The sequence below is a fragment of the Xiphophorus couchianus genome, chromosome 24 (assembly GCF_001444195.1).
Source record: "Xiphophorus couchianus chromosome 24, X_couchianus-1.0, whole genome shotgun sequence".
In the NCBI taxonomy this organism is placed as follows: domain Eukaryota; kingdom Metazoa; phylum Chordata; class Actinopteri; order Cyprinodontiformes; family Poeciliidae; genus Xiphophorus; species Xiphophorus couchianus.
In genome coordinates this window covers 13,629,500-13,701,588 of record NC_040251.1, presented here as the reverse complement: position 1 = coordinate 13,701,588, position 72,089 = coordinate 13,629,500, and the positions used below count along the sequence as shown (strand labels likewise).

At 38.5% G+C, this 72,089-nt stretch overlaps 1 long non-coding RNA gene across 1 annotated transcript; it reads left to right on the top strand.

The window, feature by feature from the left end:
• Positions 1–37,475: 37,475 nt before the first annotated feature.
• LOC114141242 (uncharacterized) lies at positions 37,476–66,531 on the top strand. The gene is made up of 4 exons (XR_003594803.1): positions 37,476–37,613; positions 42,366–42,540; positions 48,212–48,295; positions 66,161–66,531. It is a non-coding gene; the product is annotated as an uncharacterized LOC114141242 (long non-coding RNA).
• The last annotated feature ends 5,558 nt before the right edge of the window (positions 66,532–72,089 follow it).

The window sequence follows — 72,089 nt, the reverse complement described above, 5'->3', positions numbered from 1 at the left end:
ATAAAATACCGCTGATGAGAGCTGCTCATGCTGCATTCAGGTGCAGCTGGGACACGGAGGTGTCATAATATCAAAGGGGTATGTTTCAAATCATGGGCAAAGTCTTTTTTTTTTTTAAATATTGCGAAGCACTGACAATGGGGTAATATCATTGAATATCACTGAATTACCTATCCAGAGATTTACCATATCTGTCTCTATTACTCACTCATTGAAAAGATTCAAACAAAATATCTACTCAAGTGATTTTTAATTAAAATAACTTCAGAAATAATGACAAAATGAATTATTTACTTACGATTGAAGTACCAAACATCACATTTGTATTTATTTTTATTGATTGAAGTGTACCAAAATAGTACTGGAACATGAATACTACCAAATCTTTCCTTTTTTGTGTGTGGGCGTGTGTGTGTGTCCCCTGCTATTTACCTAAATTGATGGGTTGGGCAAAGAGAGCATTAATCAGAGAAGCAATCAAAAGGCCCATGATTACTCAGGTGGGAGGATCTTGCAAAATTGTATTTTCTTAAATAAATAAATACATAAAAATTGTGGCTGTAACAGGAGAAAGTATAATGTGATTTTGGAAACATTTCCCTATTCATTTTGCCAAGGAACTGCATTTAATTCTCGTCAGAAACTGATTTACTGCTGACTTAGAAAAAGCCACACATTTGGGTGGTGACAGAAAATGAAGCTTTTGAATGTAGAAACTCACACATACCTAAAAACAATAAACGGTTCTGAGAGAAGCTTAAGCAGTGCTTTACCAAGAGAAGCTTTCTTTGAAGAACGCACTTCAAAACACAACTCTGCACATGGTGGGATAACCTCTTGTTCCCATTCAAAGCTCCTTGCACTTTGAGGTCTGCGAGGGAATGGGAATCAAAACAAGACTTAACACGGAATGGCAAATTCGAGTCCAAATGCGCTGTAACAGGAGAGGCAGGAAACAGAAGCAGAAAGCAAGTGTAGTTCTTATCCACAACAAGATTAAGACGAGAAATCAAAGGCAGAACTTTGAACTAAAAATAGAAATTTGTCTAAGTGCATGCAGCTTTAAAAAACTACAAGAAATATCTGCAATTTATCAGTTTTGATAATAAATTTAGTCTCAACGTAATAGTTGATATTTGGTCCCAGTCAGAGAGAGATCTTATCACATAAGATAAAAGGTAAACTTGCCTCACCTTTTTAAATGAGAGGAAACAGCCTAGATAAATTTTGTAAACATTTTGTATATATGTATATATATTTTTTACATGTTTTCTACACTTTTCTTTACCTAACTTTTTCAAATACAGAAAACAAAAATTTCCAAGTAGTTAAGTATTTCCTAGTCGTCCATATATGGATAGCAGTGAACCTCTTAGGCAGTTTTTTGTTTTGGAGTTGTTTGCCGTAAATTGGACACACTATATCTATATCAGATTTATGCTCATGTTGATTATATTCCATTTAGAACGTAATTATGTCAAATGAGTCGTAGTGTAAACTACTCGACAAAATCAGCAGACTCTGCATTTTCTCCGAACGAGAAGGCTCAAAGGACATCAGTCGAGAACGTCATTGGGTTCTGTGTTACAAATGTATTTCCTGGAATAACTAAATAGTATGAAAGAAAACCTAGTTAGACGACTTGTACTGAGAGAACACAGACGCGACAACTCAAAACTGAAAATAAGAGAGTGTGCAGTGAAGATAAGTTGCTCAATGGTAAAACGCTAACACAGGGTCCTCTCATCTGTATCCAAAGCTTTTATAATAACACATACTCATTTCCTATCATAGGCAGAACAAACGACACACTAGGGCTTATCAGCGCAAGAATACTGGCCAGTGTTTTCTCTTTCAATTTCCTCCTTGGAAATAATTTATTTTATGCAAAGACATAAATGATATTTAGCTAGATACAGCGGTTGCTGAATATTTATGAGAGCGGTAAATTGTAAACAGCATCATTTAGGGTGACTACTGGAGGGCGAGGTCTTACGCAATAACAGAGCAACAATACATACATGGAAAGTATTATTAATGTAATTGTGAATTATTCAGTGCCTTCAAGATATTGTGGAACTCAGCTAGAGTTCTGTTGATAAAACTAAGTAAAGATAGCAGGGAGAGACATGCTTCCTGTTTACAACCTATTTTATTATTCAGCCATAACCTGTCAAGTCCATGACAAATATGCGTTACTGTGCAAAACATAAACCGTGACGGTTTCATTATTAATAACATGCCCTCACCTCTTTTCGAACCTCGAGACGGAACTGTCTTAATAAATTGCCTCATATCTGCATTCACACACCGTAAACTATATCGCATTCTGATTACAACTAAAATCTTTAATGCACTTCAATAGGAATTTCTCTGATAGACCAACAGGAAGTAATGAATGACTGAAAAGCAGAACATTACGATTTTTATTGTATTTTTCTGAATAATGCTATAAAAATGTAGAATAGTTTTCTATGCAATTGCCCTATGTCATGATCATGACCTGAACCTAGAGTAAAAGTTAAAAAAAGAGGCACTGCTGTTAACTTACAAGGAAGAATTAAAGATGCTGCACAAAGCGATTGTTTTATTTCTTTTGTAAAATAATAACTATTTCTGTAGGTAAAACATTTGTTGTTGTACCATCAAGACCCTAATTCTTTACTAGGGTTAATAAGTGAAGTGATTTAACAGGATAGTTCTGAACGCAGGTTTTTAGGGTTTAATGGTTTGCATAATTCCAGCTCCGTCCTGTAGAGGAGGAATAGTGAGGGAGTCAGAGTTTGTTTGGATAAGAGGCTGAGATAATGTGAGGAAAGTTTCCCCGTCTCCCAGGAGCTTTCAGTTTTCCACCAAATGGAGATCCTTCTTTGTTTACTCATCTGTTGCAAGTATCTTATTTATTTATTTTTTCTTTTTAATACCTCCCATTATGTCAGCGGTATCCGACCAGGTCCTCTTCCTATGCTGGTTTTCTGCATCTCAATGGTGAATATTAGGCATTAACAAAACAAAACTCTCCAAGTACATAATGCATCCATAATAGTGCATCAAATCCATCATAAAGTAGTACAACAAACCTTGAATATCTAACTTAATATCGTATTCTACAATGAGCTAGCCCAGACCTAGATCTAATTAAGACAGGAAAATTTATGTTAACTGATTCTCCTCATTAAATCTTTTTGAGCGGGCTGAAATTTCAGTCTCTAGTTGTGCAAAGCTGTTAGAAGGATAACAAGGGATGGGGAAAAAAAAAATGAAAGCCACATTTTTCAAACTTTACTTTGAAAAATACTTGGAAAACCTTCTTCCCATTTATGGGCCATTTCGTATTGGACTACCACATAAAATCACAATAACCTAATTTGACACCTGTGGCCGTAACTTCACAAAAACACCATCTATTTCAACGACTACATATCAAACAGGTCACTGTATATGATGACAATAATCCTCTCAAAACCCATCTTCTATTGTGGGTTATATAACACCAGTATTTCAATGGACTATCATCCATCTGCTAAGATTTACTCAAAAAAAAAAAAAAAAGAAAACTGAAATGAATCATTTATTTAAACTTGCTGTAGATTAAATAGCTTTGGCTCCCACTACACAGCATTGAGAAAGTATGACTCTAAAGGCTTGCAGAGTGAGATGTGAGGTGGAAATCATTGTCTGATCAAAGTTAATTAAAAAATAAATAAATAAATAGGGTGTTTAATAGAAGTAACATTTAAAAGCTTCTGAGTTAGTATTTCGCTAATCTCTGTATCTTCAACACACCACATGTATAAAGTTAAAGTCCTGAATTAAAACCAAAAACATAAAGTTTGTCCTTTTTTTTTTTTCCCCCAAGTTTGAAATGTTAGGATGAAGCCTAAACAAATGTAAGTGGATTGTTAACATTTTCCTCCTGGCAGCTGATTAATTCAGTCCCTGTCTGTATTTGCATACCGTCTACTCGCCTCAGCGTCTGTGTGCTTGCAAGGTTACCTCGTCATATGGAGACGTATCTCAAGAGCTTATGAGGGTTGCGGTTTGTTTGCGTGCAAGTGCAACGGATGAACAAAGACAAAAAAAGGGGGGGGGGGGAGGAAAGAGAGAGGAGGGATAACAGAGTAGAAAGGAAAATAAATGCCAGCTGTCTGCTTTATCGCGGCGATAATAACAATAAAAGGACTTGGCAACAGACGCTTCAAGAAGTTGCAATGGAATATCTGCAGCAGCACATCACAACCCTGTGGCCGGGCCTATTGCCAGAGATTATAAGTACTGACAATCTCTTTTGTTGCACTTCTGTAACATGTTCAAGCGAGAAAAAGAAAAAGAAATAAATGGCAGCTTTTGAAATTTCTGATAAGTAGCTTGAGTAGGAACGCTGATGAGGGGTTTCATTTGTCAGCGTGACCTTCAGATTTACGGGTCTGGTGAGCACTGATGAAGAAATGCAAAACTGAGCTGAACTAAAGCAGCACGCTCTAAGCCGCTATTATTTCTTCATTCAAAATAAAACCAGAAAGGAAAAGCAATAAGTGGAAGAACTAACTACACTTTTGCTGTTTCTTTAATAAGAAAAAAAAAAGTTATTTAGAAGAGTGGGCTAAATGTCCTTCACCCCCATATGATGGATTGATAATGTAATATAGAAAATGACTACTGAGAGCGATTGCTACTGAAGCTGGTTCTACAAGCTGCTGAATCATTCGTCGCAACCTAGATTTTTATGCGCAGCTTTTCAATTTTGGCCTAATCTCTGTTCCATAAATAACGACAGTGCAACAGTGCACTTTTGATTGGGTTTAAATGTCTTTTGAACCTGGTAAAGACCAGAACATTTAGATTTAGATGATGTCCAGGCACTGAATAATCTACCTGGTGATAAAGAACTAAACATTGAGTGTCAAATCACCTTTTCCATCAAAATAAATGACATACGTTTGAAAGCAAGACTTTTTCTTTTTACTCCTCTTTTCTCTGATTTACAGTAAAGTGTTAAAGTAGACCAAAAAGACACGCATTACACTCCCCACGCTCCGTTTCTCCTTCATAATTTATTTTTCTTCAATCCTTTTAAGTCTCCCCAATGGCATACCCTAGATATGTGCGTGGGCGTGTGTGTGTGTGTGTGGTGCTAATATGAATGTGGCGGCCTTTCAGCATTTCAGCAATCCCGGTGACCACTAACAACATTTGACTGAGGACGGCTGCACTTGCGAACGTGGCGGCGTTTCCACGGCCACGTCGGATACAGTAAATGCCAATTAATTACTCATTAATTTCCACGGGGGTTTGCAAAGCTTGAGTAAGGGCTGAGTCTGCTAAGCAAAGGCTGATGAATAAGTGGAAAGATAGCCAGTTAGTTTTATAATGCCACCAGCGCGTTGTGATGACGGCGGCAGCAATGAACCCCTTATTGCTTCTCTCAAACCAGAGGCCCCTCTGTGGACCATAATCACCACATTTGTTGGATGCTGAGACTCCAAGAAAACGTTAATGACCCTGTAAACAAGCGAGCTCCGTCTGCATAGCTTGCACATTGCTAAATGTCAAGAAAAAGAGTGAGTCTGAGGGATTGAGTCGGGAGGGGGGACGTTAGTGGGTTCTGGTTTATTTCGCACAAGACTGGGTAACCGCTTTGCAAGACAGTTACAGGAAGATAGGAGAGGCCAATTCACATCCAAATGGGAGTTTCAAAAAAAAAGAAAAAGGTGTGAAATAAAACCAGGACCCACAACCAGAGGAAAAACTTGTGACCATGTGTTGACTTTTAATCTTTGTATTACTTTTCTATGGATATTGACGAATAATCTCTGAAGATTAACTTGAATTAGATTAAAAAGTAAAATCACACGGACTTGTGCTGGAAACAGATGATTTACATCAGCAATCCAATTCTAAGAATAGATTGAGAGAAAGAAAGAAAGAGAGAGAGAAAGATAGAGAGAGAGATTAACGGTTTTCAAGTTAAATTAAATTCTGCATTTATCATTTCAATTACAAAATTTCCCAAAGTATGAAAAAAAAAGAAAGATGTGCAGGGCTACAAACGTATAGAACAAAATCGAGTGACTAGCAGAAAACCAACAGCGGTTTTCATCTCCATAAGCTCCCACAAAGTCCTATTAATTGATTTGCTCCCACTGTCTCTCTTTCTCTCAATTTTTTTTCCACATTAGCATCAATTATTAAGTTTTTGTTGTTGTGAGGCCTTCTGGAGAAATTGTGTTTTCAAGGGAGCGAGTGGGGTAGCAAATCACCGTGGTGTGCACAGATAGGCAACAAACAAACGCCTCATCTTGCAATCAGCGGAGCTTCAGTCATTTGTCACAACGACAGAAAAGAAGATGACAAACAATGCCAACTACGCCCAGCCGGTGCTGTTTTTGTTTTGATTCGGGCGCGACTCTGTGAGAGTCGGAGACGGCCGTCTGAGCAGTAGCACCGGAGGCAGATGATGTTCTTGGGGGTCATTAATTAACTCACCCAGAGCCTTTATTAGCTCCTTAATGGATCTGGTTAGAGCATATCAGGAGCTTGATTACCTCCCGTTGGCTACGGGTGGAGATTGACTATACATCTGTGTGTGTGCACGTTGGTGTGCGTGTGTGTGTGTTTGCTAGATATCTGAAACTGTGATGTCCTTACAGACACAGGTCTTGCAAACTTTCAAGATTTCTTCCGTTTTTGATTCATATCAAATAAATTTTACTATTGGAAAAAAGAGCTAACTAAATGAGCTTTCAAATAATTTCTTCTTTTATTTAAGGACATAGCGATATCACAAAAAAAACCCTGTTTTTGTGACGACTAACAGTTACCATTTAAGATTACACTTTTGCCCACTTTTTTTTTTTTTTACAAATTTGTTTCATCTAAGCTTAATTGGAATGCTCTTAAATTTACCAACAGCTTTGACACAGCATGTGAATCATGTTTATGTCCAGACTTTGATTAGGCCACTAAAACAACCTTTATTTTGTTTGTCTTGAACCACTGGGAGACAGACTTGCTGATGTGCTTCGGATCATTGCCCTGCAGCAAAGCCCCAGTAAGCCCTGGGCTTAAGATCATTAACTGATAGCTGGATATTCTCATTCAGAGATTTTTAGCTGAAGAGCAAATTTCATGGTTTTATCAATTTTGGCAAGCTTTCTGAGCCATGATGCTGCAAAGTATCCACTGATCATCGTCTTCTACCACAATGAATACCGGTTTTGTTTTCTGAGTTGCTCTTTTAGCTTTTCACAAGATGTAAACAGGATGCACACAAGTTCCACTGTTGTCCTTAAAGGTTATCTACTATTCCATTGTGTTTTTTTTTTTTTTTTTCTGTTTCTTGATAATTGTTCTCATTGCGGTCCGCTTTAGTCATAAGGAAATTGTTGGGAACCCATCTTAGACAAATAGAAGAAAATGACCATTCTTAAATCTTTTTTGTTTGTACTTCATCATTATAAAAGTTTTTTTTGGTCATAATTTCCTTCAGTTGTTAGTTGGGTTAGCATTGTACAATAATCTAATGTCATATTCTAAACCTGCCATTATTGATGTTTGTGTTGGACCCAAATGGTTTTGAAGACTTGATAAAGAATAGAAAAACAAAAACTTACAAAAAAAACAAAACATGGAGAACAGAGGGAGCCAGATCAAAACAAAAATAACAGGAACCAGGAACAGCAAAGACATTAATTAAACAATATTTCACAGGTGAAACCAGCAAGGAGTGTGAGCAGGAAAGGGGTTTAAATACCGAGAGGGGTGACTACTGGAACAAAAGACCTGGGCTGATTAGCTAACGGGTTTCCGGTGTGAGGGGAGAGAGAGAGTGAGTGGCTTAGAGGTGAGGGATGGCACACCACAGGGGAACTAGAAACAAGGGATAAATAAATGACAATGATTGGGAAATGACTGAACTAACGTAGAATAGAAAGGCTGATGCAATCAAAAGAAACTAAGGAACACAATAATTCTCAGCACTGCAAGCACAGAGTTCGGGCTTACTAACAAATGCATCGCTCTTGTCCACTTAAACAACAAAGGTGTCCGATTTTAGCCAGTCATCTTCCCAAGAAGGCACCGCTAAGCTAAATGTGTGAAACATGTTTTTGCATGTCCAGCCTAGTTTCACAGAAAGCACAAGTGAGGCAGCATCTGCTCCATCTCCATCCTCTTCTCGGTCTCCAGCTCTCGGCCATTACGCCACTTGTGGTATTTGCAGTCAGGCAGGTGCCAGCTTGTGCGATGTTCATCATGTAATTGGCATCACAGCCCAAGTGCCTATTAAAACTGCTAGAGAAAAAAGTTTTCCTTTTTTTTTTCCTTTTAGAAGATACTGAAATACATTTGGTTAATGGAGTCATTTTGCACCTCATGTAAATGCATTGAGTAGTACTTACTTGCTGAAATCCAGATGCTTTCTTTTAAAAAAAATTGTATTTTACACTCCTCAATTACCAGCAGTTAGAAAGCGATGGAGAGATAGCCATGAGAAAATCATAAATATATATACACAAACACGCACACATGCCAATCAATTAAAAAAATGTAATCGGTTGTGATTAATCGCAATTAATCACCATGCCTAACTTTGCAAGCTTGAAATATCAAAAACTGGCACCATATGCACGTTTTTTAAAAAGAAAATTGATGAAATTGTTTTATTGTCTCAAACTTATCATGTCTGAAGAGTCTCACTTTTCCAAGTTTTTATATTCAGGAAGTTTTGAAGTATTTTGTGTTAAGTGTTAATTTAGAAACATCCCTCTCCATTTATTTCCTATGGGACTTGTGCGATGAGGCGACGGCCGCTTGTCCTCATCTAGCCGAGCGACCGGCCGGCGCAATTCGTGTGTGTACATTTTCGATGGGGGAGCTACAAAAGACGGCGAAAGTTGAACATTTTCAACTTGTGTCGCCATCTGCTTACGTGGAAAGCTTTCACCTTTCACCTTTCGCCGTCTTTCGTCGCTCCCTGTGTTTTGGTGCAACTGCAGGCACACGCCCCGGTTCTAGTCCCCGCAAAAGCAGTCCCTCCCAGCTGCACTCAGGAGCGCACAGTTATCTGTTTTCACCGTCTTCGTCGCAACATGACGGTAAACATGGCAGCTGTCGTCAGATGCGTCGAATGAAATTTTTCATCTCTACCGGGACCGCAGACCCTCCCGGCCGAGCCGTTGCTAAAAAAAGCCTTCAAGAGTTAATTACATCTATTCAGAACTCTTTCTTTGGTGACCTTTCCTCACAGGAGGAATGACACCACTCTGCTCTCTTCACAAAGTTTATCTTCCTATCAAGAGAGCATTTTCTGTTTAATTCCACTTCTCTCCCTCTTTAACCTTTGAAACAGCGGTTCAGTATGCAAATCGTCATCTTCATATTGTTAGCGAGGTGAATTAGCATTTGCCTTTCTCTTTTTTTTTTTCCTTCTTTTTTTTCCACCACATTATCTCACTTTGGGTTTACATAAACGTTCATTGTCAGGGTAGCAGTGACTGTTTGAATTATGCATGAGGTCCTCTCCTCGACTGAGTCCTAGAAGCAAAGATCAGCATATTTTTAGACGTTTGCCCGTTTTCTCAGCACATTTCGCTTTGACAACGCAAGCCTCGTCTAAAACTCTGATAGTAACATGGTGCTAGCATGCACAGCCCCCGCTTTCTTTGACAAATACATGCATAATAGCTGAGATAAACTTATGTCAATTTGACAAGTGTTTTGATGTGTATTTTGATAGTTTGAGAGATAAGCAGTGGTTTACTGCTTTGCAGATCAAATGGCTTACTGTTAGACATAGGGGCTGTGGTGCATATTTGTACTCTCTCTTATCTCTCTTTTAAAGATTAGTGTTTTGAAAGAGATCAAAAGCAAACCTCGCCTAAGTCTACTCATTATTAGAAAACGCAAACCCTTGCAGAGATCGATTGATTGCAGAGATTGAAGAATGTGAGAGCTTTTGTTTTAGGAGAAAAACAAACAAGTCGATTATGGATAAGGAAAAACTAAATTTGAGTCAGTTCTTCAAACTCTTAGTATCTACTTCCTGCATTGTTTTTAACTGTAATCTTCATGTCGATTAAGTACAGCATGAATGTGATAAAGAACTTCTGGGTGTTTTGAATAACTGAAACCAAAACCAACTCAAAGTCTAATTAGACAATGATTATCTTCCAACATTTGACCAGAAACTACAGCAGGGTTTTGCAGAAAAGAATGACTCAGCAAAAAGTGAGGTACACTTTGGTATAGCTGGAAAAAACATGGGTATAGTTTCATCCTTTAGACTCTTCTGTCACCGACTTGCCTTGCAGCAACTGTATTCCAGCAGGTGTTGTCATTGTAAGATGGTCTGGTCTCCCCAGCTAGCAGAGCTGCACTGGAAACTGTTTCTCTCTCTTGTTCTCCCATTCCTCTCATCTTCTTATGTTCAGTATATAAGGGCTCAGGTGGCAGGTTTGCAATTTTCAAAGAAAAAAATATACTTTATTGGATGCCTTTTGAGTGCAGCTAAAAGTTTCACTCTTGTGTTCTAGCTGCCGTCTCGGTCTTTGGGAAAAGTAGCAGATTTCATAATTCCAGCCAACCTGAGGCTTAAACAAGAACAAGACTTTCAAAATGTGGTCAAATCTGGTCTCAAGATTTTATACTACACTATGTTTCAATTAAAGTGTGGCTCTAATCTCGGTTTGTGCTTGAAGACTTTTGTGATTCATGACAAATCATTATCGATGTTTAAATCAAATGAAAATTCTTCCTAATATTATAGCCTAAATTCTACCGTTTTATTACATCAAGAAACAAAACAAGTGGCAATAGATAGCTAAAAATCACAAAAGTGCAAAACAGAACAAATTGAGCACTAGACTTTTTCTTTTTAAATCAAATTCATAACATGGTTAAAAATGACTTTCTGTTTAAGTTTTTTACTTTGGTTTTCATAACCCCTGGCATCAGTTGATGTTTGTGTTGTTTGGCCTGCCTCACTGCCTCTCTTCGGTCTTGTATTTGGGTCCTCTGTTACCCAACGACAACAAAACAAGCTACACATAAATACACCCAAGTGTGTGTTGGGGGTCCTTTATCAGATTCTCACTACATCATGGTAGATCAATTTTAACACTACGAATTTAGGCAGTGTTCAGGTTAAAACAACACGCCATTAAATATATATAGGCCTCCTTAAAAGTTTTCCTGTGTATCTTTGTAGAATGAACCAACTTCAATTATTGAAAGTTATTTTTGTGTCGTTTTCCTTTCAACAGGAAAGAGTGTTTCCCTGAGAGGGTGGAATCTACTATTTATCCTGTTTATGCTGATCAGGGTTTTTTTGTTTGTTTTTCGTCCAAAAATGATGAATTGTGACACATTAAAACTTTTCTTTTAATTCACGAAAAATAAAACAGTCAGTCATTATTATAAGACAAATTTTAATTTGATATACAAGGTTTGTATTGGTACTTTAAGTCCTTGAATATGTTTGATTTTCTTCACTTAAAATTTGTTAATGTTTCAAAAGTGCTTTGTACTTCCACAAGGTTCTTAATTTGTCTTTGTCTTTTTGTTTTCCATTTTACATCACTTTTGCATTGCTTTCTGCTTTGTTTGTGGAGAAAATCCACATTAAACTAAAGATTTTGCACCCACTTTGAATTACATTTGTATGTGGTAATAAGTTCATTTGTCAAAAAAAAAAGCTTTAAAAAGGTAATTAAAAGCCTAAAAAGTAATGCATGAAAACTAACCTGACATTCTAAAATGCCAACAATGTAATGAATACCTTTTAGGACATAGCAAAGAAAAAATTCCAACAAAATGACTCACTTGTTTTTTTTTTTTTTAGGTTTTCTCAGGTGCACAATAAAAGCTTTAGCAAAAGACAAATTCCTTCACTGCATGCCGCGGCACTGTAATTCTGCTTGTCACAAACCTTTTTTTTTCATTTTTATTATAATTCAATTGTGTTTTTTTTTTCCTTTAAATACAACTATTTAGCAGAAACGTTGACAACTGCAGACAGAGTAAAAACATGTAGCTGTCTGGCCAAGTGATGTGGGTGACAGGTAGCAACTGCCTGTTTTTTTTTTCCCTTTCTTTACCTATAAACATCATTCATGTCTAGATATTTGGATCTTTTACATTGCATACATATTTAAGCTTATTGTGTAGTTTTATAGACACTTTCAAATGCTGGGCATGCAACAAGATAAAAAAATATATACTTGAGTGCAGTGTTGGGCTGGTAAGAATTTCAGTTTGTGATAATAAATATCTTTAAATTACTCTATTTTCCCTTAAAACAAGACCTGCTGTATTTTTTCCCCTCATTAATACCTCATATTGGTGCCCCTGTCTCAGAAAGCAGAGGATTTTAAACTCCCACTCTTGGTTATCATCAGTGTTTACACCTGCGCCCTGAGTTGCACTGTCAACTTCTCAAGGAAACAGACGATTTAGCAACAAGGGGCGTGCCCACACAGGTCCAGAATTATGCTAACCGTTTAGTCAATAACAGCAAACAATGTTTAGCAGTTGAAAATTTATATTTCAAAGGAAGGTATGAGAGACGGCTGTAATGCAAAGTCACATTTCTTTTAAATTGATAGATACAGCATTTTCATAGCAACTGAAGGTAGCACAGTTACTTGATTGTGGTATAAAATGGCACAGTGTGAATGGAAAATATATTATACCTCCCAATGTTATAAAAAAATATATGTCATTAAGGATTTTTGAATTAATTATTGAGATGGTTGTAAAAACAGTTTGGAATGCCATTTAAACAAAAGTTGACTCTTTTTGTACACTGTTTTATTATAGCTTGAGAGATGGATGTCCATTTTTCAATCAGAAACAATATTCTTGGTGGAATAAAAATAATACTTTTGGGATTTTGGGTTCTTTTATAGAACATTTTCTTACTTCCTAGCCATATTACTTCATCTTTGAACTCATAACTCCCCCAAGAGTCTTCCAAAAACTACTTATTGTTTGAGCAAACAGTGCATTCAGCTAGGTAATCTGATGTTGCAAACATAAACAGCCAATATTCAACATTTTTCAAAAATATATAAAAACATTGTATTTAAATATAAATAAAATAAAAAAATGCATTGTATTCCCAGCGTGAATGTCAGGTTTCAGGCATTCAGGCATTGTTGTCGTTCCCCTGCTCATACTCTCATCTGTCTTTTGTAAGCAGCTGCCAGAGGAGCACTCAGAGGGCTGCATTTGTAATTCTGCAAACTGGACTCTAACAAAAATCACAGATCAGAAAAAAGCTATCCAACTAAAATGTAACCTTATAAAACATCTTTATTAGCATCAGAGCTATTTACTGGGGTGCTATCAAAGAAAATGACCATTTATAGATGGTACTCCGAGAAGGAGACAATGGACGGTAATGGCGTAATGATGACTATGATTATGTTCCTGGAGAAAACAAAAGGGACGACTGAATTGATAATGTACAACATGTAATATTTAAAACAATGGGGACACATTTATGCATCTAAACTGGCCCAAACAAAGTTCCAGTTTTTAGAGCATAATCATCACCGGGTTTGAAAACATCTCAAAAGCTGACTCATGTTATATTTTCCCAGATTAGGTGAAGAAGACAAATGGAAGTGACAGTTTTCTACTGCATACAAAATATACATTGACTACTTGACATGCAAAAAAGAAAAAAAAAAGCTCCTTTGCCGTCACTGGTGTGTTCTGCCTCGTGTGTGCCTGAGGGAGAAACATTTCATCGGCATCAGTCGGCAGAATCTAAAAATCAAAGCAGCGGACCCCTGCCCGACACTTTCCCCTTATCTTAGCCGTCTTGAGCACTGGCAGGCAGACGTGGCTGTAAATGGCAGCCCGCCCTCTGAAAATGAGTGTAATGTCTGTATCTTGGCTGAGCACACTTTGCCCCGTAGCATCCACCAAACATAGTAACTTCACACAGAGAGTGATGCTGGTTGCCAGGTCCTGACTTTTTATCAGTTTCCCTTCGTCTGGCAGCATGAACAAGCAAGTCTGTGTTAGTGGGAATTAATCTCACAGACAGTCTGACAGATTTCCAAAGACCCCAAACTAAAACACACTGCAGCAGTCTCCAGGTGACTAATGTTGAACTAGCAAAATTTAATCAGAAAACGTATCCATTGCATAGAAAAATGTTCACATGACACTGGGATATGACTGAATCAATTAAAAACAAAACTTAAGTAGAGGAATGCTGTTTTGTCAGAGAAACATTGACAATAGGAATGCTGGTATTATGATAAACAGAAACTAATTTAATTTCACTTTACAGTGATTACAAATAGAAGCTCATTCAATTAATCCTTAGGTGGTGGAAAAGTCCCTTGAACAGGCAATTGTCAAATTGTAACTTGCATGGAAGTAGCTGGTGGCAAGCCAGTTAGAGGTAAAATTTCAATATTCAAAATTAACAAAAATTCAATGTTGCTTGAACACCAAAAATATTGGTGATAATAAACAGAAAGTAATTTAATGTCCCTTAAGACTGACCAGGTATTTTGAATTTAATTTAATTAATGCCTCGGTGGTGAAAAGACCCGTTGACCAGGCACTTGTCAAATGGTAGAAGAAGTATGCTAGTTAGCCCAAAAAATTTCAATATATAAGAACGAAAATTGATAGAAGCCAAAAGAAAATACCAATATGACTCACAGAAAAGCTGAAAACTCAAGATTTTATTATGCAAGGTATAAAGAAGGCAAGGATATATATTTGTCATTTCTGTGGTATGACTCCATGTGGACTCTTTTCCCCTTTTTTTCCCTGTTGTCTTTTCTCTGTAAGCTGCCAAACAGACAAAATTCTAGCAAAACTAATAGAAAAAGCTTTCAGAAATAAAATACCTGTACAAGGCATCAGAGAGATCCCAACTGATGCTAACCGGGACTCTGAGACCAGTTCTCTACAAAGAGACTCTCCTACTCCAGATGGAAGAAAGAAATCCTTCAAGATTTTTTACTGCTTAGCTTCTAAAACTGTAAAACTGGTAAACATCAATATAAATCCTTTCAAAATTGCTTTAACCTAAGGGGACAGATGGAGTCAAATCCATCTAAAAACAAAAGCGTGGTTATATTCACTTTGCTCTTCTTTGTCTTTGCTCGGATTTGGTAAATGCATGGAATCCTTGAGCCGTTATGGAACGCGTCAAGTTTCAAATTGGGTAATGGACGCTCTGGTATCAGCTGCAAGAGCAGGGGAGCAGTCATGTTCCTTTGGGTTTTACCTCATCGCCCCAAAGACTAGAAGAAAAAAAGCTGCTTTCAACTGCTACACCTACAGCTACTCCTCAAATTATGTCAGTCCTCCAGACTCCATTTTCCTTTTTTTTCTCCTTTGCCTCAAGACATATCAGTGAAACACAGCCATGTTGCTCTTGATCTTTATTCCATTAGCGAGAGATGTGTAAGTATACACTTAAACACCCTCCTCTTAAATTTCAACTTGTCAATGTCTCTCCATTTTGTTTCATCTGCACGCAACACTTCTGAAGAAAGGACCCCAAATTGATTCCCTCGCTGGAGTCTGCTACCAGTTTCCTCCGGTGAGGCAGCGGGGGGCCCAAACACGTCTCCTAAGGGCACCTCAGCTGGGTTACATGAGTGATTGGACGACTCCACACATTTAATTTCCCGCTGAGGTCTTCATTAGTTTTTCTTGGATTGCTTTTTCGGCGGCTTTCATTTCACAGGCCTGCAGCACAGCCACGTTCACTGGGAACGGGCGGACAGTCCCCTGCACGCGCAATGATTTCCAGTGCCAGTCCACAGATCAACGCTGATTGAGTTTCAGTGCTAGTTTTCTTTTTTTTTTTTCTTTTTTGACTCCAGTTGGAATTGGAGGATAGACAACATACAGAGAATTGCCCCTTATCAGGCAGAAACTCTGCAGTCATTCTGTCGCAAACATTTGGCTTAACCCCCAGTCAATATGCAATTAGCCATGGCCAAGAGCTCACTAAAGTCCAAAGATACAGAGGGCTGAATTTGATAGCGATTCATCCATCATGTCAGCCATGCAATATTTATATCCTGATAAGAATAAATAATTTAATCCATGATGATCAATTATGTATAGATTTAGAAGTAGTAAAAGCAATAGACTTTATCCACAGAGAGCCTAAAGGGGAAAAAAATGCAACGATTTAGAGACAGAGAGGATTTTGTTTGTGTCAGGGTTTTAAATGTCAATCAGCGAGTATTCAGTCGACAGCAACTCATTTGACTGCACAGATTCGAGCTGCCTTATCTATGCCAGCGCTCGCTTCCAGCACGCACGTTCGCAGCTGCGTCTTTTCTGTAGGTTCTGCGTGTGCGGCGCGTTCCCCCCGCAATTTGGAGCTTCATTATTGTTTCATCACTGGGATTAATTATGCAGAAAATTTTCATTTTCTCCACTTCAGCCGTCAAAACGCACGAGGTGCGACGTGCCAATGTCTGTCTGAAAGTCGTGGCTGTAGTGTTTCGCAAAGACTCTCGGTGTCGTGATACACATTATAGCCGTGCTGCTTTAACAATCTGTTCTTTGTTTTGGTTGTTTTTTGTCGACAAATTACATGTAATATTCTTTTATCCTACTTTCAATTATACTGTAAATAACTGCGTTGTTTCTTAAAAAGTGATCTTTAGTACAAGAAAGAAAAATGCTAGCTCATGACTAGGGCAGTTTTGCAAGGTTTCAAAAATAATCAAAAATTCCATATAAAAAATAAATACAGAATCTAGTATAAACAATGTTTTAATAATTATTGAATATTTCAAAACTCCTAATTTGTAAATAATTCAGTCATGCAAGAGAAACTGCCAGATTCATTCAAAAGTCTTTTTGATGAAACGATTGACAAGTTCATAAAAACTGCCTCATTTTGGAGATTTGGAGATGATATCTGTGTGGATTAAATATTATTTTGACTTGAGCTAAAAGCCTGGTGAAGTTATTCTGAAGTGAAAACAGAAATGGCAAGTAATATGTCAAATAAATTGTTCGTCAGTACTGCAAATACATGAAATATGTTGTCATAGTGGACTGGTTAGGTTTGGCAAACTCCCTGCAACATCTTGATACATAAGAAAAATACCCAGTCGGGGCTGTTGAGAGTACTTTTACTTGGACTTTAAATCAATTTATCAAGTTGCACCAAGGCCGGATTACAGCCACACCTGTTCCCAATCAAAGAAACACTAAAATTGGACCTGCATGACAAAGTGGGGTAGGACAAAAGATCCTGAAATGCTACGCCGTCATCCAAGGAAATTAAAGGAGTAATGAGAAACAAAGAAATTCTGAGCTATACATCAAAAGATTGACTTATGTTTTTATATCAACTCCCTTTATGTCTGTTTGCATCAGTCATCTCTTGATCAGTTGCAGCTTGTACAAAGAGCTGCTGCTCGTTTCTTATCAGGAAATAGAAAATGGAAACGTGTATCTCCACTTCTGGGCTTCTGTCAACAGGCTTGTTATGGGATGTGTTAGAGAAAATTTATATAAATTTGTTTAAAAAAAAAAAAAGCATTGCCCTATCATATTTAAAGGACCTTCTAAAAGGGCATGAATCCACAGGAACACTGAGATCAACCAGTTGCTCTTAGATATTCCGAGGTCCAATCAGAAAAGCAGAAGTGATCACGTTTTCTCTGTTGAAACTGGAATTCTTCTGTATTTTTCCTTTTTTTTTAAGCTATTGAATTATTTTATTCCTGTCTTTTTTTTCTTTTGTTTTACTTTTTAACATTCTTGCTGCGCAGCACTTTGGTGCTACTTGTTTTGTAAAGTGCTATGAAAACAAACTTGGCATTGACAAACATAAAAACATAAGTCACAGAAGTAAAAAAATGTTTATATATAAAGAAACTGGGGTACATTTTTGAAATTGTACACTGTTAGAGCTTGCTGATAGTTTCATGTCTTTACCATTTGTGAAGATGTGTCCAAAATATTTCTCGGAGAAAATTCCAGACTTATAACGATGAGCATATTTACCTCACTGAAATGTCCTTTTTTAATCTTCCCCACTTCCCAAAGTGGTTAAAAGATATGTGAATGTTTTTCGTCATATCTACACACAGGAAGAACACACACAGGAAGTTATGCATTGGAGAAATGTTTTAATTATATCTTGAAGTTAAAATTCTTCAAACAGATGTAATCCTAATATAGCCTAGCTATTTCTACACTATTCATTGAGAAATTGTGGTACTCCAACAAACGATGGCTGTATTTCAAGACATTTTACACATCGACATCGCAAAACGTATCCTCCTAACACTTTGAAGAAGTATATTAGCCCAACGAGAGTTACGACAGTGCCTTGTTTTTTAGTGGAATTGAAGATGCTGCAGATGTCCCTCAGGGGTGAAACAGGTAAACGGACCTGAATTAGACTGGGGTCTTTCTGTACACACTCCAGCATTTTTCGAGTGGAACAACTTGAACATCTTGACCGGCGGAAATAATTGAAGCTAAGCGAGCTAAATTGCTTTTAAGTGCAATCCTGCTCCTGAGTCATTTTTAAGCTAATTATGTCGAAATATCAGATTATTCGCCAAATTAGTCGGGAGGTAAAACCACGGATGAAGGAGCGGATTAGAAACTGGAGAGCCGGCGAGGGATTGGGAGTGCAGGGAAATTATAAGACGTCAAACAGGATGTTGCCAGGTGAAGATGTATTTGGTTGTGTTTTTTACTGGATAACTCTTAAGCCTTGTGATGAATGACTTTCTCTGTGTCAAAGAAAACAAAGTGGCCCTCTAGGAGCCCTTTGCAATCACAAGTTTTCTCCTGGTCTGACAGTGACAAAGTGAACGTAAAGTAAGAGATTTCCAGCTAGCCACAGATTGTCTCACTGTATTAAAATTTAAAGCAGGCTTCCCGGGGTGTGATGGCGCATGTTAACGTGCTCATGTGTAGTTGATTGTACAAGAGGAAAGGCTGTTTCTGCCATTGGTGACTGCATACTGGACAGAGTGCAATCAATGTAATTTGCTTGAGGAAGGAATGTTAGGTGTTAATCCCATGAGCTGTGCCTTGCATCTGACATTGCCGCCTCTCGATACTAACCTCAATTTTTCAGAGGCGCCTGGAAATCAATTTGTTCTTGAGATGCTCCGACCTTTTCCTCCACCTTTTGATTCTTTCAAAATTCCTATTGATTAGTTTTAACTTGCACAGATCCAAACACATTTCGCTGTAGCCCTGCAAGAGATTATTAGATTTGGATTGGCATTCCTTGTTTTCCTTTAGCGAAGGCTACATTAATCAGCGTGTGTTGATATCAGTCTTAAAATGCAGTTATGTCTGCTGCCTGTACCTGAAGCCGCTTGGATGCTTGTGCATCTAAACTCTTAGTTCCAGATTGTGGTTCTTAGATTTCCAAATATAATAAAAGATTTATCATCTGAAATAAAGGACCCTTGACCACTGTTCAATAGGTAAAGATTGGCAATTGTTGCATGGCCACAAGAAATGCAACAATTGTATTTCTTGTCCTAGATGCACCTTGAAGTGCTCAAACACTCATTAGAAGGTTTGCAGTATTGCATATTTTGCAATCAGTCCAATTCAAAGTAATCACAGGGCCAGTATCGCCAATACCAATGCGGTACTGTTATCGTTTACATTTGCGACATAAATAAATTTCTGACCTTTAGGTGATTTTCTGGTTTCTCCTTTGAGTTATTTAGTTATTTTGAGTTCAAAGTTATTGTTAAATCTTTGAACAGAATTTGGAAAAGGTTCACATGTATCTAGAAAATGCTTTAATAACATCAACATAGTAAACAGAAAAAAAAAAAATATTTGATGTTTAATTGGTTGTTGTGTATCATGTCTTTTTTATGTCTATGTGCCAAAAATGATCAATTGTAATCAAAACAAAATCTAAGATTTAGAGTTGAGAAACAATAATATAAAAAAAAAACATTTTCAAGATGTAGTCTGAAACTAAGGCATGGATCTTGTATCAAACCAATACTGATTCAGTACCAATATTGGCATTTTTTGGATTGATCCAAAAAATGGCATTTTTTGGATTGATCTGCCCACCTCTAGCATTCCCATTCCAAGCCTCGACACTCATCTCCAAATTCTTGAACTAACTTTTCTTCACATGGACCCCTACTGGTCATGCAACATTTTCTAACTCCCTTTGTCCTTTCCATGAATATGTATTCATAATCATTAACAATATCTACTGTGCTTTTCCATTACTTTGCTACATTTCTTTGTATTTCTGGCTAAGACAAAGTTGGACAAATTTGGGTTGCATTCAGTAAGCTGTACAATAAAAAATCTGAAGACTGACTCCAAAGTTGTGGGTTTTGTGTGAAAATATTATAACTCCTAATGTCCAGCTCCTCAAACAAATGGAAAGTTTCAGCGTTTATATCAAACAGCGTATTATCACAAAGTCAGTCCTGTCTGAGGCTGGAGCCTCTGCAAACATCCATAAATTAACAATTGGAAAACCGCGGCTTGTGTTTAGTAGGTTGGGAAATGAACTGAGTGGGTAAAGCGGAGAGAAAATGAACAGGGTAAGATGGGGTAAACAAATGCGAATGGAGTAAACAAGATATACGAGAAGCAATTGGAACAGGTCTAAGATTCGGGAGATAAACACGGAGAAGACGATTTTCTCTCAAAATGCAAAATATCTAATTTGGAAAATCAATAACCTGAATGATAAATTTATTGCTGGGATGAAAGGACAACTTATTATGGTTTGCCATTAAAATTTGCTGAGTCACAACTAAACTTGCTGTTGCGTTAAATAGTGTGCCTGTGCATAGCGGGGCCTTATGAGAATTTTTTATAAACATTAGGGAGAAAGTCTTCTAATAAAAGATCAGTCAGACTTTTTTTACTTTTTCTATGGGTTGCTGATTACAAGGTAATAGCATACCATAAATATAATCTTTAGATACTTCAAATATTTCCATCAATTTGATTAGTAATTTGCCTGGTATTCCTAATTATATCTTGATTGCTTGAGAGCAAAACAGAATAAAAGTGTAATTGTCTAATTAAGCATCATTAATTCAGAGTTAGACATTAAATTGGGGAGATATTTAATTCACGTTGGCATTGGAGTGAGTTGAAATGAGAATCTTAGGGAGAGAAAAAAAACCCTCCAAAATTAAACATGTTCAATTCATGGGGTCTGTGAAAAAGATTAATTTCTACAAATGAATCTGAACGGCATTAAAGAAAATGTTCATTAGAAAAATTAAAGTAGTTACAACAAAAGAGTTTTTTCTTAAAAAAAAAAAAAAAAAAGGGGGGTGGTTGTTCTGCATCAACACAGGTAGTCCTTATGGGCTATTTTTTGCAGTTTAAGTGCCATTTTTTTGTTTTTGTCTTCAATATCAAAGATGCTTTATGTTTTTAACAGGGAAAGTTTGACCTCTGTAGCAATGATCTGTGAAATATTAGTATGCCTCTAGCTGTACCTCACTGACTGCATGTTGTTTCAAAATTTAAGAAAACCAAATAAGTAAAACACTTTAACTACGCAAAGTACCACTGCCATAATCTCCAAATTCTCAAATACTCGCAGGAACTTCTGGATTTTGCATCACATTGTCAGGTCTGCAACTTCATTGAAAAGCGTACATATCAATGCTTTTTCAAGGTCACATTGTTTTTTGGAATCTCTTGAGGCCCAAATACTCTAATATTATGTTAATAAAGAGATTACTTGTTATGAAACAAACTAGTACAAGGTTTAGTGTTCTTATAGCACACATAGCTGCACAGGAAATTTCACCATATCCCAAATTCTGCTTTCTTCAGCTCTTGGCTTAGGCTCAGTGATGCAATCAGGAATTATCAGGCCTTTTGTCAGTCAAACGATCTGGCCACTGGCTAATCACATCCCATCTTGTACCCAACTTGTCTGTTCTGCACAGGTCATCACTCCTCAATCCACAGTTATCTTGATGCCTGTCCGTGCCAGCAGATATCCATCTGCTGTACAATGCCAAGAAGCTTAAAGGCCATGCATTGGAATTGGCTGCCAATTGACACAACAACCTTGCATTCATCAATTTGTCTTAAAAGGTCTTTGGAGCAGTCAATTCAAGTGACTTGGCCTGCTGTTCTTGGACACAAGTATCATGTTTTGAGAGTCTTGAAGGCAGAGAAAGAAACAATGTTGCATTTGGTCGGCTGGAGTCTCACTAAAATGTTACAATGGGTCAAACATGGGTGTCTCAGCTGCACACCAGCACAATACCGTGTAAATGTGGCACGCGTCACATCTCTTGTCCAAGTGCTTTACTAAAACGTCATGAGTGAGCTCTGCACAGCAGCGGCGTTGCAGGGCACGGACTAGAAAAAGACAGCAGATGGTGTGATTTCCTCTTATATGCCACACTTGTGACATCAAAGTAGTAACATCTTCAGAAAACGCAAAGCACAAGAGCCACCCTCTTCAGTCTTCTTAACATTATGCCTTGTCATTCCACATTCATGCAACGAACCTCGGCTTGAGTGGACTGAGAGTGCACTCACTCTCGAGCTCGAAGCCAAAGCAAGCATCAGTAGTGACTAAATTGACAATGACTTAAGAGGTCAGCCAAATGGGCTTGAGAGGCTGCTTAAGAGAAAGCTTTAAACAATATAAACAGGAAGGCTACACCACTACAGCCATCACTACTGCTACTACTATTATCGTTGTTGCTGCTGATGCTGTTATATGGAGCAGTTGATATACTTCAACAATTACCTTCATAAATATATTACACTACAGACACATCAAAGTTGTACAACATTTTCTAAAGACAGATGGAACATACAAGAAGCATTGCAAGGCATAAAGGTTTTGCATAATATCAAATAAATATTTACTGTGTGGATGCTTAGATTTAAATGCATATGTCAAACTGGGGAGTAAATGTCAATTCAGGCACTTTATCCTGGACCGTCTGCTCCGTGTTTTGTTCTTTTCTCAGCTTCAGTAGTTTCAGTTTGTGGAGACCAGTTATTTGGTTGCAGTTTGCACTTCTTGTAGCTAGATGTCACTGTTTACAACACACTTGAACAATAAAAAAAATTGCCAATGCTTAAACCTTTAGTTGTTTTTTTTAACCCTATTATATATCTGTTCAATTTCCAGGTAAAAAGATATGCAAATCAGCAAGTCAATTAATTTAGGCATCCAGATATTTAGTCCTTTACATTAGCAGAAACAAACACCAGGTAACCATTCAGCCATCTTGTCTGTTGTCAACAGTTTGGGCAAGCAAATGATTTTACCAATTTAAGGTTTTTCTGGGCTGTAAAAATGTCTTCCAGTAGAAGCTGTCCCTGGTTGTTGATTAAAATCATAATCAAGTTTGCCACATCCCATATTAGCTTAACTCCAGAGTATATTGATTAACTTTTTTTAAATAAATTTCCAGTTTTCCTAGGTGACTTGTTAACATTTCTCTCTTGTCATTCTATCACGCTCAAAGTAAAATAAGATACCCCCTTGATAATAAACAAGCATAATCTGCCAAACATATTTAGAAAACTCACTACTAGTGCTCCTCTAATTATTGCATATTTTACTCAGTGTTTACAACTTGAGCACAGACTGCCAAAAGATGGAAACAGGTTGCTTGTCTCATATGTTTTGCAAATGAGCCTGTGCAGAGCTAATGTAGCCAGACTTGGGAAGTATTTTCACACAAAGTAAACATGGCTCCCCAACACAATTGTCTCCCCAGGGGATGGCAGTACCGGGAGAGGGACAGAGATATTGGGTGAGGACGATGCATGGATACGGCCATTACTCTTTTAAGTGGAGGAAAAACCGTTCTGCACACCGGGGGTTTTAATCTCTTACATAGCAGATTTCTGCCTGAATCCATTCATTGATCATGGAAATCAAGCCCAAGCATATTTATTTGCCAGTCAGCCTCTATCGCTCAAGTTGGCTGAACATTTGTTTGCCTTGTTGTCACCCCGACTCCTGGGAGCTATCTGCCACCTGTTCAGCTTCCGGGTGGAAAATGATTGTCTGGAAGTAAGAAAAGAGTCTTTTCTGGGTTTTTTTAAAATTGAGAGTAGCTGTAAAGGTTTGGAGGCAACGTAGCTTCAGGTTCAACTAGCAATTCACCATAGACAGGTCAGAAGCTTCCCAGGGAAATGATTAATGACAGAAAACTTATGAGGGTGTTTTCTGTCTGGTTTCAACTGTGAGATTTTAAAAAGAAAGAAATACAATATTACCTCAATAAATTTAAAATCAAATCACATTTATTTTCTGTTTTAATTGTGGCAGAGTATGGCATAGAGCGCGGTTAGGCTCCTATCCATTGGTCCTTATTGCATGTCTTTCTAATTGTATGTTAATATAACAAGAAATTAGCAATCAGGCTCGAAATCTGGTTGTGGTGAAGAACTCAAACCTGAACATTCAGTCACATAACGATAGTTACAAAGTCAGCCTTCACCTCACAAACATTTTCAGGATTAGAGGGCGAATGTCACAACTCAGTCTAAAAAAAACTCAGCCATTCGTTTATCTTTAGTCACAGTGATTACTGCAACAGTGACTTCACAGATCCAGAACACTGCTGCTCAAGTTCTCACTAAAACCAGGACAATAGAAGCACATCACCCCAGTTCTAAAGTATTTAAACTCCCTGTCGCTCTTAGAAAAGACTTTAAAATACTTCTATTAGTTTTTAAATGATAAACAGAATGTTAAACAATAGGAAAAAATAGACATCAGATCTGTGCAGGGTGATAAAATAACTGTGTACAATAGAAGAGTAGATGCTGGAAATAATGGGAGAATTCTCTGATGCTTTTTTTATTTACCATTCATGTGCTGACCTTTTGTCCTGAGAGGGCACTTGCAGCCTGTGCAGCGCTCTGGCCTTTGCCCTCATGCCAATTTTAAGCGCACGCAATCCACAGTTTGCATGCAGCTCAGCTTTCACGTCGCTTCATCTCCTACTGAACCAGAAAATAATGTCTAGTGAAGACCTTACTGAGGTCTGCCGGGTTTTTTTTGTTCTTTTCCCTCCACATCTAGTAAATTCCAAAAGAGGTTATTTCACATCTGCTCCTCTGTGTGCTTCTGCTAAGGTCATTCTTGATTGCACTACTTTTCTTTAAATGAGGTTTTCTCCTCTCTTTCACAATCGTGAGGCAAGGCGAGGATCCAGGACTTTAAACCGACGCCCACAGTGGCAAAGGAAGATTAGAAAGAATTGTTAAAGTTTTTCTCTCCTGCCAAAACATTCTAGTCATTTAGCTTTAGAGGAGCAGACTCGGGTCTTAGGGGGCAGCTTTACTTTTCAAGCATGAACCAGTGCTGTATTAACCTTCAAAGGAGGCGCGCGAAACAGGAGGTAAAAATTGACAGAAATCCTCGTCAACAAATGGGGTTGGACAGCATTGGAGCAATGGGAAAAAGGTGATGATGAAAACAGGAAATGACACGCGGAGAGGCAGCTGAAGAAAATGAGGGCAGAGCAGAGAATAGAGCGCTGTCTTCCATAATGAGCCCCGGCTAAGAAGCGGCAATATGTCTGTGTCTGTCGGGTTTCATTTCGTAACTGTACCACTGTGCCTTTTTCTCTCTCGCCCTTTCTTAGTTTACCCTCTGTAATCATGCTGGGTTGTAGAACTTTTCAAATAAAAAAAAAAGCACACACATAAGTTTTTTTCTTTCTTTTGTTTCCACAGGTGGCTCTTCTCCCTTCCAATTTCAGACTTTGGATGTTTTCAAAGTTTTGTTTTTTTTTTTGAATTCATGGATAGGGTTTTCTTGTCTAGCAGAAGAGACAGCCAACATTGCCTTCACGTCCTCAAAACCGATGCAAATCAACTTGGCTACTACTGGGATTCTTCTTGACCTTGCAAACTTCTGATTGGTCTTCCTTCAACTTAACGTTGTCATGTCCTTAACAAGACTAGAATAATTGCAAATCATACTTTTAGTTCACAAAGGGTTGTGAACATTGTCTCACAGCGAATCAAATCTATGAAAACTCAACTTGTTACCCTAAAAAAAGCAGCTTTGACACATCACAGGTCCCTCAAGTTGTCCATGCCATGAAAGCATGAATTCAATTTCTCACCACTGGTTTAATTTGCTGCACAACTGCCGAAGGGTTGGAAAAACTTTGGCATTGCTCGGACTGCATGTTTATTCCAAGTTCCAAAGCCGTGCTGTCTAATTGGGGAGTTTCAAAGAGATTCCCTATTTCTAAAGAAAGCAAACTTAAAAAGAATTTTCACAATAGCAATCTGCAGTCCACTCCAGAATCATTGGAACAATAAGGCAAAGTTTTTATTATCGCTGTTGACAAGAAGAAGCAAATCAGAAGACACCATGTGTAACCTTCAATAGTTAATAAGGGAATTTTGATTATATGTTGGCATCAAACATCTCATCAATCTGAAATATACCCATCATCTATTGTCTTTACCAACTTATCCACACAGTGTCATGAATTTTCTCTTCTATTCTAAATGCGGTTATGTAAAAATGTTAGGATACCCTATGGCAGGTTGTGTAGTTTTCTACAATATTTTGCTTATGAATATTTTAGCAAAAGAATGTGTTTTGGGTGGAGTGACGGGACAAAAATGTGACACACATTGGCATATTTAGCTTAAAAGGTACACAATAAACTAGAAAAAATAAATAAATAAATGTGAAATATTAAGTCACCCGAAACCCACATGATGTCCAAATATTATTTCATTTGGGCTCAGAAAGTTGAAACTATGCTAAAATAACAGACAAAAAAACCCCACTAACATAATGTCCAAGAACCCATGGGGGCTGGGTTGGTGAGGTTCTAAAAATTGTTCTAGCAGTGAGCGCCGGTTTTTTAGAGTGGAATTTAAGCAATAAAATAATTCACCCTCAAATAAATGAAGAAATAATTCACAGTTCAAATGAAGCAATTTGACAACTTAATAACAAAATTTCCAATTTCAGACGGGGTTAGCTAGACAATAAAAGAAGTAAACTATTTACTGAATATTTGTCAAATTGGAACTACTTAAGAAAGTCAATTTATATCAAGTTGAGCCAGAGTATTTTTCTGAGAATTGTCACAAAAACGTCACTTGTGTCCTGGTTGGAGAGAGAATTAAGAATACGGAACTGAAACGTCTTCAATTACCTGGAACCCACAGGGGTTGCGTTATTTAAAAGCTGCATGTTCTGTAATTTGAAATGTTTGCAAGCACTTGGAAGATTGTTTTTTTTTCTCTCTCCAAAGAATAGCCAGACAGCTTACACACAGAGAGTCTCACTTTGAGGGTCAGACCACTTTCATGTCCCAAATGTTATTTTGATTCATGCATCTCTGCCTTTTATCATCACCAAGCTGTTTCCTCTGACACTTTCCCCGTAGACCAATTATTTTAGCTTTTCATTGGCATCCTCATTTTTCTATTAGAGCGGGCTCATATGCACACTGCTACAGAATCATACAACGTCTTCAGTAAAGCATTTTGACAGGATTTTGTACTCAGGTGCTGACTGAGAAAGCGTTGCATCACTGCGCTCTTGTTATGAATCTTTTTTAAGTCCACAGAATCGAAGCCGTGTCTCCAGGGGAAGCCTGTCCAGCCTCACCAGAGAAACCAAATAAGAAAGATGGAGTAAAAGAAAAAAAAAAAACCTGTAAAGGCTGTCAAAGAAACAAAGAGAGTTCACCCAGGCTTAATGAAATTGGGAACACAAACACCAAAAGCGCTTCATGGCTATGTCATGCTGCTGTAATGATTCCACACACTGAACTGTACCAATTCCAAGCAATTTCAGACCGGTGTTTACTCCGACTGAGTGGCCAGTGCCCCTGGCTGTCTTCGCAACGAGACATTTCATTTAGATTTGTGAGCGCCATCGTAGCGCGGCACGGGTTGCTGGCTGGTGTGTTTATTTTCAAAGTCTGCCTGAAACGTTTGAGACAGCAGACCCAGATCCCCGACTGGTGTATTTTCTTTCATTGAATATGTTCGAAACTTGATGAATTCAAAGACCAAAGGTTGGAAAGAGAATCCTACTAAATTCCTTTTCTCATATTCCATGCAGGTATAGAAAAGTTGAAGCCCCTCAGGTCCCCCGCCCCTTACCTGGAGACAGTTCTGACCCACTGAGGCTTAGACTGAATGCGACTTCTGTATCTGTCCTTTGGAATCACGTACTAACACGTTAGCAGCAGATCCTTTAAGTCCTGTAAGCTGCAAGGTGGGGCCTCTGAGGATATGACTTGTTTTTCCAGCTCATCCCACATATCGATTGAAAGGAGATCTCGGGAATTCAGAGGCCAAGTCAACACCTTGAACTCTTTGACATGTTCCTCAAAGGATTTGTGGGCTGGTTTTTGCTGTGTGGCAGAGTGGAACACAGTCTTTGGCGCCAAGGTTTATGGGAAAACATGGAGAGGTGTATGTGAATTTAGATTTATTTTAATCAAATTTGCTGTACATTACAAGTGAACATGGTTTTCTAGTAAGATAGATGTTGTTTTTTTCCTGAGTTAGAGAATAGAAATATCTATTTGCTCAAATTTTGTGAAAAAAAAAAAACATCCTCTCCCTCACAGAATGTTGTCACACTTATGTATTTCATATTATCCAACTTTAACATCTTGCAAAGATCAATGCAGTTTTTAAATTATAATTGTATTTATTGATGGAAAAACACTTTCTAGACCTCAATGTGAAAAGGTCATTGTTACCTACACTTGGCATTTGTATGGCCCTTGATGGCCACAGCTACAATGAAGTCATTTTAACTACATTTTTTCACTTAATATAGAAAATTATCTTTAAATATCTGAGGAGCAAGGCAGAACATTTATTTATTTTTTTTTTATTTATTGCCACCACCCACAGATTGAAATTCATATCTTTGGCAAATCTGTTCAAAATATCCTCATAAAGCTGAAATATACTGGCAGAGACGCTGACAATAACAAAGCATAAATTTCACACTTACTCACCTTCCCATAACACCAGGGTGAAGAGATTGCATTGACCAGCCGCACACTCAGGGACATGGGGGCCTGATATAGAGTACTGTTCACCCTCAACGAGTAATAAAACAGTCAAAGAATGGCCTCTTGCTGCCATGGTAACAAATGTCCACTTAGGTAACCCTCGGTGTGCGGTAAGGAGACGTGACGAGAAGCCGGTGTAGGGGGAAAGTAAAATATGTAACCTCAGAACAGAGGTCAATTATGTTGGAAGTTATCCACGGCTTAGAGCGGGGACAACGACACCGTAACACAAGATAATAGCTACTAGTGACGAGTTGGTAAAAGTCAGGGTGTCTGCACAGAGCAATAATTCCTCCAAGGACATACACTAGCAGTGTCAGCTTGCATCTAAAAGGTATTCTTCTCTGCAAAAAAAAAAAAAAAAGAGGTAAAAGCCGTTTTGTAGGTCGAACAGAGCAGACTTTAGAAAATTTTGATAAATAGTTCCTGGCAAGACTTTTGTGCCAGGCTTTTCTTCCCAATTTGTGTATTTGCTCAGATCTGCTGTGATGCATCTCTGATCTATACCATCCCTAATCCACCGCAGCACTGGATTTGACAGCTTTTGTAAAGGAAGACAGAGCATTAATCAGAAAATAAAATCTCCCCTCTTCTGTTGTTTGGAGGCCTAACGCTTGCAGAATATGAAAGCATTTATCTATTTTAGAGTCAAAACTTTGTATGTTTTATGTAACAAATATCAAACCTGAGGTGTATTTTTTTTGTTATGTTTTGTTTCAGTGCCCACTTCTTAAAAAGGAAATCTCCCCATTTTCTCTCTTTCATTTCTGCCCTCCTGTCTGTATTTTTGCTTCCTCTGAAGATGACCTTCACACAGATTGAAGGGAAAATGAGCTAGGTGAGAGGGCAGGCCGACACGGTACCGTCAGACAAAGAAGCGAAAGGCAACCTGACAGTCTGTACATACAAACACGTGGGCCTATGGCTATAATATGTGAAGAAAAGAAAGGTGAGTGTCATTTACCACTGTTGGAAGCTGCTGATACTGGAGAGATGACCTCCACTGGACGTAATGCTCCCGTCTAGAATCAATAAGTGCCACAGGTGTCGTTATGGACACAAAAAGAAGCACCGACTTGTTGAGACGGTACAACGCTGCAGGTGCCGGATAAATCTCTCCTAATGCATCATCTGCAAATACCTCTTGCTGCTTTTAATGTCGCTGACAGATGAGGGCTGCTAGTTTGTTGCATCATAAGCATTGAGGCACTGCTGTTCTTTTCTGTATTCTTTTCTTCAATCAAAGGATTTACTCCCCCATCTAAAATATAAACAAAGGGATTAAAAATAATGTTCACATGTATTTTTGTAACCAAAATATGTTGCAGTTTTGTTCTCTTCGGTCAGCTCCAATAGGAATTTTATTAAAAAAAGGAAATTGCAAACTGCAGCTATTTCATTAAGTTAACTATAGTCATGCACTAGGTCCATAATCAGCTCGTAACCATAACAACACCACCTGCCAGCAGAAAATGTTATAAAAAGAAAGATACTGAGGATCATTTTTATTAAACATAATGAGAGGATTGTTAACCAAGTCTGCAGGGTTATAGGTTTTATATTGGCTTTGACTGACTGACAGAGCTCAGACTCTGGAAGAGCAGGATGACTATCATCCAGGCCGTTGAAAGGTGGACCCGATTTTTACAATTGCTGATGGTGTTGCAGGACTCTGTTGTCGTCAGTGTGGGGGTGTGCAAGACAAAGGGGTACTCGGATTGATTGTAGGGATTATATGCAGCTAACGGGAGTAATTTGACTCAAAACAATGGAGTCAAATTCCATTAAAACAATTGAGTTTAGCAAATTAAATTTCCTCAAGATTTATTTGGAGTTTTTGCCACCAACTGTGGCACAATCAGATTTAGAGGCATTACTTAAAGTTGCTTTAGATAGCTTAGTCATTCGAAAAGAGCTTTTTCTATTTATGGAGGTAATTTTTGTTTCATATTAAAACGTATCATCCTGTAGGTCGGACGAAAAGACAAATCTGTATGGGAGTAAATAGTAACTCATGGTGCTGTGTCTTTATATGACACAACCATATTCTGTTGGGAAAAAAATACTTAACTTTAAGACCCTGTCCATGTTCCAACTTTTAAAGTCGGAAGTTAAAAACATATCTAGCATACAAGCTTCTGAGAGCTGGTTCAGACTGTCTGACAAACCAAAGAGCTCTGCGTTGCTTTTCTTTGGTACAGAAGCAGGAGAACATAATTCTACAATGAAGTGACAAGGGAAAAAATACAAAATGTGAATGAATGAGTGGGAGGAGGAACACTATAGAACTAATTGGTGAGAAATTTCAGCTGCCAACGGTCTCCGCTATTATCTTGTGGTCCTGCTAATTACACCAAGGCAGTATCCATTGGTTGATGTAAAATGCTTAACGCAGACAAATAATGCATACAGCGGTGTCAATGCAAGTTAAAACATCAAATGAAACACCTTTATTCCACCCGATTCTCATCTTTGCAGATAATAGATTCTGTGTAATTATTTTGAAACTATGCAAATGCGTTGCCTTAAGTACAAAAAGGTATTTCATTTGTAACGGGCCCCACAACGTCTGTAAAACTCGGAATCTGATTGTGAAGCAAAGAGACATAAATTAGACATTTAAATGGCATTCCTTTGGGGACAGGATTTTATTTTAGGTTGGTGCTACACATGGGTCATTCACTTATAAGAAGGATTCAGGCGGGTGGAGTTCCTGCCCCCTAATATGGGAGATGCTGCTTACTTTAAGAGGTGATGTAACCACATAAAACATTTTATTGCACAATTTCAGAAAGTGTAGCGAGGGCAACATTTCAGGGGGTCCTATCTGTCTACGACTGGGCTTGGCTCAAAGCTCATGGGGTCCTGGTTAATTGGTTGGCACATTTGAATGCAGTTCCAGTCCAGTCATGAGCGAGATTGACAGGAGCAGCAACCAGCTCTTGCAATTTCAAAATGGAAGTCACTGAGGTTTGTTTAATAGGGACACAGGCCAACGCATTGAAAAAATGATGATGAGAATCATATGCATTGTTGCAATTTTGTTGTATTAGCAAGATTCCCCAGATTGACTTAAAAAAAAAAGAAAAAGTTTCACAAAACTACTTTTTTACGATTGTAATAAAACTATAACTAGATAATTGTTGCAAAATTATTCTTATTTTATCTAAAAGACCAATGCTGAAGTAGTGCATAGATGTGAAGTAGAAGGTTGGACTTGTCCCATATGGCTAAATTTGCTGAAAGATTAATGCAATGAAACATTCATGTGTTAGCATCATGCTGTTTGGATGCTTCAGCAACTCTACATACATACAATACCAGCTACAATGGAATCACTGCAATGAAAGCATATAGTAGAATAGACTAGTCAAAGATCCAGCCCTGAATCTAATTAGAAATCTTTAATAAAGATTTTAAATTGCTGTTTTCAGATACTCTCTGGAATTCTTCCAAGATATTTTCTAAATTTGGATTCTTAGTTAAAGAGGATTATTCTGATAATAACCAGCTAAAATGGTCATATCAGATAAGACCAGTTGATCTATAAAGAAAAAAAAAACACTACAAAAGCAAGAGTCAAACTCATGTCATTGGGTCAAAACATTTGAAAGTTTTGCACATAAAATGTCTTTGTAACATTCGAATCCTGGTGATAAATTATGGCCCATGCAAAAAATACCATACCCGACAGAACAGCAGAGCTACTTCATGTAAATGTCACTTTGGCAAGATAGAAAAAAGAAAATCTATAAAACTCACGTCTGTGTAAGCAAATCCAAACTTTACTCCAGACGCCGCCTTGACAGGAATGAGACGATCGCTGCGTTTTATTGTCTACACTGGCTCTGATTGTCTCTGATACAACTGGGTGAGAAAATCATACATATCGCCTGCATTCTGATGAGTTGTTATCGGCCAATTATTTTCCTCCGGCTGTCAACAGAAATGAAGCTGTATTTCTGCAAGCGTGGCTAACAACCCACTGGGAGGCCTGTCTGTCAGATGTGCGGCAGTGGTTCTATGCGTGTGTGCTATTTGAGGCAGTTGTGCTACATAAGTCAAACAAATAGACTACCTTCTTCTGGAGTGAGTTTCTCTATTCCTGATCACATTCCAGCTGTTATTCCATCACCTTTACTCCCCTTTGGTGTTTTCCCTCATCATTCTTATTTTTATCTCCACAGTACTATTTTCTAGGGAAAAAAACAAACTAGAAAATAGTTCTTCTCGGGTTTTTTTAGGTTTTTCCCAAACTCTCTAACCCTAGCGTTAGGTAACAGTGAGACAGTTTTACCAGAAGCAATGACTTGACCATCTGGGATCTGCCTCAGGAAGCCCACTTCTCTGAAATACTGCTTCTTGATAGTTGCTGATGAACGTCTGCTTAGGGCTTCGTCATGCTGGTCACACCCTGAGGTGGAGAAAGGCCGGAGAAACAAACACAACCCAGCACACAACCTTGTGGACACAACACTGACTAAAGCACCTGCTTTCACCTGTTTACGGTGAGCCTCCGGACTGTTTCTTCGATTAACGGTCTCGCGGCACAGCCCATCGTTGACGGATTAAGGAGTCCTCTGTGAGATGTTCAAAGTTGTGCATTTTGTTTCAGGACTTAGCTTTGTCTTCTATCATGAAAAAAAATCCAATAAAAACATAGGGAAATTTCTGGTTTGCAACATGCCTGAATGTGAAATGATTCCGGAGTATGAATATATGTGCAAGGCAGTGCACAAGCAGACTGTTTCTGTAGCATGAAGCTGCTCTCCTCTCCCCCTGTGTCGTTTCATTTTACTTTGGTCTCCTGCTGCTGGTGTTGTCCTCAGATCTGCCTCTTGCTGGTTTCAAGGTTTGTGTCATGACTTATATTTTTCCCTGTCAGCTTACATGTGCACTCTCATATACATATGTAAGAAGAAAAAAAAAAAGGGCACGTATTCCCAAACACGTGCACCATCTATGCAAAGCAGTTATCTGAACCAATTGAGACACAAGCAAAGTAAACAGGAGCAGGCAACTGACACAGTCACGAGGGAGCAAAGGCATAACAGGCCAAAAACAATTAAGAGCAAGGAGGAGACGGGCCTGCTAGTGAGGGACATTTACATTATTGAAAAAGACTTTGAGGGGGAGCGACTGAAGCTGCATGCCCAGAAAACACACACAGGCCGCCCGCTTCACTGATGGACAAGCCAAATAATGATTTCTCCTCTGCCCCCCCCATCCAAACTCACCCAGTCTCTGTTTGTAAGTCTTCCGCCTCAATTCTTTCTCACTCTCTATTTTCTCTTCTGTTGTCTAATTATTGTGCCATCCACTGTCATCCAAATCTCAGCGTAATTGTTACAAATGGCATATTCCAGAAGATTCATGCATAATTATGCCTGAATGCTAAGAGCTGCAGGTTGGCTGTGCTGTGGTTCTTTATTTCATGCAAGCAGAAGCAATCCAACAGTGTTGTAAATAAGTATTAGCCTCATCAAGTTTAGTTTTGCTGGCCACACCCAGTACTAATCGGAAACAGATTCGTAAAATCTAGCAGTCACCTAAGTAGAACCTGTGTGACAGCATGAAACAGGCTTAAATATCTCAATGTTACACATCATCTACAAATGAAAACAAGAGAAATAAAGTTATCATTATCCTTGATGGTCTATAAAGGGTTGCAAAGTTGCTTTCAATGGTCACCACAATGAGAGCCATTATCCACAGAAGACATTAGCAATACTCTATACTTACACTTCAGTGATGTGATATACATGGTATAGGGAGGCCAGTCTGCAGTGATGGTAAATTTTATCCAATTAAATTTTGATTTGCAATGGCATAAATCAAAATGAAGAACTGACCAACAATTAATTTTATTGAGGTTATTATATGAGCTTAATTTATCTGAGTGTAAAGTCTGGCTAGTACTCTGAAGAGGCATGCAGCAGAAGACATCCAACAATTGGCCTCTCAGCATCCCTCTGAAAATTCAAGACTAAGCTTTTGTGACAGCAGATAAGAAATTAAAGGGTCGCTGCTTCATCTTCAGGGTCAAGTGGGTAAAGAAAGAACCTCTTATTAAGCTACCTGTGAGTCTTGATTGATTGATTGTAATCATTGTTAAAGCTGCAGTCTGTTACTTGTACAAAAAAAAAAAAAACATTTTTACATATTTGGTGAAACTGTCACCCTATTGTGACAATATGGTTTGAGACACAAAATAACAGCCTTCTCCCAGTGCAAGCTAGGAACAACCAATCAAAGATGTGAGCTAAGAACAACCAATCAGAGAAGGTAGTGAACCGGTGGAACCTCCCTCGTCATAAACACTGCATCTTGCCACTGAGCCAATGATGAAAGGCATTGAGGAGACACCAGCAGTTTCCTGCATCAGTGCAGTGTACGAGATGGGTCTTCACGCTTCACGCTGTTGAGCCATATCTGTAGTGTTCACAAAGACAACAGTCCCAGGGGTATTACTGTAGCAGTAGCAGTCAGCCTTCCCAACAAAAGAAAGTAAGCAATAAAGTGAGGAGGACGGCCAGGCAGAAAGGCGGGCAGCATTTGCAGGACGCCCTCGGCACGCTGAGGTGACGGCCAAGCAGTCATGATGAGGGAGTTCATCATGTTCCCAAGAAACGTGACTTCCTGAGATGGAACTAGATTGCTCTTCTGCAAGTTCACACGAAGATCCAGCAAGTCTATGTGATTGAGTAACGTTTGTGTGTCTGCGGCCGCCTGAGCTTCTGTGGGTGCACAGATCAGCCAATCGTCCAAGTATGGCAGGATCTTAAACCCGCTGGCCTGCAGGGGATACAGGGCCGAAGCCACGCACTGAGTGAACACACATGGGGACAGAGAAAGACTGAACTGAAAACGCTTGCCCTTAAATGCACAGCGGAGAAACTGCCAATGGTGTGGTGCAATCGGTTCATGAAAGTATGTGTCCCCCAAGTCGACCAAGGTGAACCAGTCACCTGGGGAGATTGTCTGACTCACATCCCTGATGCTCAACATGTGGAAAGGAATAGTCTTCAGAAATACATTCAGACCTCTCAGGTCCAAAATTGGGTGAAGTGTGCCTGTCTTTTTTGGGACTAAAAAGTACTTTGAATAAAAGCCCTCTGGATCCAGCATGGGGTCGACAGGCAATATTGCACAGTGGGCCAGCAAGGCATCTATCTCATGGCTCAAAACCTGAACTCTTACCTGGTGGCGAATCAGCATCATCCTGACTCGACCAGGAACAGAAGGGCGATGGCAGAACTGTAGCATGTAACCACGAGTTGATGTAGACACCACCCATGGATCAGAAATGAGAGAGGTCCAGCAACTGAGCTGACCCATCTGAGCTGAGGAGGTCAGGTCGAGCTGAAATCCCCACCATGGGTTCCCCAGCAGCGTACAATGCTGCAAGGACCACTATGACTACAGTAGCTACAGAAAAAATACAAACCGAGCACTGTTGCAATACTCAAAGAGGCGACTGCACTCAACCGTGAGTGCAGCTTAATGTAAACGGCATTGTTTACACGGCAATGTAAACAATGTCGTGTTTACATTGTGCACGGCTGCACAATATAAACAAAAGTAAGCCCAAAAACGGCTGGAATACAACTCCAAGCGGATACGGCTAAACAAACAAGCAAACAAGCTGGTCGGAATCGACTAACACCGTACCATCAGCAATAAGGAAAATTCGACACGGGTAGTGAACACGCTACCCGCGATTAAAAAGAAAAACAACTTACCAATCGAAGAACAAACGTTGTATCAAAGAGGAGCTTGCCAGCCTCTGGAGGGCGAGATGAGACTACCAGCGACAAGCAAAGAAACAAATTGTCTTATCACCTGTTCAACCTGCATGCGAGAAGATTGAAATGGCCTGAGCTGTCATTGTCACGTGACTATATAGACTTACCGGTGTCACCCAGGGTCACTCGTCGTGACCATGTTGGTATGAGATACTCGGCCTGTGCATGAGCACGAATGATCATTCAGTGCTTTAAGCACCGACTCTGGCGGTCAGTAAGGATGAAATATAACACTTTTTGCTCTACTTCCGCATGGGGGCGCGGTCAGGGTCATGTAATTTGATTGACAGTGCTAAGATGAGCCTCCTGGCTTTGGTAGTTTTCGACCAGCAACGATGCGGTGGGGTAGCTTTTCACAGGTTATCTGTCTCACATATACTGCCACGACATAGTGACAGTTTTGACAAAAAAAAAAATAAAAAATATATATATATATATATATATATATATATATATATATATATATATATATATATATATATATATATATGGCATACTGCAGCTGGACTGGTGTTGTTGAGGAAACTATGCGTGGTGTATCTGTGTTGTTTTGGTACTCAAATGTCCTGAAGCAGTGAATGCACCATCTGGAAAGGCGTGCTGCCGTGATTGCGCTGATGAGCTCCACCTGTGCAGTTTTGTCGCTGGTAAACAGTAGAGAACTGAGAAGAAGGAAACTGAATGTATAATATGTTTAAAGACATTGGTAACGAAATGGGATGTTCGAATTTTGGAGATGATTTCACTGTTTGGAAAAGAGGTAACATTTATGACTTTCAATGGGAAGAAAGTGCAAGAAGATAGTTTTTAATAAGTGAGAAACGTATGTCGGAGTATTGGAATATGCCAAGGAAAAAAGGAAGTAGAGTCATATTGCGAGAATGTAGTCATAATTTTAGAATTATAAAGTCGACATAATACGAGAATCAAGTAATGAAACCATTAAAAAGAATTTGTTTAGATTCAAGTTCTGTATTATTGACTTTAAAACAAACATAGAGATAGTAGTCCTGATATTTTATTGGAAATATTTATACTAGATTTAGAATACAAAACATGGGTTTAACAATAATATTTGCATGGGTGTCAGCACTTACTGAAGTAAAAGGAAATTCGATGACTGGTAAGACACCAATAAAGACATAAGTTTTTATTATTATTATTGTTATTAAGTTGATGTAATGGAAGAGTCATGTCCACTCACTGAGTAAAAATATTCTCAGTGTTTTGCTCTATTCTATTGTCAGACCAACTCTGATGGTAGAAAATCAGAACTGGTTCTGATAAGTGAAATTAATTGAATTAGCTTTTAAGTGTACCACCATTGTGTTTTATAAATGATGGTATGTGAAAGTGAGTACCCATTTTTCACTCTCTGGCCCTGTAAGCTAAAAGTACCACAAATTGATAAACCGGAGCTTAGTTTGAATGCAGGGTGGTGATGACCTTTCAGTCAGGAGATTCTGATGGCTGCTTTGGTTTATGTGTCTCTGTTTAACTGCCTGCTGAATTAAAACAATATCCATAATAGCAGTAGTTCATGGCTAGCAGCGAGTGCAAGGACAGGGACAAGGACAGCAGCTGTTTAAAAAAATATATTGCATCAGTTTAAGCTATAAAATGGACAATTTTCTTAACGCTGAGATAGCTGAATTAATTGACTTAATTCAGCCATTTTAAAAAATGATTTTCAGTTGTAGATTTTAGATTGGACTAAAATTATTAATAATAGACTTTTTAAAATGATTCTATACTTATTGGTTTTCTTGTGTAGATGTATTTTTTTTATGGCTCCTAAAACTGAAAATTATATATGCATATATTCATAAGTGATATATTTCAATTGATTATGCTAACAAATCACAAGTACAGAAATGTTGTGGCTATTCTATTGGCAGTCAAATTAAATAATTATGTATCCAATCATAGTTGTAGAAAGTTGAGTGGAAGAAAATTGCACAAAACTTTATCCTTAAGAAGATTATGAAGCAAAGTCCGTACACTAGTATGTTGGGGCTCATTTTGAAAATGTTACTGCATCAATGCAGCATGTTATTGAGATGAATAGCCTGTTGTTATGATGTGTTCAGGATGTCAAATTTGCTTATAAGAAGAATATTAGATCATGTAAACATCAGACTGGCCCATAACCAACTTGGATTCTGTGCCTCTCTACTCTTCCTTCAGTTGGTAAATGGTCTAGTCAAAACATTTCTTTCTCACAATCCATCCATTTTTTCCCATTTGCCTAAGTAAGGAGATTCTGATATTTTTGATGCTGGGTCGGCTTAACACAAGAAATCAAACGGTTGTGTCTCATGTCCTGGATATGTGTGTGTGATGGCTCTTGACGCTGTGCTGCACCTCTTCCCAAACTCTCAGGCCAAGCCTCTCAATTCTGCAGTCTTTCTGCAGTGTACCGTTTTCTGCTAAATTTTATTTCTGCCACTCAGTTCTTCCACTCCTTTCATTTATGTCTTTGGGTTCCAGACTGTGAGCAGCCAGCTTGCATAGCTTTGACCTTTTTGTAGTTTATCTTCCTTGTGGAGGGCTTCAGTGACTTGACAACTGCCAAATCAGCATTTTTACCCAAAATTGTGTAAGGCATAACTTGACTAAACTTACAAAGTTTTTTTCTGTTATATTCAAGTATAATATGTTTTGGGGAAGCATACATTTTGTTTTGATTAGTTGTAAAGCATTGTAATCCAAATTACCACTTGAAACATATTTAAAGAGGTAATTTTCTATGTGCATTTATTCTGTGGGTTAAACTTTTTGAATTTAATACAATCTTATTGATTTATGTTAATAAAAAATATATCTGCATAGTCTTGGCTAGACTAGGTTATATTGAGATACTTGTTCCTATTCATAGTTATTGATGTGTGAATATGCGCTCTGTTTGACCTGGATGACAATAAGATTTTATTAACATATGCTATGGATCCAATTTTCTTCCCATCATTTTTTTTTCTATCCTGTGATCAGTCGATTTCTGATGTTAAAATTATGTTACATGCCTGTAGTATTTCTGTTTGCCCCTGATAAATGCACTCCATCCTCTTGCAAGCAAATTTGGTGGCATACGTTTTAAGGCGTTATGCTGCTGCCTTTGCACATCTGTCATCTCTTTTATTTTACTTTTGCATGCATTTGAAGTTTTTAAGGATAGCCTATACTGTCTGTAATAAGCTCCCAGCCCACACAATTCACATAAAACACAATCTCATGCACATCTCATTCAGGCACTCCCTCCACTCTCTTGTTTCTGGGGAGTGGCTTGCTGAAATATCACCTTGAGTCTTGCCATTTCCCAACCTCATTTACTTTATTACAGCAAATGTCTGCCACAAATCGAGGAAGCGAAAGAAATAAGAAAAGTAGGAGAGTGAGGGGCGGGGTATTGTGCTTCCACACATTCTGAAAATGACGTGTTTGCATGTGCAGACCACAGTAATCGGTCTCGAGGGGTACCCCTGCGCTAACATGGGAAGAAAGAGAGATTAATAGAAGGAGGAGAGCGTTTGTCTGTTTGGATAAATGCAAAAGGCTGGTAGAAGTGGCTGTAGGCTTAGAGGGAGGGGTAGAATGAGGGTGGTTTGTTACCACCAGCAGCACAAGCCAGAAGGAAATGACATGCTTACCATAGAAGTGGAAGAATGACCCAAACTTCCTTGCAGTCTCGCCTCTCAAGTCATCCTTCATTCATCCATCGCTCTCTTGGTCATAGTCTTGCATCTATATTTTCCCGCTCTACTTGTTCTGTATTTATCCCCTCATGCTACCGTTTGCATTCTCCCAGTAGACTTTTGTGTTTTGACTTTTTCCCACCATTTAAAAAAATAATCACCCCTAAAACATATTTTGTTGTGTTTCACTTGATGTTATCAAGAGGTCCACTTTCCTTTATAGATTTTCACTTTAAGTCTGGACTTTGATTAGGCCACTCCATAACTGTCATTATCAGTTTTGAGTCCCTTTATTCAAATTTTGTGGGGGTCAGACAGTATCCTAAGTGCACTTAAACTTAGGGTACTTAGGATATTATGGGCAAAAATGGAACACTGAACATTGTCCTTAGAGATTCAACTTCATGTTGTCAGAAAATCTATTTAGTGGATTTTGTCATGTAAAGTTGAACCAAAATTGTATGCAAATAATTTTTGGTAAATGGTTTAAGAGACATTTTTTAAATTTTTTTTTTAAAGGGGACCAATTTTTACTTTGATAGCTTTTCCCCCTGGAATGAAACACTACTTCATAACTGGAAACAAACATGCCAGAGATGAAGGCTCCACTCCTTCCATTTCAGATGGCTGTAATGATTGCTTTTTCACCTCCATTGTTAGGGCAGCTAATACACAAAAAAACAGGTGAAGAATGGACAGAAAAGGACACAAAGCTGCTGTATGGCTTCTTTTCTTAGTCTGCCAACTTTCATCTTCAGAGGAAAGACACAATGGAGCTGTTTTGACAAGGATGAAGGTACAAAAACCATTTTTTTCCCTCACAATGCCGCCCAGTCATTATAATGTCCTGACTCATCGCTTGGCGTTCTGCCACACACGCTCACATCGGACGTGGCCCTGTGTAAATTATAGCTTGACTGGTAGAAATCAAATGCAAATTGCATACACAAACAGAAGGAAACCGAGTGGATGTTAATGATATGACAGTCAAATGTGTTTTGAAATGTCGTCGGGCAAATACCAATTAAAGGGCGAAATGGAGCAACAATATGGAGAGCTTTTTGTGTACAAATGGTGCTGACAGTATACTTTGTACTGACATACGTCTTCCTTGATGTTTTCAATGGGAAATTATGCAAATGCTTCAGGCTATAGCAAAGCATTCTCTTGCTCCATGCACTAAAAAGTTTATTTCTTTTGCAATATTTTACTGATTTGAACTCCAACACAAACTCAGCACGTGGTGTATGCAGCTCACACAAACATCATATTTGACTTTTTATACACCACATCTGTTTTTGGCAATATCCCTTTAAAATATATATGCTTACTTGGAAGAAAAGCACATTCAGTGAAACTTTAAATTCTGCTTATATAAGTCAAACAAACACTGGTTATGTTATTATTAAGTCAATGTGGCCTTTCTACTTTGATGCATTCAAAAATATGCAGTATTGCACACATCTACTTCTCTATATGTAGTTTCATTAATCTGGTTTGGAAAATGTAATATAGCTCTTATACATGACTCCAAGTCTGTATCTGATAGTCTAATCAGACCTCTTGATGTTTTCTTCCACAAATGTGTTCTCTTCCAAGAAGATGAAAAGTGTTTTGACTCAAAGAACCAGCATCCCTCAAAGACTTGCCTAACCACGTAATGGTCGCAGCTGCTCATCCTTGTAGCAATAAATGTTTTTTTTTCTTTATTTTTGTGTGGAATTGTGAAAGATTCCACTTTTCTGCAACACTGAATCACATGTCCATTGTCACTTGGTAACTTTAATAGCATTTTTTTCTTTGTCAAACTTTTTCCAAAGTGAGGAATCACCAAGACATCCAACGATCAGGGCCAGAACCAGCACTTCCCAGTCTCCCAGTGACCCCAGGCAGAAAAAACTTACTCTTCCTGCAGTAAAGACACGGGGGTTGATGGAACATCATGCGGAGAAGGCACAGTTGATTCTACTGAATACACCACTCAACGAACCCAAGGTAAGCCACTTGGCAGCTCTAGCTCTGATTGTTCTCGCGTTAAAAGCTGATGGATCAGAAGTGGTCCTAAGACACTGAATTCATTCTACCTTTTATTTCCTCTGCAAAATTAAAGGGGACGTTGAGGCAGTCACCAATTCTCCTTAAACTCTTGGTACAGTTTAATCTGAAATCAGTATAGCTATTGTCTTTTTGATAATACAGTGTTGTTTTACAGGCTTGTTTTCATTGATTAAATCATTAGTAAAAGGTTTGGTTGAATTAGTTTACTGTCTGAATGCAGAGATATCCATATATTTAGAATCTGTCTAAACTGAATACTTGGACTGCATTTAAGTATGTGAATGGCCATGCTTCCAAATATTGATTAATTAAAATCAGAGCAACAGGATTGTTTAAGAAATTGTATTGCTGACAAACCAGGTGATGTAAACTATGGGTGCCAGGGAAGTTTGTGGTTCTGATATAAAGAAGCCATCAGTTTGTACATATCTTAGGTTTTCAGGTTGTTGAGTCCAAAGTTTGTTGAAGAGTTTGGGGAAGCCTGCAGATGTATCAATGTCACAATCTACTTTGAAATTAATGATCGCAATGCCATGGCTAATTTTTTTGCCATTAAATCTTAAATGCTCCTGTATATCAATATTTCTAAGCTCACAGTATTTCTGTGCAGTCTTTGCTTATTCTGCCAGTTGGCCTAGATAAGCACAGAAGATGTTGAGGCTCCAGGAGAGCTGAAACTAGAGCTCTGTATTAGTGCTGCTTTCACTCACTCAGATGAGGAAACACTGAAAGTGATTAAGCTCCTTGTGGATGTGTGTGCTTGCTAGGCTATGACCGTGTGTGTGCCTTTTGGGAGCCTGAAGTGGAGCCTTAAATTATACATACGTTCTCATTCCATTACCAGTGGCAACTACTAAAGGCTTCCCAGAATTTCCATTACCAAAATGAAGCAGTACACACTCGCTAGCAATGCAACTCTCTCTCTCTCTCTTTCTCTCTCTCTCTCTCGCACACACACGTGTAGATAAAACTAAAAGTGCAAATTCTTAAGCAGGACAGTGAGTTTGAGCTTTCACTCATTCAGTTAGATTAAACTGTAGCAATTTGGGGAGGGCATCATTTTTGCCAACAGAAGTCCATCTCTGACCAAGCAGCTGTCAACTCTGATCCGCCAGAGTGTTGAAATCTGGATGGGTGAAATGAATTAATAATTTTTTGCCCACCCCGTAACAGCCACTAGTGAGACGCCGTTGGGACTGGTATCTAACCCACCTCTGTTGCGGAACTGCTCAATGCCCTCCAGCAGTGGGCTCGTCTTCCACTGGGCAGCAACCAGTGATGAATAGTTTAGCATAAAAGAGTACAGTCAAAAATTCATGTCGAGCATAGTGGAAAAGTCTGGGATTTTAGTCGGTGTTCTCGGTGTTGGGAAGGGAAAAGAATAATCAAAAAGAAATTGGGGAGGATAAAATGTTGGAAAATGTGTTTTAACATATTTTTTTTTATCACATTATCATTAACTTTTATCCAACCTTTTGTCAGCTGTTCATAAAAGTTCTGTTTTTAACTATCAATCTGTCCATCTTCTGTTCAACCATCCAATCACCGTTTGTTCATTTGCTTCTATCTCTCCATCAAATTGTCCTTATAATGTTTTCTCATTCATCTATTTGCCCTTACATCTTTTTGTCCATCATTTTTTTTAATCCATCTAGATGTCCTTACATAAGTTGTTTTTTTTTAAAATCTTTTTGTCATTCATGAATTTAATTGTGTTGTCATCCTTTCTCTGTCCATCATCTGTCTTTTTTTAGTTTTTCTTTTTTTGTTATGTTTTCTCAGTTTCCACATATAAATGTGTACCTCTGTAGTAAACTTATTTATAGAATTAAGCTTGGAAGGACTAAGAACATTGGAGTTTTGAGTCTGGAAAAATACAGAATTCTATCTTTGAAAATGTGTAGGAATCGTTATTTATGCCTCATTTATATTACGATGAAGCTGACTGTAAAATATCTAAAGCAGCTGCAGTACAAATTCATTTATAGATTCTGTTTTAGAAGCAAATATGGCATTTGGAGTGTAAAATGAAGTTGACAGAGCAATAAGAGCTTTGCTTTTGTTTTTTACCACCATATCACACTTTAGACACAGTTTCAGCAATTCATGGTGAACCTTGCTTCTGATAAGTCCATCGCACTCAACCTTGGCTGCTTCTTAAAATAATCTTAGGTAAATAGCAATACCTGGCTGTGTCTGCCTCTCATCAGCTTTCTCGATCAAATCGAACTGGCGGGCTCTAAGGAGAGGTGTTATCAGGCAGCCGAACGGAGAGGTCCGGTCAGTCGGCGCTACAATCATTTGAGTCAGGCCGTGAGCTTGAGACAACATCAGACAAGGATTAAATCAACAAACCAGGCTGACCCAGGGTGACCACAGAAGGCTACTTACAACTCTGTGGAGAGAGTATTAAGGATGTTGTGGAGGAATGTAGGTGCGGGAGGGCGAGAGTGGGTCAAATGAGTAAACGAATCAACAATATTCAAGGAGACACTGTTGAAAAAACTTTCAGAAAGCAGTCATTTTCAATACAACTATGATGATCCATGCAAGTGCTATGTATGTATGTGTATATCTATGTACAGTGTGCGTGTCGATGAATAACAAGCAATTGCCATGGAGAGTGGGATAATTTTTGGAATTTATTTTTCAAGTGTTCAATCTGTCGATCGCAATTTTTTTTTTAATTTTAATTTCTGTAGCTAAGAAAATGCATAAATATTCAAGATTTATGTGCAGAAAATATGTAGACATTTAATGCCACATTGGACTTTTCACCACCAAATATGTCAGAGCAGCTTGGGTTAAGAAATTACCATTTGACAAGTACAACGATAAATCTGATGTCATGGGGAGACTGAATCTGATTATTATATCTAAAGGGTTAACCTTCTTGGCTTATATAAGATGAAGCAGACATGCACTTCCTTGAAAAGTATCATACCTCTTCAAATGTTTCTCATTTTGCCACACAATACACTGTAAAAAAACCCTCAAAGATTTCAGAAGGGCTCTTTTTTCCAGAGGCAAAAGGGCATGTTCATGTCTGCATCCCAGCATTGCAGCATGTTGATCGGGAGATATAAAATACAGGACGATATTCTGAGTTAATTTTACATTTTATTGACCAACATATGAAGTTGCAGCAGGTACATGAACAAATCATCTTCTATTGATGAAAAATTATTTTGAAACCCCCAGCAGACACAGCTGCATCACAGATGATCTAAACTGTTTTGTTGTATTTTTTCCCCCCTAAGATTTTTGGACATTACACCAAATTACACCTTGGTTATATTTGCATTTACACAGAGATGAGACAAATAACAGGTTGTTCTTCCTCGAATAAAGGCAGTGTAGTTGTGAGTGGAATGGTAATAAATCTGCTACAGATTGTAAACCATCTGTGTATTTTTTTCTCTATTAAGATTGGAACGGCTGAAAATGTACAAGAACAACTAATTCAATAGTCATTGCAGTTTCTAGAACAAAATTCAAATCAACAGAAAATGACATATTGAGCTACAAATCTGGGCCCTGGCTGTCAGTATCTCTTCTGACTATCTAAATCTGTCACAGAGCTTATTCCTCTATTTGAGCTCTCAGCAAACCAAGAAAAAGGGGAAAAAACCATGCCTGCACTCAATCTCATCCATGGGCAAAGCCATCACTCACTCCGTCATATTTGAATTAGATGTCTAGACGTACAGTTTGGCAAAGGACTCCTCTGCTCTGTTGTCCAGGGGATCTGCCCAGCCCTTATCCTCTATCAAAATGATCGAGTCCCAGAATAGATCCAAGGCCAGAAATAAATGTGGTTGTAAATGGGGGATATCCAAGAGGGCTTTCTAGCAGTGGGGCCTAAAAAAAACTAACTAAATTCTCATTTTAAGGGAAGTAAATCCTTAAGGTGAAAGAATAGATACGTGTAATGTTGGTTTTGTAGAAGCAGCAACAATAGGACTGTAAAACAATGGCAGAAGCCCCAGCGGCTTTCAACTGCAGCTGTTGATAAGTTGGATTTGAAAACACCATTATAATTGTATGCTCAACATATCCATAACAATTCATATTGCAGTCACTGAATGAATTAAAAATTGGGGGAAAAAATGGACATAGACTGAAATAATTTAATGGTAAGGATTATGTATACTTATGTATTTACTCCAGCAGAAACGTAGAGGGTGGCTAAAGTTGATGGAAAGATATCTGGAGCTAAATACAGGACAGTCCTTCAAAAAGATGTTGGAAACTTCCCAATATGACAACAAACCCCTACTATTAGTGTAGAAGAAAGCATATCCATGTGTTGGAGCGTCTCAGTAAATTTCCTGACTTGATCTTTGGTAAAACGTTGTGCAATATGCATGAATGCTCTCAAATTATTTTGTCTACACTTGAGTGTTTTTACAAGATGCACAAAACCAGTAGAGACATATCCCACAGACTTGCAACTGTAATTGTAGCAAAACATTTCTTCAACAAACGAGTCATTCAGACTGGGTACTTGAATAAACCACACAGGCCTCATGATTTCTTTTGAAAAACACTGAATAGCAAACTATGGTCTCGGTTTCAGACTGAACTATCCGTTGTATCCTTATTTTCACATAATCACTCTTGTACCGTTGACTTTTACCACATTGGCAACATGTCCACTCCTGCTTCCATTTTCACCTGTCTCATCCTGGAGGAAATTGAACTTGCTCTCTGATTAGTGGTGTTTATGCACTCATCCAGTTCTGTCTTTCACCTCCCTCACCAAGAAATGATGCAGGCATCCATTTTATTACCAAATTATTGCATTGCTCTTTTTTTTTATATGTGTTGCATATAAGTAGTAATGGTGAACATAAATCTGTCCACGCATGTGTGAGTGTTCGTACATTGATGCCAGTCAATTAAACAGACTGACGCTGTCCTTGGGTGAGCTTTCTGGGCTCCTCAAGCACCTAGCGTTGATTCAGGAAACACTACAGTTCTGTGTGTTGGATTCCCAGCTGTATAACTGGCTTCATCATGGACGCCATGTGCTGAAAGAGTGACAGGGAAAAGCGGAGAAGTGGAGGAGGTAAAAAAGACGGATGGAGGGAAATGGAGGATGGGGAGAAAGACAACATGAGAAAGAAACGGAGACCTAGAAAAGGGAAGAGAGAAGGAAAATACAACAGTGTGAATTCACCACCCAACAGTGCCATCTAGTGGCTTTATCTGTCCTGCATTTCTGCTCATCTTTCTCTCTTTTTTTATTGTTCCTCTCCTTCTCCCTGCAACATATCCCTCCATGTCCCACACAGTTTTCCTAGGCAGGCAGGCTTGCACATGACACACTGTTAATATGCATGCAGGGCGGTGCTCTGCACCCATTCGGCATGCTAAAGCAAAAATTACTTGTAATCTTCTCTGAGTCTTGCACACCCTCCCAGACGCAGACAGACACTGAAGAAGTTGCAAGTCAAAAGATTAAAAAACAAAACACTTGTTTGTCCCGGCTGTCCTCTTACCCTTGTTTACTATTTCCTCACCATTCCGTTCGCTTTGTTTTTGTCTGTTTCTTTTTCACACACCTCACCCTATTGTACTCTCTCTTCATCCCCCTCTTCTCCAGAGCCCCCACCACCCAGACTGCAAACATCGGTGATGGATTACTAATTGTCCTGCTCTAGATGCATCGGGGTGTCGCCAGCTGCAGGTGGGTGGACCGGGAATTTTTAGTGAGAGTCTGTGTGCCTGAATGTGAATCGCACAATCAAAATAAATAGCCGAGCTCTGAGAGATAAAAAGTGAAAGAAAAAAAAAAAAGTACCATCACGTCCACACAACAGAATGAGCCATTAGCATGCTCTGGGGTCATCCATATTCTGCGGTAGCGACTGAAGATGATGAGATGCAGTGTGACGGTGCATGCTGACCTTCACACTGTCATATGTCCTTGATGAAGCATTCTCTCTTTGATACCATACCCATTAGTTTTGCTTTGATAGCTGTAATTAGGCCCTTGGGGATCTGCTGCAATCTTCGAGCAATAAACCTTGTGTCCTGCAACGTCAAAGTAAATTGAGGTTTTATGGCAAAAGTGGGTTTCTTAAGTGCTTGCTCAACAAATATATTCCTACTTTTGATGAAAACTGGCGGCAGTGTTGACACCTTGCAGTGGGAGCAGAAGTGGAAGGAAAATAGTTTCTTTAGATGCAGTTAAATAACTGAATTAGTTTGATCCGTTTCAACGTTTTTCTTTTGTCTAGTAATTGTCGACACTTATTCCTTTTCACAGCTGAAGATGACACCGTTTTCACTTTAATGTTAGAATATCATCAAAAAAGTTAGACTTGAGTACTACATATATATTAATTACAAGCAAAGTTATGTATAAAGTATTTATTTCTGTTAAAAGGGACTTTTAGCATAGAAATTGTATTCCCCCCTCCACAATATCCTGCAGAAATTGGATAGTCCTCAAAAGGCCTTTTTTTTTTTACAAGAATATTGATTGAAAGTTAAGTGGAGGGAAAAACTGTGGCTTGAAGAGATTCATGTAAAAGAAAACGGAGATGACCTGTGCCTACAGATTATTAGCTCAAAGCTTTCTTCATTAATGTCATTTTCATTAATCTTTAGTGTTAATCCACAGTTCTAAAAAACTGTTTTGTTTTGCGTTTGCTGTGAGCTGCAATTCTAAAAATTAAAAGAAACAAATGCTTGAAATATATCACTCTGCATGTCATGAATCTGTTCCTATTTTTGATTTTTTTTTTTCTTTTAGGTAGTATTTTTGTTGATATACCAATTTATAATGATGCACTTAGAATATAACCTAAGTATGTTTTGACAAACCTCACTTGGCTGTTGGGATATTGACAAAATGTCTATTCTTCTAGGATTTAGCAAATGGAAATCATTCTGTTATCCTTAACTGAGCCAAGCTAGGAAATATTTGACTTCTTTTTAATGACGGGAAGAGGAATGCACATTTCCATACATATTCTATAGCTAATTCACTACGTAAGCTTGTTTGTAATATTTTTATTTTTTATGTTTTTATTAAATTTTAACCATTATTTTATACCTAATTTGAACTAAGACAAACGCTAAGAAAAAACTTTCCTAAATACAAGGCACATTGTGAGTTTCAGGGCAATGCCTGAAGGGTTCTGACAAAAATATTTAATATTTTTGGAGACATTCCGATACTAAATTTATCCCTGTTCTGGACAAAATTGGCAACTCTCACTCCTCCGGACTTTTCATGTCTCACTGTCCTCAGATGAATCTCACTCCAAATAAGGACAAGAGGCTCCATGAGTCTGATTCACACCACAGTGTCAAAGCACAAAGTCCCAAGGTCTAAGCTCTGGATAAAGTTTCTCTTGTCTTTATAAATTGATGCAGCATAACCGGCCTTTAATATTCCCAAGGCTGCTTATGATACGTTACAATGATATATTACTGCTTTAGCACCAGTTGGGATATGAGTTGTAAAAATTGTTGTACAGTGCAGCCGTAATATCCATAAAATCTTAATGCCACACTAAAAACGAAGCTTGACTCAGCACTCACACACATCCCTTAATCAGCACCTCCTCCTGCTTCCTGCCTCGTTCTGTCCGAGTGGTCACATCGGCCATCACTCAGCAGACATGATCCAATGAAGATCTTATCTGGGGAGGATTTGGTTCCCTGTGGAGGAAAGAGTTGATTGCCTTAAGGAGTCACATATGCATCATTGATGCTATCAGGTTTTGCCTGGCTTTTCTAAATCTGTATTTACATAACGTGTCACTTTGTCTTATCTTTGCCTGCTTGCTTTGTATGCTCTGCTTGTGGCAGACTGGATGGTCCAGGAGTGGTGCCAAGTGTGCTTATGTAAAGCTTTCCAGCTCAGATTATCAAGAAGGAAATGTTTGCATTCCTGAAATCTTGTTACTGATGGAAATGGCTAATTTCTCTCAAAAAGTTCCTTGAATCAATGTGTTAAGTTCACAAACTTTTCCCCAATGACATGGATGCCATGGATTCATAGATGATTGATTGGTGGTGAGATTGACTGATTTTGCCTGCGAAGAGAAACCTCTGTCCTCCTCTGGCAGCTATTGAGCAGCACCGCTGCTCCGCAAATGTCATTCATAATTAAAACATACAAAAAAGATGAGTTCAGCTACAGGGGTTCAGGCAGTGGCAGCCTAGCAGGCCAGATCTTCTCAACTTCTTTAGAGCTGTGAGGATTGATCTGATCTAGCATCACCCCGCTTCCCAAAGAGGCAAGAAAAAGTAGGATGAGGGTGGGAGGTGGGACGGGGTTGGTCCTCTGAGCAGACTGGTGAATAATTCAAGCACACATATTCAAACTCTGGCAGCTTCCATGCTGTTCTTTTTCTTTTTTTTTTAGCTCCCTTCATGCGTGCTTGTTTAGGCATATAAACACTAAAATATTATCTACTGCAAAATGCACATTTGTTTAATAATATGGCACAGTTGTTTGCATTTGTATATGCATTTCATTCTGAATGACAATGTTTGTTTAGAATGAAAATTTATGAACCCAGTCGGGAGCAGAAAGTATTGCTATTCCATACTTAGTGCGCGTCTTCCAACATGAAAACTGGATTTCATAGACTGTGTTAGTCATATGGGAATTTTGGAACCATAAGTCCTCAGACCTCATCGAGGAATTATTTTCTACAGCAGAAACAAGCAAGTCAGGGTTAATAAAGAAGATACTTTTGCAAGGTCAACATATAAAGTCCTACACTGCTTTTAGTAATACTTCTTTTTTTTTCCACTTTTTTTGTTTTCTCCATTCCAGGCACCAAAACGTAGTTTTTTTTTAACCAAACAGACATGTGGATCAAAATTACAGCTACTAAAGCACAACATTTCCCTTTTGAAATGTCATTGTGAAGTGGTGACGGCCTGCCCCACCCCCCCCTCCCTGGAGTGAAAAATATTGATCAGATGTGTCGCAAAGTTTTGAAGATCATACAATAATGTTTTTCTCCCTTTTTTCCCAAATCGTTGAGCTCTTCTATGTAACTTGTCAAAACAAACTGAACCAAAAGTGAACTCGTCTTTTCTTCTTGAGATGTCAAGCTGCCATGGTAAAATCTTTCCTATTGTTTACTGCTTACCAGCAGACCAAATCGAGACAAAACAACTTGTCACCAATAATGTGGTTTTGTACACAGATTGGGACGTTGTGGTGACAAGTCATTTACTGAGTGTTGCCAGCGACGCGAGAGCTTTTGTTTCACAGCATTCTGATCTTTGTAATCAAGGAGAGAGGAACTCCAGGGTTTGTCACTTCTCTGAGACGTTTCTTTCCGTACACCCGAAACACACCTGAAACTCCAAATTTAAGTGCCTCCAAAGTACAGTATACTGTTTGACGGGGGGGTTAAGTGAGCTATAATTGCCATCATCTTCACACTGGAGCCTTTCATTTCCCCTTGCAGTCCAGGAAATTCAACTTGACATACTAAGACACATCAAGCACCCTTTAGACCCTCGGTTTTCATCTGCCATCTTATAGTTTCTCTGTCCCTCACATAGTGTGGCCTTGTGCTACAAAAAGCATCCACTATTACATTTAGATTTTTACGGATAAAAGGGTGGGAAGCAAAGAAGTTGTAGGGGCAAAGGTATCCGTGTGCAGATAGTCATACCTTTAACCATCCGACTGAATCTGACAAAAAAGGGATTTGCCTATTTTCTTCTTTCCTACAGTTGTATATGGATGTGCAGTTTTTGGGGGGCTTTTTTTGCTGCCTTTTCGTGTGTTACAAATGGACAAATGAGAATGGATGCACACACTGAATTCTGCACACACACAAACAGCCTCACTGCTCTGGTCACTACACCCCATGGGCCAAGCGATGAGTCAGTACCTTAATCGTATTTTCAGGGGATTGATGCCCAGTGAAGAGTTTTCTTACCACAGATAGAAAAAAGGAATAAGAACAGAAAGAAAGGGGTCCCTCACATCACTAGAAAAAAGAAGGTGCAGCTATTGAACCTCTGCAACTGTTTCCCTGCAAACTCATTAATGTTCTCGCCGCTGAGAAGAGACGGCCTTATTATTCTCCTGTGCATAACAGGAACTCATAACGGGAGATTGCTCGCAGTGTTTATGGAGTTGGGATAATGCCTAGGTGCTTCTTGTCTTCACCTTTGGCACACTCCTTTCTCCCTTAATCCAATCATTTAGGTATTTGTGAGCTTATTTTCCTTGTTAGTATGTCTCACTCTGCTAGGAAGCAGAGGATGGTGGGGGTGTTGGCGGTGGATGCTTGGGAAGGATTAATGAAGGGTTGTGGAGGTTGGGAATCTGACTAGTGAAACAAAAATACTAAATCAAGTTGGATTTGTTCCATTTTCCGTTTCTTTCAGTCTTACCCTCTCTACTCTGTCAACAAGGCATAAATTATTAGCCAAGCTGTCATCACAAAGAACTAAAGCTTGTACATGTAAGGATTTCTAAATGAAGCAGTGATACTTACTGAGGTGGTTTTTTGCATTATTATTTTTTATGTATTATATGCTTGGGTTTTATATTTAGAGCTTCAAAAACAATGGTAAAGCCATTATAATTCCTCCCATCAAAGGAAGCTGCAGCTAAAGCTGAAAGCTTTGTTTGTTTAGTCGAATGGACACTCATGGCCCACTTCAGTCAATCAAATCAATGCATTTAGGTATCTAGACATTTTGCTGAAAACATAGATCTGAATGGGAAAGAAAGAGCTCAGAGTGACTTTGAACATAGCATTGTTGCACAAGTCAGATACATTGAGTATTTTTTTATACTGCTGATCTACTCAGTATTTTATGTGTCTCTGTGGATATATTTTATTTCTGAGAAGGCAAGATGCTGGTCCACTTTATGAACTAGCAAGGAAGCTACAGCTTCCTCTTGAGACTATGGTAAGTTAGACTGTGACTTTTAGGCTGGATGGTTTGATAAAACCAAAAAGAAATGGTGTGCTTTTACAGTTTTTGGAAGAAATTGCTGCCCATGTGTAGCTTCCTTTCCACAAATTTCTGAGTGTTGCACCAGAATAATTTAAAAGCAGGCCAGCACAAATGAAATATCCCTGGAGAAGATTGTTGCAATTTCTCCTGCTCATAAATAAACAAAGCACCACTGACGTGTTGCAATGGTGCCATTCTCCATTTAAGCATCTTTTTTTTTTTTTTACATTAGAGAAAAAATACGTATGTCGTCACTTTTTTTTGTAATAGTTTATTCTGTTAGAAATTGTACTGAGACCAGCACTTATCCCAGCAATCAATGGGACAGTTTTGGGATAGAGCTGTCAATCCCTTGTGGGTCCAGCTGTAAACTCATAAGACAGATAATTATGTATGCACCAATTTAGGGTTTCCCCTAGCTATTGAACATGACCGTTTCACTGTGGAGCAGATCTTTACACATTGCTGAAGGCCTGATTAGAGTTTCACTGTGCTGTCCATTTTAATTTTTTCTAGACCTGCACAAAGCTTTTAACTTTTTTTTTTTTAAACAGATAAGAGTAAGAAAAAATAAATGTTATGACTTGCCCGTAGATAGCCATTGCTGCAGCTGTGTTGTTCTACCCAGGCTACCTGTTATCTATGATCACGTTTTTTGGTGTTTAAGGACAGGAGCTCAAGGTGTGTATGCTTTTTTTTTTTTTTTAGATAATGTTATTCTGCTTTTGTTTGAGACTTTAGTGATCAATCAGAAAATGATGCACTACTTATGGGTAGAAAGTGACTTGGTGTCTAGGAATTTTCAAATTCATGACCGTTTCACTGTGGTGTAGAACAAAAACTCATTTTTCTTAGCCAATTCTTGAAATGAGGAAGAGAACATGCTATTGCTACTGACCAGAAGCTCATAGCTACTTTTAGAGTAACTAAAATGTAAAACGCCTAGAAATGAAACGAGCAAGTTTGGACATGAACCCAGGTTTGTTTTGCTCTCATACAAAGTAAGTAATGTTCAGCATTTATTTTAAGGGCTTTTTTTCTTTATATGTTCCAGGGTTTCCATTAAATATGGATGACACTGTAACTACAGCCTCTTTTTGAAAATGAACTCAACTGCTATCTAATTTAGTTCACCACTAGTGATACTACATTAAGATGCACAGCCTTGCCTTTTAGACCGCTCTTGTATAACACTGACTCCACGGCTTCTGTTCTTTGATGCAAAAGAAGAAAGCCAACACTCCTGTGACAGCCTCTGTCCGATTGTCTCTTTGCAAAAAGACATTCCATCTAATTACAGTAATGGTACGGAGAGAACCCCCTGACCCTTATTTTCCTTTGCGTCAGTATTGTGGAAGACAGTGTATGCCATATACAATTTGATTAAACCCTATAAAACATATCAGTTCAGAACACTTCCATCACCTCTTTAAAGTCGCCATCTCGTCCAACAATGTCACAAAGCAACTTGGAGGGATTTGTCTTGATGTCTCCTTTAAAGTCAGGATGCTGTTAGAAGTGTTGCCTTCAGTGTATACACATACAGTAAGGTCAAAACCCTCCCCACTATGACACTTAAATGGAAAACACTGTAAAATGCTTGAGTGCTTTACAGCTACATGATGTTTCATGCAAGAACAGTCATCTCAAACAGGCATGGTTTTGAACACCCTACAAAAAAGTGGCTATAAAAGTCACCTTTATAGCCACCCACTTTCTACTTTGTCATCTGCTAATGAAGGCCAGTAGCCCCAGAGCAAGCAACAGTCAATCTCAATAATGCAAGTTAATCTTGTTGGTTTAAGTGTGATTAGGTGCAGTATGCTTCTGTCATGTCTGCAGGACAAAGAACTTGATACCAGTATGGATACAATGATTACGATGGACTTTGTTATACCACCAGTTAATCAGTTCAAACTGTTGTTGCAGCAGTCAATGTTGGTTGACTATTGATTTTTAAAAGTTTGACAAACTTAAAAGATTTTTTAAATCTTTTCTATCTAGAAAAATAATTATCTGTAACTACATATAAACTTGGGTGAAATTGTGAAGCGTCACAAAACAAAAGTGATGATAAAATGATTCAATAAACATGATTTGTTCAGTGCGAGGGAGTGTAGGCCGCCTAACTCATGACGGAAGCCAAGCACTATTTCGTAATTTATTAGATGAAAGTAATTGGGTGTAATCATGCCTACGGAGAAGTGCAGTATATTTTCAGTGGACTGCACATAAAAACTCATCACTTTTTATTTGTTCTTTTTTTTTTCTTTTTAGCTGAAATTATGGGTTCAATTAATAGTTTCCAGTCTACATCTGTGCATTAAAAGCATAAATATCACACATGTATTTAAGAACTGCTGCTACCACAAAAAACATTAACAATGTTCATGGCTTGTTTGTCACAGTTGATAGATTAACAAACTCTCCTGTGACTGTAGCATTTAAATTCCACTCTACAGGACCTGCAGTGAATTTCTACAGAGAAAATAAAAATATAGAGGGTTAATCTGCACATCAACGTCAAGTATAGTACCAATGCTATGCCCAGTTAAAACATATAGAGAAAATAACTGAATTCTACCAACTCAACCATAAAAACTTGTAATAAATGTTATGTCTCTTTCTGCTGTCTCCATATCTTAACCACCTTTACCTGTCATTCCGTCTGATCTGATTCAAATAGGAAACTCTTCCCTCTTGTCCAGACTTTAAAAACAGCAGTTATCACACAACTAATAAAACAACAATCTGGACAAGTTGCCATTGGAAAATTGTAGGTCAATAACACCACCTTGCATGGATTGAGATTTCGATTAGATGTTTCGTACAGCAAGGACCTTTTGAAGCGATTACATACGTTTCCTTTTAGCCACTCCAGTTTCATCACAGAGACTTGAGGATTTATATTTTTGGATAAATGTGTTATGAGCTTTCAAGCCTTTTTTTTATTATTATTAAACCCACAAATAGAGGTTGAGAAAGGTATGATGGCTCACAGGAAATTCTCAAGTATCCAAGACAATGATGCAATTTAACTGTTAAGTGAGAGGAAAAAAATAAAGTGGGGTTGTGATATTATTTTCTTTATAGAGTGCTTTCTCTGTAATATCTCTGTATCTGCTATGTAGTCTGTACTTATCCTCTAAATAAGAAGCAGTGCAGAGGAAAATTTAGAGCACAGTCTTTAACTAGGAATAAATATAAAACGTTTTTCAGTTCAGTGCCTCAACTGGTTTAGCACAATTCCATGGAGGTCGACTTGTAAATAATAACTTTGGACAGCTTCTGTATCTGCTTCTGTATTATGATAGCTTACTAAAACCCGAGGTCACATTTATTCTCACATTTTTCAAAAAGATAATGGGAAACCAAAGCAGACACAGCTTGAGCACTTGCTATTGACTGAGCTCTTGCCATGCATACAGAATGAATGTGGATAGTTTATCTGTGTTTTTTTTAATTTTTTTTTTTTTTATGCTTCAACGCACTACTGCAGTTGAAATGGTCCCTGCCATTAATACCGTGAGCCTCTCTCCGAGCATTTGCTCCTTTCAGAAAGCAGCCTGGAAGTTGTCCTTATCAGCAGCGCTATCACAAGTTCATCATGCAGTTTGACAAGGCACAAATTCTTGGAATTCTGCTAAAATGTTTCTTTTGTTTTGGTTTTTCTTTTTAATCATCCATTTATTTATTGGTTTATTTGCGCACCACAGTGGCAATTCAACAAGGGAGAGCATTAAACTCTCTGAATTCTCTTGAAAAAAATAATCAGCCGAGCCTTGCAATAAAAAACAACGAAGGCGAGCGTAATGAGCACAAGGCTTTCACACCGCCATTATCAGCCGGCACGGAGAGATGAGGGCCCTCGCACAATTACAAGTTCCACACTTATCTTGTCGAAGCAGATTCTGCAGAGGAAAGAGGAGCTTGTGTGTGTGTGTGTATGTGGGAGGCAGAGTGCAGACCCAGGCCTTTTAAAGCACGCTCAATAAATGAACACCCTCTGATGGACCAATATTCTATAGAATTCAACATTCCAAACAGGAGGTCATAAAAGTTCTTAATATTTTGCTGCTTCCCGTCATGTAACTTTGAGATGTCATTATTTCAGACCTTGGCATGATGTATAGTTGGTCTTGTTAACCATTGTACAGTGCTGAAATGTCATGTAACCAAGATGGATTGGGTCATATGGCATTTATTAAAGCTGCAGCATCTGAGTTAAAGGGTAAACTCTCACTGAGGCACACATACGACTGCTCCTGGCCTTATTCTGTAATTGCGGTACATATCTGTTGGATATGATAGCCAATTATAGCCCGTGATATACCAATTTATTCCCAAGGTTTGTGACTCATGAAAAAGCAGGCAAACTTGAAATTTGGTGAGAAGCATATGTGTTTCTGCTGCTCTATTCTCTAGTTAAGTATTTGAGAAAGCTACTACCTTTTGTTCTATGGCTGCTTAATCCAGTCAATGGTTTTAGTAGGAATGGAGTTGTCGCCTAGGCACGCCATCATTCCATGATGACATGGTCTGGATTTCTAGTCAGGGTGCCAAAAAATAAAATTATGTTATGATTAAGCATAAAATCATACATTAGCAAACATTCTTTATTATAACTTTACTTTTCCAACTGATTTTAAATACTACTGCTGCTCTGACACTCATTTAAACCTAATCTTTATCAGTATCGAATGAAGCCAGTGATACAAGCGATGGCATACATTCACATTTAGTTGCCCTTTTCTGCCTCCTTTTTTTATAAGTGTGGGTTTGGTGAATTATAAGCACTTTGGAGAAATTGTTGCTCCAAGTCTTGCACAGAACACTTGGGGATATTTGCAAGACTCAGCTATAGATATCTCATAGCTTCAGGGTGGAAGTTGCACCAGTCATGAAATGCTGCAGTGCCATTTGTTAGACAGCGAGGGACTAAACACTCTGTGGTTTGGGGAGGGTTGGATTGCTGGTGTTGCTTTAAGCCTTCCTCCCACACAGCATCTTGTAAATCTTTTGTACAGGTGGGAATTAGCAACATTAATATAGGGGACTCGGAGCAAATCTCTTTCAAGTCAGCATAAACGTAGCCCTAAGTGGTACCTACACTTAGTGGTGGCACAAAAATAAGCATTTGTGGCTGATTTTGATTTTCCTGCTTTACCGTTCATAGGTCCATGTTTAAATGGCTTTTTTTAGGCAACTTTAACATGTCAACTTTTATCAAAAGCTCATTAACAAGCCCAAAGGGTGGTCACTCCGTCATCTTGGCAGAAGTGACAGATTGTTGTCACATGCTATGCCTGACCTCGTCACAATTTTCCTGTGGGCTGACTCGTTACAGTCTGTGTACTGGCTCATCACTTCTGTGTCATCTGCAAACTTTCAGCTGTGAACGAAGAAATGCAGCAGACTTATTTGCACATCTCATAGACACTTCATAAAGACATTGCGGTACATGACGCAGGAGAGAGGAGACTTATTGCTTCAAGGGACAGGTTGATGTCCCTTCAAACCAAACGATCACTTCCCTACATTGCCATCTTACAACAGCCAATTTAGTAATCGGCATCCTTTATCCTAAGATGTTTCTACATTCTGGCAAGTAATTAACTCACCAGCATTCACACAATCACATAATGCTCCTTGGCATTATGTGAAAGCCTACTGTGATGAAACGGGACTGGAAGTAGGCTCATCAAGTTCTGTAGGGTAATACAAATACAATCTTACACTGGAGGTCCAACAAGTTGGCATAGATTAAAAACTATTTTCTGAAGCATCAAAATCCAAAGATTCTGTAAATGACAAGCCGAACAGTCAATCACTTGTGCTGCTATAGCTGCAGGCTGTCATTACACATAACAGTAAAGTCTTATGATATATAATTCTTCTTTGCATGTCTGTAGCTTCGAGGGTCCAGAATGTTTTTGCAACAGATATGATGGCAAAACATCCCATGAGAGATGCTTCAATAAGTTTGGGGGATTTTCATCCTCACAAAGTCTTAACCTTTGAAAATGGATTCAATAAACTGTATGTTGTAGTAGGAGGTAATGCAATATTAAAGTTCCACAATATTTATTTCCAAAGTTGAGTTTCTCATAAACTGCCATCAGCATGCAAGTTGGTCTGAAATCATTAGGTGTAATCTATCAAAGGCACTGGGTAATAACGATAATACTTGTAGATGTGTTAGAAAAATGTTCAGAGGAGTGCTACGTCAAAACAAAGCGTCTTGTTTAATAAATCTTTAAAAGTTTTTAGAAAGCAAACTAAGTGGGATGGTTTAAATGGTAAATAGACTAAAGTGCTTTTATCTCGTACTGACTGGTGATGGTGCTTGACTCTAGAACCTAGAGGTGGGCATATTAATATCGTAGTTTCTCAGCGAGGCTAGAATCTTACCTAGTACAACATGGTAATTGCTTAACTACTACACATACTTGACATATATTGCTTTGTGGATTGAAAATTAGCTTATTTTTATTTTCTTCAGAGATGCTTGTGGGGGAGAATTAAATTTGGTAAACTTTAAAACTTTGTGCGTTCTAAAAGTCTTAATTGATTTAAAAAAAAAAGGAAATTCTTAGTTTCTCCTCAATACTCCTATAAAATCTTGCCTTAGAAACTGAGCTGGAGGTATCATTATACCTCTAATGTTTACAGCACTGCCGGGCAGAGATGTTGGAAAGCCCTTTGACGTCTGTCACATCCCCTTGCAGATTGACAGTTTTAATTCCACCGTTAGTGTGGAAATATCTTAAATGACCTAACACGGGCACTTGCTGCTGATGGTCACAATCAGAGGACTCTGTGTCAAAGCCATTATAAAAGCCCCCGCAAAAATACACACAAATCAACCTCTGATGGCGTGCCAAGGTTCCTGCTACCACTGAAGGCTTGAGGGGAGGTTTCCTTTATCATTGTTTTTTTTTTTTTGTTTGTTTTTGGGGGGTTTTTTGTACGACCAGAATTGGCTGAAAGATTCAGATTTCATATGCTGTCACTCATGTGGTGCCTGATTTGCATGACAGGTGAGTTTTTGAGCTTGCTGAGCAGTTGATGCAAATCAACAGGGAGGAAATTTCCAGGCTTTAGAAAATTGCCCCCGCTGAGCAGAAAAGCAATCATTAAGAATTAGAAAAGAGAGGTGGATGAGGGGAAAATAGTTCAGGGGAAAAGGGAATAAATTTAATGGCAAGTCAATAGTTATTGATTTCTATGTAAATTTCCACACACCAGTTGAGGGCATGTTCATTCGTGAAGCAATCAGGATCCAAAGTAAAGCTTAAACAGATCAGGGATGATATCTGCTGCTCGGTGTGGCTAATATTCCTCACCATTATGCACTGCTCATTGGCCTGCTACCTCTGACCGATATCGTTCACCGGTGTTGGTCCTTTTCTCATTCATTTTTCTCTGTCATTCTCTCCCTCCCCTTTGTGTTTCTGCCAAGCAGTCAAATGGATGTTGGCATATTTTAAAGCCCTGTTGTCCAACTCTCTCTCATGCGGCAGCCAACTCCGTGGCTCAGCAGAGTGCGGCTTGGCAGCCGACGAGTTGAGGACACTAAAGCAATTAGCGCAGCCACCAACAGCCGCTTGTAGAGTGAAGCATTTGTTCTCTTTACGAGTCAAATAGAGAGTATTATTTATATCCAAAGGTCAGCACCCTCCCTGTCACAGGATTTCGTATCTGCTAACATTGGGACGTTTACACTGTGGTCACACAGGAGGCAGAGTGATGTTAAAAGATGAGGGCAATGCCGTCTCCTCTGAATATGCACACCAGTACAGAAGGAGTCTGAAGCAGGGCGGCGCTTAGATGTCAGGGCTTCTACATCTTCCCTCAGTCACACATGCAAGCAGACATGCAGCACACAGCCAAGCAAAGAGGCTGGACAAAGCAGCACGCCGTCCAAGGCAGTGGAGTATGACAATCTCGCAGGGGATGACCGCCCCTGCTGTCAGAAAAGATGACCCTCATCTCACAGTCTTTGTTCGGAACAAGAAAGGAGGCAAAGCAGACAGAAACGACAGTAGAAACCAGGAGGAAAATGTTCCGTCATGATACTTGGTAGAAGCAGATGGGGGATGTTAGGCACTGAAGCTTTTTGGGAGAAAGGTGATGCAGTTTATTATATTCTACGTGCTATTTCAATTTAATAAGAAATCCAATGAAAAAAATAGATGTCAAAGTAGTAATTCTCACAACCCTGTTAAATCTTTAAATTATTGAGACATAAAGCGAAGGAAAATATATTTCCTTCAGTAATCTACCTGTGCAACAAAATTCAGTTGTCCTACTTTATTGGGATCCTTTAGCTAATGCCACAGCTTGCAGAAAAGTTACGCAGACTCAAAATGAACTTGCCTCTACATTTACTTAGTAACATGTTTCCTTCAGCTGATAAAAGATGATCATCCCAATAAATTGCTCCTTGCGCTGTTATTCCAAATGGACACACAGTTAACCTTTGATTATGAAATCATCCTGTTGAAATTCATAGTTTGTTACATAACTGTTTAACATTTAGTGTATATCTGTTAATGAAAAAAAGCTGCATATTTTAACTTGAAAGTATAGATTATTGTGCACAGATCGGCATAATAAATTTGAACAATCTCAAAACGGTATTGAGTTCAGGATCAGCTTTTATCTTGGAACATCTTGATATGAAAATGCCTCAGCCCCTTGGGATATTCTGGCTTATTACTTAAAAGCCTTTCTGACATTAAATGACTGCTTCAAGCTTTGGCCTCTTCATTATTAATCAGCTGGAAAGAACAAGTGAAGCAGACTTCAGACTTTTTACATTTTTTAGTCAAAATAAAATATAGTCTGATTATAAAAAGACATATGCAGAATTTGTACTTACTATTTTATGTTGTACTCTATGGAACAAATTGCATGTATTTGATTGTCAACTGTATAAAACTACATTAATCCCTAATCTTTAACTATCTTACACTGGTTTAACACTACTGTAGGACAGTCAGACCATGATATGATTGTAGATATTTAATGACATGAAGAATGACCAGTAATTTTTTGTTGTTTTAATATTTAGTATTTGTAAAAGCATGGTGTTTCTCAGTGTCAAGGATAAATGCATCTGTTTTAGTGCAAATGTCATTCAGGTTTTTGTTGATAGAAACTCAACAGCAATATTAAGTTGGTATCATTATCACATCAGTGATACTGGTGTAATGTTCTATGCTAAATATTCTAATGCAGTTAAATCTTCGTGATTTGTAGGATGGCTGGTTATGTGGAGAAAAGTGAGACTTGCACAATCATGCATGGCTACTTAGAAAGATCACTTTCATTATTCTTGCAATCAAGAATAAAATCTGCTTCCAAATTAACAAGTCTGGTTTTAAGAAAGCTGCATTAATGCAGCTTTAATAGCTATAACAATGCATATATCACACTCATGTAATGTGATCATTAGAATTAGAGGGTTATGTCACTGTGGGATTATATCACTGCCAAAATAATAAAAAATAACATATGTTGGTGAAAACAAATCCATAATACATACATCTCAATATAATTTATTTAAAATAATGGAAATTTATAGTCATATTTTGCAATACGAGTGGTTGCTCTATTTGGTGGATTCAGTGATCCATCTATTATATATTTAAGTTCTCATTTCAGATGGTGCTTGTTTGAGTTCATTGCACTCGCTTTGTGTTGCCAATATACACCCTCTGTGGACTTGCTGAAGTTTTAGACCAAGCAATAGAATGAGGAAGGAAGAATATATGTGACTTTGAATGTGCCATATTTTTGGGTGCCAAACAGACTGGTCTGACTATTCCAGTCAATTGTCCTGGGTCCATGGTAGGAGAAAAGAGGCAGAAATGGGCCATCAAACGATACAGTTATTGGCAAATATATACATATGTTCTGAGTATCCCGCTTGTGAAAATTGTAGGCAAAATTTTTAACTCTCATAAAACCTTTTTCTTATCCAAATTGTCCTTGGAAAAGTGGTCATTTGAAACGTCTTCTGACTTTGAATTCATTTGGCTCACTTCAGTAAAGTTTAAAATTCTGCGTCCACTTAAAACTAGTGCACAGAAGAGAGAGAAATGGGAAACTTCAGACTTGACGGATTTTATGACAAAATATTTTTTAAAAGGTTGGAGCAGCTATTAATGTTTTAGTAACCTCATAACTTTACCTAACCAGCCATCTCTAATTTTAACATCCATTAGCTTTTATACAGAAACTGAGTTTGTTGGTGCCGTCAGAGCAGAGAGTACAGAGAGGAGAGGTCCAGCTAAGTTATGTAGGTGACAGCAGTTCAAGTGCTCCCACTTGATAAATATCTAAGATGTTCTTGTCTTAGTCAGGCGTCTCTCGTTCAGTTGGGCTATAACCACATGATTCCATCCCTGGAAACAAAACATGTTGAGTCTTTAAGCAGATAATCCAGGAGAACACCACACCATCTACCACTCCAGTCAGCCAAGAGCAATAAACTCTTAATACAATTCATTTTGCAGTAAACAAAAATAGTACTAATACGTAGGATAAAAATCTTTTACACCAAAAAACATGTTTTGTATATTCACAGAAGAACCTAGCAAAAGCATTAGATAGGAAGGTATTTGGTCTTTCTACCTAGTCTGACCTTTAAGTGTTACTGGATATTAAAGTTAAGCGAGTCTTAACTTTAAAATGGCTTGTTTCCCTTTCATGCATGTGTGTACAATATTTACAACAGCTATTTATTAAAAGCAGTTAAAACTCTGGAGCATCAGCTCCCAATACAATTGTGATTTATGATAACCACTTCCTCTTAGCAAGCAAAGGGCCTCAGGCCTGCCACACCAGTCAATATCGGCAATATTGCCTCATTTGTGGTACCTGTCAAAGTGACTTACACTCATGCCCACATACACATACCAAAGCACACCTCCCCCCACTGTCAAAGGAAATTGGGTGCATATTCTCTAAACCCTATTTATGAGCTTCCTGTTGTTTTTATTATTGATGTATTGTCTCACTTGGGAAAGAAGGGACATAATCAGTCCACCCATCATCTGGGGGTAGGGAACAAAAAAATAAAAACTGATACTGTCAGAGACAGAGATGGACAGACAGGACAAAGAAGATAGCAAGGTTGAGAAAATCTGGCAGGCAAAAGAAAGATGCAGAGGAAATGTGGAAAATGAGAGGGAGAAGGTGAAGCAAACACAAAGACAGTCATAGGGATCGACTTCATGCCCTGAACTTAGCTGTCACTACCCCCACCTCCTCCACCGCAGCTTCCTGTCGCTCAAAGCTGATGACAACCCCCATCCTGTCTCCACCATCCATCACCTCAATCACACAAGCGCCCGATACTGTCATCAGACGCTGAGCACACCACTACATTGCCATGTGGGTGTATTTATTTCTGTGTACCTGATTGGGTATGTGACCCCTTGCTGGGGAAAGAGTGAGTGTGTGCAAATGCCTGATTGTGTCTCTGCAATCTGACAAGGCAAGCTTGTTGAGAAAAGTCTGTGTGACTGTCGGCCTATCTGACGAGCTCCCATTCTGAGGAAAGCCGATGGATTAGGCCGAGCCAACAAATACACCGTCGCAAATCTCTGTTGCTTACACCAGGACAGCACAAGCCTTGATCTCAACGCAGCATTGAATACAAATGAAGACCTGTAAAGTGGTATTAAAGCTCTTCTGAAGGATTTCAGCTACAGGACTGGCTCTTTGCCTCTTGATTCAAAGCAGCAGTTATGTTTTGCCAGATCAAATGGGGTTATATTAATATCTAATACATGTTTTTTGTGATTGAAATGGTAGCTCTTTCTTTGTTTTTACATTTTTCTCATTTATTAGATTTTATGTAACTTTTTTAAAACTGTTCAGTGTACGGGCCAAGAGGTTGACCAGATTACTTTCTTTCATAAATTTGCTTTGTCCCCTACATGGTCTGTGGAAAACTTTCATTAGCACTTATATGGCTTTCTGCAACCAATGTGTTTTTATGCAACTTTTCCTTAAAAGCAAGATGACTTAACATTTTCCTGGGGACAAATCAATCCCACCTGACCAGCTGGTGTCTGCAGCTCTTGTGCTTTTTTTTTTGCTCTTCTTTGTATTTGTTCTATTATGTAAAATCTCCTCAGAATCAATGACTCTTGTGCTTTTAACAGTGCAAGACATTTGCAAGGGATAAGATGCCATAGATCTGCTAAGGATTGGCTTGCTTTGATTTGAAGTTTGCATTTCACTAAGCGTTTATTGTTGTCAGGCAATATCAAATAATACCTATTAATTTTTTGATAAAATTTAGTTTTAGACAAACTAAAATTTAAAAATGTGGGGGAAAAAATGAGATGTTGCCAGTTAATTTCCCTTTTGAATACCAGTTTGAAATTGTCACACCCTTTGTTTTGTGAAAACAAAACAAACAAAAACATTGAATGCACAAAACAGGCCTGTTTGCCTCTGAATTTGAAGTCCAGGATGGCCATTTTGAGTTACTCTACACCATTAAAGAAAATGCTCTAATTTTCCATGCTAGCCTTTTTTTCTGTTGCTAATGCATTTGTGCATCATGTGATTGCAGAGCTTGAGACCAGTGAAGTGGCTGGTTGCCATCGTCCCTCCAATTTTGTTCCATTTCTGCCCGCCTTCTTGCACTTTCTTTTGCTGCACATACATAAAACAAAGTATTGGCTTTGTACAAAGCCAGTACATGACTTGTTCTCAGTACTTATTTGCATGTGTCCCTGTGCATGGAGCAGAGCACTCTGTGCCATCTTCTGGAGGGGTTCTGCTGGGTGAGAGAATAAATCCACATCCCTGGGGGTTCTTCAGTCAAGCTGGAACATCAAAAATGTCTTTGAACCATACCTTTCAATTGATACAGTTTGTTTTTCTTTTGTAAAATTTGACAAATGCAACAAATAGACTTGTTAGATCAGAATCGATCAATACACATCTGTTTTAAACTGGTCATCTGAATGATTTTTTTTCCCCTTAAATTTTAATACAAAATGTTTTTGTTCAGACAAGAATTGATGTATTTCCTAAAAACATTGAAATCCATATTCTGATCCTTTAGGCTGGCCATAAATTAAAATGAATCAAAGAACATTCAGAGCATATCTCGTCCGTTGTCCAGGACAGTTATAGTTTTCAACCAGTTTCTAAAAGAAATGCACTTTTTCTTTAACAGTGCATTAAGATTTAACAATTGGGTTTTGAGATAATCGGTATTTGCAGTTCATGCACTAGCTTAGTAAATAAATTACTTATTTATTTATATGGGAGGTGCAATTACCCAAGAACTATTTTGTCACATTTCCATATTTGTATGGATAGTACCTAAAAATAATGTATTATTTTTATTTAATTTTTTTATGTAGACCAGTTGTTTTCCCTAAGATCTTTGTAAATTTCTCTTGATCTTAAAAGAAGTACAACTTTTTTGAATATTTAGCTGTACTCAAGGGACCAATAGCTGGATGTGTCACTGGCTTCATTCTGTTGCTCCTTCCACCTGTTCTCCATCGTTTTCTGGCCTCACTGAAACTTATGAACATATTGAGAGAATTGCCCTTTTCTGTCTGTGCACTGTGTCACTTTTCTGTCATGGATTCGTTCATTACCTTTCATTATGTCTAGTCAGAGGACACAAGAGGTGACAAGGAGGAGACAAGTGGCTTCCTGCGTGTGCATCGGTGTGTTTACATATAGACAATGATGTACAGGATTATGGTTACCCTTTAGTTTTGATCAGTTTGAAATGATTAATTTGCTCCTGTGTTTCTAGCTGGAGGGCAGATGCAAGCAGAGGAAACTTATAATTGCCTCGGTACTACATACCCTTCTCAATGTCAAGCCTCTATTCAATGATGGCTAATCTAGTAGGGATTCAAACAAAGAGCTGAAGTTGAAAAATTGGAGGTCACAACTTTCCTTCAGTGGCTTAGCTAGAGTTTTCACCGGGCCGGGAAGGTTTTTCTTCTTCCTAATGTGTGTAGATTGCATTGACTTGCAAAACTCTTAACTACTGTACAGGATTGATCCCATCCCATTACATGCCAATCATCCCTTGTAGCTCCACTTCTGCTCTCTTCTACTGATTTTGTTTCTGTTATCGACAGTCTTGAAAACTCAAACCAGCACTATTTGTTACACTGCACAGAGGGTAATATATTTCAAATGTTTGATTCTCTAAATTGTTGTCATTGCAACCATTTTCTCAGAATTGTTAATATTGCATAAAGATCAATACAAAATGATTGGTAATTACTTCATGGCTTACATAATAATGGCATTAAGGAGGTGCTGCTGGCGTTCTGACTAAAACCAGGAAGATAGAGCACATAACACCAGTTTTAAAGTCCCTCCACTGGCTCCCTGTAGCTCAAAGAATAGACTTTAAAATACTGTTGTTAGTTTATAAATCACTGAATGGCTTAGCACCACAATACATTAAAGATCTGCTGTTGTTGTATGAACCTTCCAGACCTCTCAGGTCTTCCGGTTCTGGCCTGCTCTGCATCCCCGGAACCAGAACCAAACGAGGAGAAGCAGCTTTCAGCATCTATGCACCACAAATTTGGAACAAACTTCCAGAAAACTGTAAAACAGCTGAAACACTGACTTCTTTTAAATCTCAACTAAAAACCCACCTGTTTAGAATTGTATTTGAAATGTAATCAATTACAAATTTATGGATGGAACTTGACTTAATGCTTTGTTTTGATTATTGATTCTATATTACATTGTGTTTCTGTGTTTGTAATGATGTAAAGCACTTTGAAATGTCTTGCTGCTGAAATGTGCTATACAAATAAAATTTGATTGATTGATTGATTAAGATGGGATACTTGACAATTGTCCTGAAAACAGTCATTTACAAACTACACAAGGAAAGCAAAACACTGATTGCTAAATAAACAGTTGTCTGTATCTACGCTAGGCATCTCAGGAAAGTTGAGTGGAAAGGAAAAATGTGGTAGAAAGACCACATGCAACAGGGAAAGCTACAGCCTTTGAAGAGTTTGGGGAAGACTTACATGTTTTGTAGAATGCACTAATACCTTCATTAATGATCAAGATAGTGATGCTGACCAAATCTGCTCTGCCAATTCTAAACATCTTATTTTGCAACTGACTCTTGTTTGATATATTTTTTGTACTGGATGAATGAAGTCTGAATAAAGAGGGGAAGAAAACTATTGGCAAGTCAGCTGGTATGATTGTCTTGGTCAGTACACCACTAACGGCATGTCCAACACTAACCCCACAACTGTTCAGTAGGGTTGACATCAGGACTGCATGCAGATCATTCTGACTCTCTATTCACAGATTTTGGAGGTACTTTCTGAAAAGCCCCTCTCTGTGGGGTAAGTATTGTCATTTTCAAGGATGTCACTTAGTCTCTGAGAGTAGAGATATAGGATTGCTACTGGTTGCAGAATCTCATCTCCTGCTCTGTATTGAGATTATTTCTGCTGGTAACTCCTTGTTTTGTTGATGTTGCTGCCCACATACACTGCCTTAACCAAAACCTGTGTAGCATTGTTAGGATTTTGGAAGTTTTTTTTAATTGCTCGCTCCACAAAAGCATTTTCCTGAAAAAATTGCTATCATTTTCAAAAGTGTAAATTTCATAGCTAACTAGTTGAAAGAAAACCAAAAAACACCAGACTCAGGACTTGCTGACCATATTTTACTTTAAAGCACTGCATTGACTTTCTTCTTGATACTTAGTGACTATGGTAATGTTTTATGACCGCTACATTCTAACAACTGGATCTTGGTCCAGTTGTTAGAATTCAGATTGTTAGATCTAACTGATTAGATCTAAGTAGATCTAAGTTGGGGGCAGACTTAGATCGCTGCCCCCAAGTCTTTCTAAAAGCACCAGTCTGGCTCTTTTTTTCTTTCTAATTCTGTAAATCAAACCAACCATTTGAATTACAAATTTATTGTACTGACAAGAATGCTTTTTAGGAAAAAAATATTCCTTTGTTGTATAATATGTTTCATCTGGGTTCAGCCTCTGTCACATCTCCAAAACGGCAGTAATTAAGAACAAAAACAACATAAATAATACCCCCGACACAAATTGCGCCCATCCTTAACCATGCCATTTTATCCTCGTCTTGTTGCGCTCCTCGTGTGCAATCCTCGTCCTCATTTGCATTTTAATTCCTGTGCCCCTGCAGCTCAGCATGCCTAATCCCGCGGTAACCTAAATGAGGCCTGTGTTCTTGACTAAACAGTGTCTGTTTCTGTCTCAGCCTCACCGCCTCACCCAGAAACCCTCCCATCCTCCATCAATGAATTCCATTGCAGGGCTGCAATGCAAGTGTGAACACCCTGACACATTTATCAAAAGGCTTGAAATCTTAATCTGTTTCTTGAGTGCACCTCACAACTTTGTTTATTTTGTCCCCACAGCATGATGCTCTGAAAGAAAAGATAACCAATTAAATAAATCTTCACACCTTGAGTATATCCTATGCAAATACTCCTGGAGCAGAAGGAACCGGGTGACAAATTCTGGCTCTTAGCTCTTCCTCTCCCCTCTACCTTCGGTAAAAAGGTGCTTAGATGGAAAGAGGATTACAGCTCGCCTGCCCACCTGAGACGCCTGTTGGGGGCTTTATTGTGTTTGTGCGTGAAAATCCCTTTTGCTAAAGTGCTGACGAGCCATGGCAAAAAGCCAAGACCGAGCGAGAGAAATTCAAATTGTGCTTTTGGTGAGTGCATCCTGATTGTATTTAGATGGAGCTTGACACAGCAGCTGTTTGTTTAGCAGCATGCATTTGTGCATTGTAAGATGCGCCCATGGTTTCTATTCATTCCTAGAGGGGAGGTGCATTTGTCACCAATACCAGCTGCCTGGGATGCCCCCTCCTACCATTTTTTATTTAGTAACTTCCACAAACAAACATTTGCATATTTTCCCTCTTTAAAGACCCTATTTTTGTTCTCCAAGTCTGTATTGAATTAGACAAATTTCACCCCTTATGAATAAAAAGTTTGGATAAACTTGCACCAATCCAATGTAGGTTCACATGTAAGGAATATTAAAAGTTGTGGTTGATGATAAAATGTAATAAATGTACAGAAATTGTAATTCAGCTGTTGAAAAACCACTATAGTCTCCTATTTTCTCCTGATATCTTCATATTGTATGTTTTTTGTAGCCTTCTACTGACTGATACATTTTTTATAGTGATATATCTATTCTTTGTAACGTCTCTGTGATTCATGACTTCAGCTGAAGGATGCCAATATCAAGGAAATTTTACTTTTGAAACCTTTTTAGATTCTTGCTTGACATGTACTGTATCAAAAAAACTTGATACAGTTCATGCTAAAACATATGCAAAGCCCACCATGATTGTATTTAAGGGTCTCTACTTCTTGGACACCCTTAAATAAATTCATCTTTTTGTTTAACAGTTTTTTTTAACATTTCCAACACCTTGAGCTTTCCAGCTTTTGGTCTGTCCTCGTTTTTTGCATTGATGAAATAACAGAACTAAGAAACACCAAGTACATTTGCAAAGATCCATGTTGTACCTTTAGGCCAGCTCCAGAACAAATCCTTCTACAGTCACTGGAGTGCAACAGTGGCAGTCTGTCATTACACAACACGCGCTCCATTAATTAAATTTAGATTTCATTAAAGCCACTTGATCTTTCATACCGAACACCTGTCATTCGCCTGGCAATATGGTTGCGTGTCAGCATGCTGTGAGCCATGTGATGGGCACTCTGTTAATATTTTGATTGCAGATTTAACCTTTTGGCAGCCATAAAATGAAAGCTTGTGTGGTCGAGTCTATTTTCAACCTAGGTCGTTATGCTTTGCAGCATCAGGGTAATGCGCCAATGTTTAAACTAGACATCCACCCACATAGTCTACTAAGAAGGAAAAACAGAGAGGTTTTTTTCTTTATTTGGTCCCTTCAGATAAAGTACAAGGTATACAAGTAGAGACAGAGATGAAACCTCATTTGCAGTTCCTATTATAGCCCTGTTTATCTTTACACCCACCGCCACGCACGCCGTCATCTACTCACTGTCATTCTGTCAGTCTTGCTGTTTGACACATACGTTCCCCTTTCACATCTGTTACATCACTTCCACACACAACCGGCACGGACGCAGGGTGCCATGCCAAGACGGGTCTCAGCAGAGGCAGCCATCCTGCTACTCTGTCGAGACTCTTTTAGCATTCAACTCAGCCTCCATTCTCAGGACAGTGGGCTCTGCAGGGACATTAGTGTTAGACGCTTTTAACATTCTATAGACAGCTCGGCTCACAGAGCAAGGTTGTGGAGCGGAAATACAGAGGTTGAGAACAATAGCTATAAAAGATTGGAGGGTAAGCCCGGAGTAGTGGAGGATACTGAGGAAAAAGTATAGGGTAGAAACAAACTGACAAGACATGATGAAACATTAAATGGCCTTTTTAAAGCATTTCTGAGCTATGTCCTACAAAGTAGTAGCCTTTGCCTTGTTGA